Source organism: Brachypodium distachyon, chromosome 4 (genome assembly GCF_000005505.3).
Source record: "Brachypodium distachyon strain Bd21 chromosome 4, Brachypodium_distachyon_v3.0, whole genome shotgun sequence".
Classification (NCBI taxonomy): Eukaryota; Viridiplantae; Streptophyta; class Magnoliopsida; order Poales; family Poaceae; genus Brachypodium; species Brachypodium distachyon.
This window is the reverse complement of record NC_016134.3, coordinates 29,156,113-29,226,764: the sequence shown is the minus strand read 5'-3', so window position 1 is coordinate 29,226,764 and position 70,652 is coordinate 29,156,113. Positions and strand designations below refer to the sequence as shown.

Below are 70,652 nucleotides of genomic sequence, written 5' to 3'. Positions count from 1 at the left end.
TGGCAAGCAAGAATGAAGCCATTCCATTAATTTCAGCCAAAAGGAGGAGAAATGAAGCCATTAATTCCATTAACTATGGCCAAAAGGAGGAGAAATGAAGGGGAGCCTTGGCGCAGCGGTACAGCTGTTGCTTTGTGACCATGAGGTCACGGGTTCGAGTCCTGAAAACAGCCTCTTGCAGAAATGCAGGGAAAGGCTGCGTACAAAAGACCCAAAGTGGTCGGACCCTTTCCCGGACCCTGCGCAAGCGGGAGTTACGTGCACCGGGCTGCCCTTTATGGCAAAAGGAGGAGAAATGAAGCCATTCCATGCATGCATGGCAGCCGGATCGGATCCCCTGCCGTTTAATGCTAAGCATATATCAACCCAGAATAAATCCCCATTAACACGAATAATAATACTCCAATAGCAAACGGACTTACTAATTCTCTGTAGTCCGCACGGAGGCTGCGGCACCTCTGAAGAGAAGTTGCAGTTCAGTAGTTCGCCGTCTGCCAGAAGAACCCAAGCAATGGCTGCCGACGGCGGCGGCCGGACCAAGGCCGGCAAGCCCCAGTTCCTGAAGGTGCTCTTCGCCGACTTCATGGAGACGATGCCGATCCCAGCCAGGTTCGTGCGCCGGCACCTGGCGGCGGAGCCTGGCCTCCGGCGCGCCACGCTGGTGAGCCCGCTGAAGAAGTTCTGGCACGTCGACGTGGCCCGGGACGACGTCGACGGCAACGGCCACGGCCACGATGACGACGGCGACGTTTACTTCGCCGGTGGCTGGGCCGAGTTCGTGAGAGTCAACGGGCTGGAGGAGGAGAACTTCCTCGTCTTCAGGTACGAAGGGAACATGGTGTTCACCGTCAAGGTGTTCGACACGTCCGGCTGCATCAAGGAGTATCGTGGTGACCAAGCCGGCGCCGGAGCCGCCGCCTCAGTGGAGAAGGCAGCGAGGAACCAATACGACGTCGCTGCCGGTGCCACTGCCTCAGTGGAGAAGACGGCGGCACCGAGGAACCGGTACGATGTCGGTGTCGTCGCCACTGCCTCGGTGGAGAAGACGGCGCCACCAAGTAACCGGCACGACGTTGCTGCCTCTACCTCGGTGGAGAAGCCGGTGCCGAGGAACTGGTGCGACGGCGCCACCGGCTGTGGATCGCAGCCTGCCTCCAGGAGCCATGGTATGCAGTATGCTGCAAAGTCTAGATCACATTTCATGAAATTAAAAAAGGAACAGATGAAACATATTGCAAGAAACAGAGTAATTTTTTTAGAAAAATCTCACGACCGATGGAATTTTCGCTTCAATGTCATGTATTTTTCCATCTTAAAAGTATATGTCTGGGGTGTGTTATGTTTAGGTACGCTACAATAGTTTAAAGTTAAATGTTTAAGATCATCTGCACAGTATCAATAAATATAAAAATGAATCCACTGATTTCAACTCTTTGTAGAGAATAGAATAAAAATATATCATGCAAATGCCAATAAAACTGAGATCTTACAGAATTTGCGATGTCAGGTATTTTTACATCTTACAAGTATATGTTTGGGGTGTTAGTTTAACTAAGCTACAATATTTTAAAGTGTTAATGTTTAAGATCATCTGCACAGTATCAATAAATAGAAAAATGAATCCACTGATTTCAACTCTTTTGTAGAGAATAGTATAATTTTATTTACACCACTCCCAAACTTATGGTGAACGTATCCATTTGCGAATTCATGAAACTAAAGTTGGTTCACCATTTCGAATAGTACGTATATGTACATAACAAAACATTTTACTGACATATATCTCGAAAACGTGCCTCCTGAATACTGATAAAATACTACCATCCTCTTTCCCCCGATTAGATGCAAACAAATCTATCTATGCATTAAAATGTGCCTTGCTAAATTTATTGAACTTAAGTTGATGACTTCAAACTTAAACAATGAGGTGTGTATATCGTGCATGCTTTGCAGGTGGTACGCATGCTCATAAAAACAGGAAGATCAAAGAAGGAAAGCGCAGTGGTGACGACGATAACCAGGCCAAGAAACAGTGCAAATCTCCTAGAATTTGGATGGAGGAGAACAACGGCGAGCAACATGCCATGGCAGACAAATGCGCTCAAGAAGACAAGCATCCAGAAATTGCAGCAGTGGCCAAGGAGTCTGAAGGCACTCTTCCAGTGTATATGAAGGTGGTGACACCTTGCAACCTTCGCTATGGCTATATGGCAAGTTCTAACCCGTACCGCTCTGATTTTAGTCGCCATTAGATACATTAAAATGTTTGAGACCACTTAACAATCTGCATTTTCTTTAACTCCCAGTTCGGAACATTGATAAATGGTGTGAAAATACATAGATCACGCAGAAACAAATGCCATGACCATTCTGTTTTAAGCTCTCTGACCATGATAAGTACATCAATATGTTTAACTAGTTTAAATTCAGAATCATAAAGCTCCACCGAATTATTCAAATACCCAGTTTCTTTTTTTTTTGTCTATGGACACAGAAAATTAAACTTTGCCTTTCCTTCAATATCTTGACATTCGTATTATATAGAACATCGGGAAGAAGTTCTGCATGGCGAATGGCATCGTGACAAACCGCCTAATGATAATCAAGGACTCCGTGGGAAGGTCATGGCCCGTGAAGCTGACTCTGACGAGCGACCAGGCACGTATGAAGGCGGGGTGGGGCCACATTGCCAGCCATCACAGGATCAAGGTCGGTGACATCTGCATCTTCCACCTCGTTGACCCGCAAACCTTCAACATCAGCATAAGGCAGACACAGGCAGAGGCTTGAAGCTCTGTTTGCTTAGTGGATCAAACTGCTCTCTGATTTTTTTTATTTCTTGTCTCAGATTTTCTTCTCTAGCTAGCTTGGTAATAATAGTTCTGAGTTGTGTGACACTGTGACTGTTGAGTCTTGCTGCTGCTGTTACTGGAACGTAATGTAGGGTGTGGCTACTTTCTAGTTATTTTGTGGAGCTAAGATCCAGAAAAAAGAACACCTACGGAGATTTTCGTTTTCAAAAGTTAAGTCTAGTGCCCCTTTGCAATTTAGAACTATCCCAGCAGTTCTCAGGGCCTACATGCCTATTATACATAGAAGAGAGTCAAAGGCTAAGGCAAGAAAATCAGCTCAAAGTCTTGATGTCAATCTGCCAATCCTAACCAGCTTACCACCACCAAGGATGCAAGTAGTTAAAAGTAAATAACGACTGAAAGCATGATTACTTTTATCATGCCGAACTAGATAGAGTAATTCTGCACGGTGGATTATACAAAACAAAAGAAACAGGAAAGCCGTACGTAAAGCGCACTTCGCCAGACCTGCCTGCCTGCACAGCACAGCCCGTTGATTGATCACCGTGCTGCAAGTCACAATGCCCACCGGTAGGAGTCGGATCAGACCGGAACAGGCCAGGTACGTACATCAGCGCGTCGCGGCTACAGTTGGATCAACGGCCGGAGCATTTCGTCGAACAGTTGGAGGGCGCGCATCGTGAGGGAGTGAGCGAGGCCAAAGCTCTTCCGCGCGGTGCCAGCGATGAGGGAGCTGTGGGTGACGGCGGCGTCCGGCCTGCCGGCCGGCCTCCCGCTTCCGTCGCAGGATAGCGAACGCCGCGTCAGTTCGCTACGACCTACGAGCAACGCTGCCGCCATGGGCAGAAGTCGGTGAGTGGGAGATACAGACGCAAGCGTGGCCCACATGTCATTGACGAGGGATACATAGGCAAGATCAAGGCTGGTGGCCTGACCCACCTGTCAGTGACCAGCATGCCCCCCATCCCATTTACGGTAATTTACATCAAAAAAATCATGAAAGCTGGGTAAGGAATTTCACCCTAAAAAACATGAGCTCACAGCATAACTTTGAACTATGTTACAAAAAACCAGAAAAAAGAACACGTCCGTGGTACAACAGTATATGTATGTAATGTATACTCCGTATATATCTGTGAATGCAATGAACAAATCGGAGGGTAACAACAATACACCAGCAAAATCAGCAGGATCCACACAACGCGCATACTCATCAAGAACCGAAATGGGGTTGGAAAAAGGAAAGGCGCAGATACAGAATTGTAGAAAATCATCAACAAATTAAGTCTTTGCGGCGTGACACAACCGTAGAAGAATCATGAGTTATGGTAGTTCTGCATACATGATTTGAGTCCACATGTACAGTGTTATGAAAAGCCATTTAAGAGATTGGGAGTATCAAATGCTTACCTGGAGTTAACCCAGTATATCAAAAAGTTATATTGTCAGATATGATGAAAATTTTGGATCCTGAAGAGACTACAAATTCATACACATTCATATGCAAAACGAGATGATTATTTTCGGCTAGCCAATCAAATATAGTATATGTAAGTGACCATCCATATATATATAAAATATATATAGTACTAGCACTGCACTAATTATATCAAAAGAATTTGATGCTTGAACCGGAGCCTAGCTAGAGAATCCTCATATAAAATCCAGAACTGATATCCTACCTGAAATTCGAACACCCTATATATGTGTATATATGTCTACTCTCTGGAGGGGTCGAGGACGTGGCCGGCGAAGACGACGGCGCCGGTCTCCTCCTCGACGATGAAGTACGCGGACGGGTGGTCGGCGACGAAGTCCACCCTCGGGGGCGGTGGCGGAGGCGGGGCCCCACCCGCAACCAATCCCCACGATACACGTGGTGACCGCGGGCGCCTCGGTGCCTTCCTCGTTCCCCTCCACCACCGCCTTGTGGATGATGCGGTGGAGCACCATGGGGAGCCCCATGTAGACATCTGGCGGCAAGGCCATGTCCGACAGGTCGGCCGACTCGCTGAACGGCAGCACGAGGCCCAGCCGGTGGAGGGCAGCGTTGAGGCTCTCGTCGAAGGAGAGCTTGAACCTCGGCACCCGGAACTCGTCGACGTCGACTGTCCGGCGCGGCAGGTGCTCGTGCAGGAAGTCGCGGAGGCCATGTCGTCGGCGTCCGGGAGGAAGATGCACATCGAGAACTGCGTCAGGTCGTAGCTGCCGCCGTGCTTGTTCTTCTTGTTGTTGGAGGAGTAGGGCGCCACCGCTGGCCGTGGAGAGTTGGCGCGGCCACGTTTGTTGGAGTTGAAGGAGGGCGCCGCCGTTGATGGAGATAATTTCACGCGGTGGTCGCTGTGTTTGTCGCAGTCCTCCGGCGGGCAATCGGAGTGGAATCCATCATCATCAAGACTCAAGGGAGCGGCGCCGGCGATGGTGAAGTCAAACGGCGGGAAGAAGGACGATCGATCCGCCATCTTGTAGGGGAGCTTGAGCACCTTGAACCCGCGGTGCACGGCGATGTATTGCTGCTCCCGGCTCTGCATGAAGGGCACCTCGACGACGACGACCTTGCCGGTGCCGGCGAGCCGGAACGGCCAGTCGGCAGTAAGCTTCTTGTCGAAGGGCTGGGCCCACTTGCCCTTGAAGTAGACGGCGTTGCCGACGACGACGCGGGTGTCCGGGCGCACAACCTCTGGCGTGACGACGTTGTCGATCAGGCCGCGGGTCACGCGCACCGCCCATGCGTTGATCCGCCGACAGGCACCGTCGACGTCACCGCGGAAGCCCTCGGCCGCCTTCGTGCTCCGGCATCGCCGGACGCGCAGACGACGGCCTCGACGAAGCCCGGCTTGAGCCGGCACGACGACCGGCCGCTCCACACGCCGCAGGCCCACGCCACACGGGGCCCGCCGCCACCGGATCGGTCGCGCATCAGCGCCGCCGCGCGGGGCAGGAACTCCTCGAGCTCGCCGCGGGAGAGTGCGCCCAGCACGCGGAGGAACTCGTCCAGGGTGGCGCCGCGGGCGCCGGCGGCCACGAGAGCGAGGCCCGCGTAGATGGAGAGCGGCGAGAAGACCAGGTTGCGGCCCGTGTGCTCGTCGACGAGGACCCGCGCGAGAACCGCCGATAGCGCCGCCATGCCGTCGCTCGAGCTGCCGCCGGCAGCAGCCAGCAGGCTGCCGCGGGTTCATCTTCGTCACCGCCGGCCGGTTGCTAGATTAGATTGTTGAATAATATCTTTAGGTTTTGTTTATTGTGGAGTAAATTTCACGGAAGCAACCAAGCTTCACAACGAGCTCCACTTTTGCTAATTTATCCGCAAAACCACACGTTTTGTGTCCAATTGTCTCACATCACCTAAAACAACGGTTTAAACGCATTTGACGGTATTTCTTACACGTGGGTCTCGCATGTCAGGCGTCAGGTCTTTTTCATTAGACCCCTCGTCTTTTTTTTCCTCATTCCATCGTCGTCTTCTACCTTGAGCATCTTCTTGCATTGGGCCATGGGAATTGAGCCGATGCAACCTCCCGCCTCCCGGACCCTTTCCCCGCCGGCGAGCAGCTCCACGTCGCCTCCGTCAAGCTGCCTTCCCACTCCAACCCGCACGTCCTCACCTCCCTCCTCGCCCTCTACGCCTGATCGATGCGGCCTCCTGTGGCATGCCCGAGCCGTGTTCGACGAAATGCGGTGCCCTCGTCGTTCGTTCGCACAGGTGGTGGTTGCGCCTGCGTGCGTTCGGCGGCTGGATATGGTGGCGGCGCGAGGTGGATATGGTCAGCGAACCGGGATCAGGGACGTGATGCCCAAGACCTGGTGCGTGGGGGGGGGGGGGTCAGCAGATCCAGTCCCAAGATCCCAGATCCGGGGGCAGGGATCCGGCAACACCCGCTGGGACGAGGCTGCTCGCCATTCGGCGGGGGGCAAATCCTCCGGGACGAACCAGTGGGCGGGCCCTGAAGGAGCGATCGCGTCGGCAATCGAGACAGTGCCGGTGGGCCGCATCGAGGTGGTGGTGGCTGGAGACTAGCTGTCTCCAGCTCGGGAGAATCCTTCCCCTTGCAAGCACCCTCGTGAAGATCCTGCTCCTGCTCGGGCTGATCAGGTGATGGCTAAACCTAAAGGTGCTTGTTCCAAATGTGGGATCCTGGGTCATGCTGTGCGGGAGTGTTCTGTGAAGTTTTTTGAGAATTTTTCTGCTCCTATGTGTGGGTTTCAAGCTCAGGGTCAGGGGTTTTTCTATATTCCTCCTATCCCATCCGAGAAAACTGGCCGGGATAAGAATTCTTCTGTGGTGATTACTGTGGTTGAGGGGGTTGCCACTGCTCGGCAGACTGAGGATGCGTTCAATCCTATCTTTGCGGGTACTTGGCGTTATTCTGCTCATGCTATAGGTCCTGGCAGATTTGTGATGCGCTTTCCTAATGCTAAAAAGGTAGAAAAATATTCCTGTTTCAAAGGGTTTGTGCTTAGGAATACGAAGGCTAAGATTGATATTGATCCTTGGTCTCCTCCGGTTGGTGCTAACGGAGAAATGCACAAAGCCTGGGTGAAAGTTAGTAACATTCCTGGGGATATGAGATCAAAAGTGGTTGTTGCTTATGTGGGATCCCTAGTTCGTGTGACATTGGATATTGACCCTGCTACCTGAAGGGGAACGTAGGCAGAAATTTAAAATTTTCCTACGAACGAACCAACCAAGATCACTATGCGGATGCGATAGATTGATCCCGTACCAACAACCGTAGCGGAAGTAGATTGTCGTTGAAGCCTGTAGCAGATTCCCGCAGATAGGTTATACTTCACGGCCGCAAGAATATTCCTCGCACGATCTGCTGCGCCTGAAAGCTTGAAGTAGACGAACAGCGATCCGCCCGCAAGATCGAAGTGGACGATCTCTCCACACGTATCCGCACGTCCCGAAGGAATAGTTCAGCAGCACTTCGACGTCCAGTACGAAGAACCGCCAGAAGAAACTAGATCGGAAAGTAGACGATCTACTAATTAGACGTCTAAACTTTGACTTTTGACCTTTTGCCATTTGACCTTCCGGAATTTCGATCGGATCCTTCTAGAGGCTTCTAAAACCTTCTGGAAGCACTCGTGATTACTCCAAACATTTCTGTAACTCCTAAATCACATTATTGAACTCTCGACCAAATTCTGAACAACTTCGGTATTGAACTCTCGACCAAATTCCAAACTCTAGACCTTCAAATAACCATTCGTCGTTCAGCGTGTGACCGCGTAGGTTCGGAAATGTGTAGCTATGACCCAGTCAATAATTATTTAAAGAGCCTGGACACTCTCAATAATTACTACACATCCACGAAGACTTTCGAGCGAACCATTTGCTACTAAAAACCATTTTCCTTTGCTTCGCGATACGTTTACAAAACCCGGGGTGAGACTTCCGGTACGCCTGTGAACCAACCCTTGTTCCACTTGTACCTAGTTATCCCCGTTACCGGTTTTGTACTTTTAACTCTATTACAGGAAACAATAGGTAACACCAAAGTATCCTTCCGATATAAATATCATACGATATTCTCATGGTCTAAGGATAATGATAATTACAACAATAACAATAATACGGATAACAACTAATCGATGTGATCTCTCGATATATTATTAGTTGTGTCAATCCAACACCATTGTTCAACCAACAATGTGCTCTCATATATAACCAGCATCATATGCTCATGATTAGGAAAACAGAATCATCAATTATATATAAGCTAGTCAAAGAGGCGTGACTAGGAACCTTTAAATTAGGGTTTATGTTTTCACACATGCAAATGAGTTTTCCTCCGAATCTCACATTCAAGAACCATTGCAATTATAGCATAGAAATATAAACATCAATTACAAACTTGGGAATATAATAATACAATATTATTGCCTCTAGGGCATATTCCCTTCAGACTCCCACTTGCACTAGACTCAATAATCTAGTTTTACATAAGTTCTCTTACACCAATGGCATCCCGGTGTTGCTCATGTTTTGCTCGTGGTAGAGGCTTCGTCATCGGATCTGACACATTCAGGTCTGTGTGAATTTTGCATAACTTAATATGTCCGCGATCAACTAAATCCCGGATTATGTGATAACGGCGTTCAATATGCTTGGACTTTTGGTGAGACCTTGGTTCTTTTGCTTGGGCCACGGCGCCACTGTTGTCACAGTGCAACTCCATAGGATCCAATGCTGTGGGAACCACACCCAGTTCAGTGACGAACTTCTTAATCCAATAACCTTCCTTTGCCGCTTCAAAAACAGCCATATATTCAGCCTCCGTTGTAGAATCCGCCACAGTATTCTGCTTAGAACTCTTCCAGCTTACTGCACCACCATTGAGTGTGAAAACAAAGCCCGATTGAGACCTGAGGTCGTCTGGATCCGTCATGAAACCAGCATCGTTGTAACCCCTTACAACGAGCTCGTCATGACCTCCATACACCATGAACATTTCCTTGGTCCTATTAAGGTACTTCAGAATACTTTTAACAACGCTCCAGTGCTCCTTGCCTGGATTGCTTTGATACCTGCTCGTAACAGTTAGAGAAAACGATACGTCTGGTCTTGTGCATATCATGGCATACATTATAGAACCAGAGGCATATGGAACTTTCGTCATACATTCTCGCTCATCAATGTCGACAGGACACTGAGTCTTGCTTAATGTCACGCCATGCGCAGCCGGTAAGAACCCTTTCTTGGCTCTTTCCATACTAAACTGTTTTAGTACTTTATTTATGTACGTGCTCTGGCTAAGCCCTATGAGGCGTCTCGATCTATCCCTATAGATCTTGATACCTAATATGTAAGCTGCTTCGCCTAAGTCTTTCATTGAAAAACTATTTTTCAATGACTCCTCAATTGTGTTAAGAAAGTGAATATCATTTCCAATCAACAATATGTCATCCACATATAATATTAGAAATGCAATTGAGCTCCCACTTACTTTCTTGTAAACACAAGCCTCTTCGTAATTCTTGATGAAACCAAACCCTTTGACCACTTCATCAAAACGAAGATTCCAACTCCTCGATGCTTGCTTCAATCCATAAATAGATCTCTGAAGCTTCCATACTTTACCAACATCCTTAGGATTAACAAAACCCTCGGGCCGCATCATATACACATCCTCGGTTAATTTTCTGTTAAGGAAAGCAGTTTTGACATCCATCTGCCATATTTCATAATCGTAATATGCAGAAATTGCTAGTAATATCCAAACAGACTTTAGCATTGCTACAGGTGAGAAAGCCTCATCGTAGTCAACTCCTTGAATTTGTCGAAAACCTTTTTCGACAAGTCGAGCTTTATAGACGGAAACATTTCCATCAGCGTCTGTTTTCTTTTTATAGATCCATTTGCATTCAATAGGTCTCACACTCTCTGGAGGGTCCATCAAGTTCCAAACTTGATTTTCATGCATTTAATCTATTTCGGATTTCATGGCCTTAAGCCATTTCTCGGAGTCAGGGCCCGCCATAGCTTCTTCATAATTTGCAGGTTCATCTGTTTCCACTAGGAAGACTTCATTCTCAAACCACTAGGGCTCATGACGAATTCTTCCTGTCCTGCGTGGTTCAGGTACTTGCTCGACCGAAGTTTCTACATCACATGTAGTTGCTTCCGGTTCAGCCACAGGAACTTTCTCCGGAACAACTTCCGAAAGTTCTTCCCTATGATCTGACGCCGAAGATCCAATTATCTCATTGAGTGTAATTGTTCTCCCACTCACCTCTTTCGCAAGAAATTCCTTCTCGAGAAATACCCTGTTTTTGGTGACAAACACTTTGCCTTCGGTGCGGTGGTAGAAGTAATACCCAACTGTTTCCCTGGGATAACCAATGAAGTAGCATATGTATGATTTGTGCTCGAGCTTATTTGGCTGTAAACGTTTTACATAAGCATCGCAACCCCGAATTTTAAGAAATGACAAGTTGGGTTTCTTGCCAGTCCATAACTCATATGGTGTCGTTTCAACAGACTTAGACGGTGCTCTATTTAGTGTAAAAGCTGCGGTTTCTAACGCGTAAACCCAAAAAGATAATGGCAATTCGGTTAATGACATCATAGATCGTACCATGTCTAACAAGGTTCGATTACGTCTCTCAGACACACCGTTCCTCTATGGTGTTTTGGGTGGCGTAAGTTTTGAAACAATTCCACGATCACTAAGATGTTTCAAAACTCATAACTCAAATATTCACCTCCACGATCAGATCGTAGAAACTTTATTTTCTTCTTACGATGATTCTCTACTTCATTCTGAAACTCTTTGAACTTTTTGAAGGTTTCAGACTTATACTTCATTAAGTAAATATATCCATATCTACTCAAATCATCAGTAAAGGTTACAAAATAAAGATATCCACTGCGCGCAGGCGTGCTCATTGGACCGCACACATCAGTATGTATAATTTTCAACAAAGTCACTTGCTCGTTCAACATGGCCGGTGAATGGCGTCCTCGTCAATTTACCCATAAGGCAAGCCTTGCAATTGTCAAATGATTCAAAATCAAAAGACTCCAAAACTTCGTCCGAAATGGAGCTTTTTCATGCGTTTCTTACCTATGTGACCTAGACGGCAGTGCCACAAGTAAGTTTTACTTGTTTTATCAGTCATTTTCAGACGTTTAGCATCAGTGTTGAAGATGTGATTATTACTATCAAGATCCATAATGAACAACTCATCAACCATGGGAGCACAGCCATAAAACATATCCTTAAAATATAGTGAACAACCATTGTTCTCAGACTGAAAAGAATATCCACTACGCAATAGACAAGACCCAGAAATAATGTTCTTGCGTAAGGCTGGTACAAAGTAACAATTACTAAGTTCTAAAATAAATCCTGATGGTAGATGTAGAGGTAGCACGCCGACGGCTTGTACAGCAACTGGTACTCCGTTCTCGACGCGCATCTGGACCTCATTCTTTGCTAGTCTCCTTGGCCTCTGCAGCTCCTGTATCGAATTGCAAATATGAGCAACCAAACCGGTATCAAATACCCAAGAGTTACTATGGGGACCAGCTAAGAAAACATCAATAACATGTATGTCCAACATACCTGAGCTGGACTCTCCAGTCTTCTTCTTTTGTGCCAAATACTTCTTGCAGTTTCTCTTCCAGTGGCCCTTTTGTTTACAGAAGAAGCACTCAGAATCAGGAGAGGCGCCACCCTTGGGTTTTGCACAGGTCTTACAACGCTCTTGCCCCGTTTCTTGGTCTTACCCTTCTTCTTGAAACTGGTTGTTTTATTCACCATCATCACATGATTGGCGTCCTTCTGTATGCCTACCTCCGCAGTCTTGAGCATTGTGAACAATTCATTCACGCTCTTGTCCACCCCATTCATATTGGAGTTCATGATGAACTGACTATAACTTGGTGGGAGGGATGCCAATATGAGATCAGTGCCAAGCGTATCAAGGATTGAAAATCCCAACGAAGTCAACTTTTGATTGTACCCAACCATTTTTAGCATGTGTTGGCTAACTGAACTCCCCTCAGCCATCCTGCAGTCAAACAGGGTTTTCGTTATCTCATAACGTTCTGCCCTTGCCTGTTGCTTGAACAGGGCATTAAGTTCGACCATGATATCATATGCAGTCGTGCTGTCAAAACGTTTTTGCAGCTCCGGCTCCATACAAGATAGCATCAGGCACTGCACGGCAATGGAGTCATCACTCTGAGATTGATAAACATTTTTATCATCGTCTGAGGCATCATCCGCTGGTGGTTCTGGAAGAGCTGTGCTGAGAACATATTCTTTCTTAGCAGCCCTGAGAACTATTCTCAGGTTACGGAACCAGTCCGTGTAATTACTGCCAGACGCAGTTAATTTCTCTTTCTCAAACATCGGTGCAAAGTTAAATGTGGGAACGCGAGCCATTTAATCTACAAAATAAATGCAATTCACTTAGACATTGTTTATAATTAATTGCGACTATTATTAACAATTAATAAATCGCTCCCACTAAAATCAATATCCCTCATAATTGATTAATAGTAATTCAGGATCCGATACTACATTATTCTTACATTGATGTGGCATCACTGATGGCAGATAATTAGAGCGGTAGGCCAACTTGCCAATCACATCTCATGTGACTCCTGTTCATCTTTCGATGGGCGTGTTCCGAACCTAAGACGTTCTTGCTAAGTTCGTCAAAACAACCGAGTACTCTTGCTACGTGAACGATTCACGCCCGCCTCATATTGGTCAAATCTATTGTACCCATGTGACATGGCGCACTTTGAAATGACTTTTATTAAGCCGGTGCTCCACTGGAAGAACACTAACAATTTGATATTTGTCGTGAGGGATCACCCTATTAAACACTTCTACCACGCATAAAACAAGGTGCAAATAGGGATTAACATCACAAAACAATAAAGGATTAACATCGCATTCAATTATTACTGTGACGTGATATAGCCCTTAAATCTTGAGAGTGCTTTCTCCTTTTACGTCGCCGCGTCGAGGTCCATCGTCGCTCGTCGTCAATATTATGCCTCCACAAATAATTAAATATAGCTATCTCTATAGCTAAATAAATAAATGCATAACATAATTTGACGCGCAGGTCATAGAATAAATTTGACACGCAGGTCAATTAAATATATGACAATCATATGGCTCCAGCCATCATGCCGTACACACGACACGCAGGTCATGAAAAATAATTATTGCATACACATTGCATCTCATACAAACATCCGCATGAATTAATTGACCATATCACATCACATGCAACTTCCAGCAAAAACAAGTTAGACGCCTCTAATTTGGTTTGCAGGTATTACGTGGTTTCTATGGTTGCGAAACAAACCGTTTGCTACCTACGAAACATAAGGCGCGATGTGTCATAGCATCGTTTCAGTATGCATGGTATCACCTGTATGCACCATCCACTGTGGACGAAGAGTTCGCCCACAACCCTCTCTATCTTGCACCCAAGATTTCACTAGCTACCGTGGAACCCAAAGTATCTGAAATTGCAACTTCGGGCATGACCACCAGAAATAGTGGAAGGCCCTCGGAAGAACTAGCCTTTGTAGCAAAATTCCACGTTCTGCCAGATTATACGAGTAATGCAAGGAGCAAGAGATAATATGATATTCAGATAATTATAGATCCAATCTACAATACCTGCGCAACACTTGTGCAACACCCACATATCATATATGCTCTAGATCAAATCACATCTACGCATAGATCGCTCTGATACCACTGAAGGGCAAGGTAGGCAGAAATTTAAAATTTTCCTACGAACGAACCAACCAAGATCACTATGCGGATGCGACAGATTGATCACGTACCAACAACCGTAGCGGAAGTAGATTGTCTTTGAAGCCTGTAGCAGATTCCCGCAGCTAGGTTATACCTCCTAGCCGTGAGATTATTCCTCGCACGATCTGCTGCGCCTGAAAGCTTGAAGTAGACGAACAGCGATCCGCCCGCAAGATCGAAGTGGACGATCTCTCCACACATATCCACACGTCCCAAAGGAATAGTTCAGCACACTTCGACGTCCAATACGAAGAACCGCCAGAAGAAACTAGATCGGAAAGTAGATGATCTACTAATTAGACGTCTAAAGTTTAGAGGAGAGAGCTCGGACTTGACGGGCAAAGGACAACTAGCGAGGTTGCTCCGATAGCCGGCCACCCCTCCCCACCTTATATAGGAGTGTGGCCGGCCAAAGGGGGAAAGGAGTCCTCCTCCAAAAGGAGTAGGACTCCTACCTCTAATAGGAATAGATATGGACTCCTAATAGGAGTCTCATATCCCCTTCTCCAAACCAAGATGGCCGGCCCACATGGTCAAACTTTGACCACGTGGTCAACCTTTGACCAGGGTTTGATCCACCTTTGACTTTTGACCTTTTGCCATTTGACCTTCCGGAATTTCGATCAGATCCTTCTAGAGGTTTCTAAAACCTTCCGGAAGCACTCGTGATTACTCCAAACATTTCTGTAACTCCTAAATCACATTTAGGACCTCCAGAAAATATGTCTCGTCATTCTGAACAACTTCGGTATTGAACTCTCGACCAAATTCCAAACTCTAGACCTTCAAATAACCATTCGTCGTTAAGCATGTGACCGCGTAGGTTCAGAAATGTGTAGCTATGACCCAGTCAATAATTATTTAAAGAGCCTGGACACTCTCAATAATTACTACACATCCACGAAGACTTTCGAGCGAACCATTTGTTACTAAAAACCATTTCCCTTTGCTTCGCGATACGTTTACAAAACCCGGGGTGAGACTTCCGGTACGCCTGTGAACCAACCCTTGTTCCACTTGTACCTAGTTATCCCCGTTACCGGTTTTGTACTTTTAACTCGTTCCGTACTCTGATATATCAATGACCATATCATTCTTGTGTCTATCCAGACGGTGATAGATATCGTCGTACCGAGTGGGCCATAAGTGTATCTCTCCACCGATAGAGGAGCAAATCCCAATCTTGAACTATCGAGTCAATTCATACTTTCCGGAGTACCCGGAAATCACCGTCATGATAACCCTATTATGGGAAACAATAGGTAACACCAAAGTATCCTTCCGATATAAATATCATACGATATTCACATGGTCTAAGGATAATGATAATTACAATAATAACAATAATACCGATAACAAGTAATCGATGTGATCTCTGGGTATATTATTAGTTGTGTCAATCCAACACCATTGTTCAACCAACAATGTGCTCTCATATATAACCAGCATCATATGCTCATGATTAGGAAAACAGAATCATCAATTATATATAAGCTAGTCAAAGAGGCGTGACTAGGGACCTTTAAATTAGGGTTTATGTTTCCACACATGCAAATGAGTTTTCCTCCGAATCTCACATTCAAGAACCATTGCAATTATAGCATAGAAATATAAACATCAATTACAAACTTGGGAATATAATAATACAATATTATTGCATCTGCTAATGCTCACGGTATTCCTGCCTCTGCTGAAGGGTATTTGGGCACTCTCCTGTATGACTTCTTTTATGAATGTGAATCTATTGTGGTTGGGCCTTCTAAAGATAAGAAAACTGTTAATGTTCGAAATACTGCTCCTGATGATGAAGCTAATCACACTCCTAAGAGGCATCGTGGCAATGACCATCCTCATTCTACATCTCCATCTGCCAGGAAAGATGGTGGAAGTTCTTATGGTGCTGGTAAACAAGCTGCTATCCTTCCTGATGAGGATGATGAAAGTGGCAACACTTATTGTGATTTACTGATTGATGAGTCAGCGCAATCTACTCCTTTGCAAGTTCTTCCCCTCATGACCACCTTATCTGAAGGGAGTCACATGAATGTGTTGGTAGATGTTGGGCTCTCTTCCTGCCTTAAAGCTGCTCAAAATTTACTTCCTTCTCAATTGTTCCAAGCTCCTTCTGATGCCAAAGGTGTTATTCAGGCCCTTTGCCCTGGGATTGATTGGTCTTGTTACTTGCCATATCAAGTGAAAAGGTTGGGATATGATGGTGGTCTGAGTACCCATGTTATTGAAGAACCTATCTGTTTCTCTGATGATGGTGGGCTATTGTCTCAAGATTCACAGCCTGATCTTGTTGAAGTTGCTCCTCCTGTCTTACCTCAAATCAAGAAACCAATGGCACCAGTTCGGTTCAGTGACAGGTTGTCCAAGAAACCTCCTGCTCCTGCTCTCCAGAAGGCCACTACTCTGCTGCAGAAGAAGAATCTTGAAGGTATGTGTCAATCTACCAATTCCTTCTCTATTCTTGGTGATGATGCTATTATTACTAGAGCTCAGGCTATGGGGGCCCTTATTTTGAATGATAAGTTTGTTTGTGTTAATTTGCTCAAGGAATTAGAATCTGCTAGGGAATCTCTTGCAACTCATATATTTGTGCCTGATGTTGCTGTTGGATTAAAACCTTCGGTTTGTCCTCCTCCTTCCCATCATGAGTTCTCTGCTGCTCCTAGGTGTGAGGATATATCCTCTTTTGATGATGCTTTGCCTCCTGAGATCCCTGGAGAGGATTTTGTGTTAGTTCAATCTAGAAAAACATGATTCAGGCTGAATCCAGCTGGTGTCATTGGGCCTCCCAGTGGGGGGCCTGCCAAACCAAGTGGTTCCTCCCAGCATGTGCTTGGGAGAACCACAAGGAGGGGGTGCGGGACAAAAAATTCATGATCAGTGGTATTTTCTAGAAGTGTAGGGGGGGGGGCAAGAAAGGCATGGGTGTGTGTGTTAGGGAGTTGATTTGGGAGCATCCTCTGGATTTTATTTGTCTCCAGGAAACTAAAAAACCTACTGTTGACTCTGCTTATCTGAGAAAGTTTGACCCCTTTGAGATGTTCTTCTGGACTAGGCTTCCTTCTGAAGGAAAATCTGGTGGTATTTTGGTTGGTACTAAAAAAGATACCTTTGAAGTTCACATGTCTAAGATAGGCAAGTACATTGTTCAGGTTTGCCTGTGGGATAAACAGTTGAGGTCCAAGTGGAATTTGTTGGCTGTGTATGGCTCTGCTCATGATGAGTTTCTTACTAAGATGATTGACTTTCTGGCTGGGCAAGATGTTCCCTACATCATTGGGGGTGACTTCAATATTATTAGGCACCCTAGTGAGAAGAATCAACATTTCTTACATTCTCATTTTATTGACTCCTTCAATTCTGTCATTCATCATTATAACCTGAGAGAAATTGTGATGAGTGGGGGAAAGTATACTTGGACTAATGGGCAAGATCCCGCTACTCTTGTTTAACTTGATAGAATTCTTATGTCTTCTGGTTGGGAAGACTTGTTCCCTCTGGTCAGTGTTAGGAAACTTCCTAGATCCCTGTCTGACCATAATGCTCTGCTCCTATCTTCTGGGGCTGTCAGCCTAAGAAGAATAATGGGTTTAAATTTGAGCTGGCCTGGTCGAGGCGGGATGATTTTTTTAGTTAAACTTCAGGAGATTTGGTGTCAACCTGTGACTGCTAGGAATATTTTGGACATCATTCATATAAAGATTAAAAGATGTAAAAAATATTTTAAGGGTTGGGGTGCAAACATTTCTGGGCACTTGAGAAAGAGGAGGAAAATACTGAAAGAGGAACTTGATAACCTGGAAGCTTTGGAAGAAGAGGGTGCCTTGTTGATTGAACAATATTATAGGAAAGTTGAGATCATGACACTGCTACACCAACTTTATGCCGAGGAAGAGATTTACTGGTTTCAAAGATCACATAAAAAATGGCTTCTTGAAGTACTTTATGGGAGGAAAAGAAAAAAAATACTACTTTCTCCTTAGATAGTGAGACTGGCACCATTACTGATCCTGTTCTTTTGCTACAACATGCAACTGAATTCTATAAAACTCTTTTTGGCCCTGCTATAAATAATGTAATACATGTTGATCCTTCCCTGTGGGCTGATGTGGAAAATGTCACTCCTTGTGATAATGACTTGCTTACTCAACCTTTTTCTAAAGAAGAGATCCACAATGCTTTGTTTGCTATGGATAAAAAAATAAGGCTCTTGGCCCTGATGGCCTTCCTATTGAATTTTTTCAAGTTGGTTGGGATTTTATATGAAACATGATATTTTGCTTATGTTTGCTGACTTTCATCAGGGGGAACTGGATGTGCAGAGATTGAATTATGGGGTTATTACCCTGTTACCAAAACTTGCTGGTGCTTGCAGGATCCAACAATTTTGCCCCATCTGTTTACTGAATTGCCTTTATAAACTGATTACAAAAGTGCTTACTATTAGGCTTGAGGTTGTTATGTCTAAGTTGATTAGCCTCCACCAGAATGCTTTTATTGGAGGGAGATATATTGTTGAAGGTATCCTCTCCCTTCATGAGATCATGCATGAAGTTAGAAAACTGCCTTCTCCTGCTGTCTTCCTCAAACTTGCACTATAACATTTCTAGAGGTCCATGACATTCACCAATCGTCATAGGAAGTGGTAAAACTGTCATAGAGTGCGGTCCATGACGTTATCTATGACAGAAATATAACGTCATGGACCTCACGTCATAGACCTCTCCATGACGTTTTCCCCGTGTAATGTCATGAAGTTCTATGACAAACTGTCTCAATTCGTCATGACTTATGAGCGCAAACATGATGAGAAACTGCCACAAATTCGTCATAGAGCATGAGCTGAACGCTTACGTGGCAGCCACACGGGCATGCTTGCATGGATGACACGTGGACGGTTGACGTGGCGGACACATGTATATTTTGCTGACGTGGCTTCCACGTGGAACTAATTGATGGTGTGGATTTTTTTTGCTGACGTGGCAAAAACATGGGCCTCGTCCAAAGGCCCGGTTAATTTTTTGGCCCATTTATTTCTTCAGTTTGAGTCTTTTTTTTCCTTGAGGCCTGTTTTCTTTTTCATCCCCAGGCTCTTTTGGCCGTTTGAATTTTTCCTGCTGCTGGAGCCCTTTTAAAAAAAATATACAACTCAGCCCATGTGCTCTTGGGCCAAATGTTATAAAAGAGAAATTACAATGCACAAAAGTATTAGCACACAAATGGGCCAAATGTTATAAAAGAGAAATTACAATGCATAAAAGTATTAGCACAAGACCATATCACGAAACATTCAGCCCACAGGACCATAAGCATCAAAGTGACCATATCACGATAACTTTCAGCCCACAGGGCCATAAGCACGAAAGTAACCACAATATGCAAATTACCCTTCTAAGCACAGCATCTAATAATTTGTAACCTTCTCATCACATGACCAGAACAGAACTGAATGGAACTCTCAACAAATACACACACACACAAGAGGTTTTTACCGGGTTTGTAACCTTCTCAACACTTGCCGAAGTAGGGCTTCATCTGTTTCGAGTTTCTTCTTCATTGCTTGCATCTCTTCCTCATTCTTTACTCTTGCTGCATCTGCTTCTTCCTTTGCTTTCCTAGATTCTTCTTGTGCCACCTTAGCTTCTTCATGTGATTTTTTCAACTCTTCAATGGTACTACACAGCTCAGCATTCCCGTCTCTTTCAGCTTCTAGCTTCTCCGGAAGGCTACTATTGGATGTTCTACTCGAAGGGATGGCGGCAAAACCAATATGCTCCAAGAATCTGCTACTCTTGGTCTCTCATTCAGCACTTCAAAAACAACCTCGGCACCAGATTTTGGTTCACTCGTTATGATATTTTCCATAGATTCCTTGAAATTATCACCAAAGCAGATTTATCATAACCAAAGTAAAAAAATGAGGCAACAAGATGCAGCAGGAAATAAGATTATTCATTCAAGAACACTAACAAGATTAATCATTCACATGGCATAATTTGCAAATAAAGAAGAGGGGGGTTTAAGGCTATAGTAACTAACTCCTTCGTAGAAACAACATGAAATAAATGTGGTGACAACCTACAATAGGAAGTTACTTGCTGTAGCCTACAAGTTTCATATTAGTTACACAAATAGCATCTACAAGTTTGGTGCTTCACGAGAGAAGTGAAGCAATAGTTACAAGTTAACATTTCTGGTTAGGAGCACCTTCTAAAGTTGCAATTTCTGGATTAGGGAAAACCAGTGCTTAACATGACTGACCATATTTCTAGAAACTGAACTATACTCCCTGCCTTTGACATAAGACCTCATTTGTATAAAAATGGGAGGTGTCCAGTGCTTCAGTTTGATATAGTTCCATGCTACTCAGCCTTTGAGCCTAAAACATAGCAAATTCAAATGCTGCAAAACCTATTAACTATAGCACCATTCAGCATTTGAAGTCAAGCATATAGATGGAACCAAATAGTTCATCAATAGTACAGGGGCATGTATGGACAGAAAAATGTATGAGCATAAGCAAATTGACTGAATTGATCTCGTTTCCATTCATCACAAATTTATATACCAACAATGAATATAGGTAGCAGAATAGCATAGATTGAAATAGCTACAGGGGCATGTATGGACAGAAGCATGTATGAGCATAAGCAGATTGACTGAATTAATCTCATTTCCATTCATCACAAATGGATGTACCAACAGTGAATATAGGTAGCAGAATAGCATAGATTGACACAGCAAGCAAACAAACTAGTTGGAGAAAAAATAAATCAACCATTACAATTGTATCAGTACTGTTCAAGAAATAGCAGGTAACAAGTGCCAAAAGAAGCAGCCATCATTCATGAGTTCACGTAAGCAGCAACAATTCCCATATGCAGATATCAACTCGTAAGTACACATGATGGGAAAACTAATTTATAGAACACCAAGTACTGCACATGAACATTTTCTGTAATTAAACAAATAATCCTACTAGGTAACATTTACAGCAATAGGAAATAGGAGTCGTGTGCAATCAATCACAGATTCATGTAGCATTTTGCAAGAATAGGAAACAGTTTTGCGACCAATATCCCAATTTGAATCAATTAGCAGTAGGATTTGGTCAGTAATCCAATAGCACCTTTGAGTTGCCGCATCGGTCTAGCAGTGTGGTGGACGACGAGGTAGACGACTAGGATGGTGGCGAGGTAGACGACCAGGACGGCAGCGAGGTAGACGTTTAGGCCTCTGGGTCGACGAGATCCACGGCCTCCATCTCTGAGACAGCGAGATCCAAGCCCTCCTGCTCTGGGACGGGAGATCCACCGCCTCCTGCTCCGGGACGGCAGCGAGGTAGACATCTAGGGCTTCGGGTCAGCGAGATCCACGGCCTCCTACTCCAGGACGGCGAGATCCACTGCTTCCTACTCCGGGACAGCGATTTATGCGGCCTCCTATTATGGGGCTGCGAGATCCATGGCGACTGAGAGGAGGTGGGTGAGGTAGGGTGAGAGGCAGCGGTGAGGTTGGGACGAGGGGTTTCAGGATTGGCCTGGGACTTCTTCTGACGATGATATTTATTGGGCCGAAAATGAAGGCAGGATTAATCGGCGTCGAAACTATGTTTCCAATTCCAAATCTATTACTCCCTCCATCCAAAAAAAACGTCGTATTAGCTTTACTGCAAATAGGAAAACGTGTACGAGAAAAGAAAAATAATTTCAGCCATATCGGCCCAACACGGCCAATTTACTGCAAATAGGAAAACAAAAATAAAAATGTGAACGAGGAAACAAAAGTAATTTCAGCAAGGTTTTTTTTGTCTAACTAGCATGTCACAAACAATGTCATAGAGAGGCAAAAATATAGTTTTAGTCCATGACGTTTTTGCTCATGACGATATTTCATTTTCGTCACAGGGTCGCATGGCAATTCAGCTTTGGACAAACTCATGACGTTTTCACAAAAATCGTCATAAAACTATGACAAAATACTTGTGCGTCATAAAGAAAACATCATGGACCACCAGATTTCTTGTAGTGTTGACTTTGAAAAAGCATATGACAAGGTTGATTGGGATTTCCTTATTTCCTGCATTCAGGCTAGAGGTTTTTGTCCCATTTGGGTTTCTTGGATTAAGCCGGTGCTTTGCAATGGAACTGTTTGTGTCAAATTAAATGATATGGTTGGACCTTATTTCCAAAGTTATAAGGGAGTGAGGCAGGATGACCCCCTGTCTCCTTTCCTGTTTAATTTTGCTGCTGACTGTCTTACTAGGATGGTTCTTAAGGCTCAGGCTAATGATATGATTACTGGGTTAATTTCTCATCTGGAGCCCCCTGGTATAGCCATCTTGCAGTATGCAAATGATACAATTCTTTGTTTTGAGCATGACTTTGACAAAGTTGTTAACTTGAAACTCTTGCTTTATACCTTTGAACTTATGTTTGGTCTGAAAATCAATTTCCTTAAGAGTGAGTTGTACATCATTGGTGGGGACAACATCATTGCTCGGGCTTATTCTGACATGTTTGGCTGCTCTATTGGGGAGATTTCTTGTGTGCTAAAGTGTCCAAAAAACTTGATGCTTGGAGGGGGGGGGGGGGTTCCCTGTCTTCTAGGGGAAGGGCCATTCTCATTAAAGCTTGCTTGGATAGTGTCCCAACTTATCATATGTCCATGTATAGGCTCCCTAAAACTATCATTGAGAAGATTGATAAAACTAGAAGAACCTTTTTCTGGCAGGGGAATAGCAATAAAAAGAAGTATCATCTGGTGAGGTGGACCAGAGTCTGTAGACCTAAAGAGAAAGGGGGGCTTGGTTTTAGGAGGATTGAAACCTTTAACACTGCTTTGTTGTGTAAGTGGTGGTGGCGTCTGGATACTAAATCAGACATGTGGCAGGACATTGTGTCTCCTAAGTACTTGCAGGGGTTGTCTATTGCTTCTGTCACTGTTAGAATTGGAGATTCCTCCTGTTGGAAAGATCTTATGAATGTTAAGCAACTTTACCTTAGTGGGAGGTATTGTGAGGTTGGTTTTGGGGATATGGTGCGTTTGTGGGAAGATATTTGGTATGGGGATGAACCCCTGTTTGCCAGATTCCCTGAACTTTATCTTTTTTGTGATCACAAAGATGTGTCTGTTTCTTATCTTAAAAACAACTTGCAGGCCCTTCTCTAGATGGCTGCATGGTTCCTTAGCTGTCTAGTGGTGTCTATTTTGGACAACACTAGGTTATCTCTGGCACCTGATACCTTTCTATGGAAATGGGATTCCAAGAAGAAGTACAATGTTAAATCCACCTATAATCACTTGTGTAAGAACATTGTGGGACCTAACTATACCTTTATTTGGAAAGCTAAACTGCCACTGAAAATTAAGATTTTCATGTGGCAATTATTTTTAAACTCTTTCCTCACTAAAGATAATATGGTCAAAAAAGCTTGACCTGGGAATGCTAAGTGTCTTTTCTGTCATAAAGATGAAACCTTGGTGCACCTATTCTTTGATTGCACTGTTGCGAAGTGTGTTTTGGGATGTATTGCTTATACACTTGGGACTGATTTAGTTCCTCAATCCTTGTGGCAGTACTTTGTCTGGGTGAAGAGATTCCTTCCTGGGTTGAAAACTATCTTTGTGGAGGGCCTGGGAGCTGTATGCTGGGCTATATGGAAAACTAGGAATGCTGTTTGCTTCGAAAAGAAAGTGGTTCATCATCCTACTTCTGTGGTTTTTGTACTGTGTTCTTTCCTGCGTTACTGGGCGGAGCTGCAGAAGAACCTGACGCTGAGGCAGGGGATGATGGATGGCGCAACTAGTCTATTGCAAGCTACGGTTCAGCAAGGCGGCGTCACCAGGCTATAAGACAGGCGACTGAAGTTTTACATCATCCGGTGGCAGCGTAAAAACTTTGTGGGTTCTGACTTTGGTTCAGTCTTGGCCTTGCTAGGTCGGTTGCTCCGTTGTGGGCTTGTAATTTGGCGATGAAACTTTTGTGCTACTGAACTGTGTTGATACTCTGGGTTAGGCTAGTTTTTCTAAATTGGTGGCAGCAGGTTTTTGCCCCATAGTAACCTGACCGAGACGGTCTCGTTACAGTGGGTTTCCTGCTGGTGCCCGAATCCGCTTCTCCTCTCTATCCCCTCTCTTTTCTTTGTTTGTAAAATTGTAAGACTTTGTTGTTTCCGTTTCGTTTTGGAATGGAAAATGGGGGAGAGGCCCGATTCGGAAAAAAAAATGCGGTGCCCCGGCATGGTCTCCTGAAGCATGCTCATCGCCGCGTACATGGACGCGGGGCGCGTCAGGGAAGCTGTCGCCGTTGCGAGGGACGCGTTCGCCGGCGGCTTGCGTCCGGAAAACTTCATGGCCGTGCGGATCCTGACCGCATGCGCGCGGGTCGCGGATGTTGGCAGTTTGGCACCGGGGAGGCGGTGTGTGGAGGGTGGCGGAGGTTGGGGCGCTACTGTTGGGGGATACGCTTCCAACGGGCATCGCCGGGAGGCTCTGGAGCTCTTCCTTGCGATGCAGGCTCAGGAAGTGAGGCCGGATTGCTACACCTACACGGTAGCTGGGGCGCTCTCGGTGTGCACAACGTTGGGTGCACTTGATCTGGGACGGCAGGCAGTCGGCGTCTCCTGGCGGAATCCGCCATCCCGTGTTGCTCTGCCGCCACTGAGCAGTGAGCACGTACCAGCTTCCCCGGAGATGCAGAACATGGTGTACATGCTGCCGTATCGTGGGATGCTTGGATTTTCTCGTCAAGGACCACCGGTCGATCTGTACGTGTGCAATTGCAAGGGAGGGCCATGGCCATGCACCTCTAGCTAGGATGGTCTCATAGACTCTCTACATGGCAACGCACGCCACTGAGTAGCCGGATGAATCGATCGAGAGAGAGAAGGGGGTTCGTGCGTGTTTGTGCGTCTGTTGCTTGCGGTGGCTGCGCTGCATCGGGTAAATTCCCATGGCCAGTTAAAAAAGATGCTCAAGGCAGAAGAAGACGAGGGGACGAGGAAAAAAAGAAAAAGACAAGGGGTCTAATGAAAAAGACGTGATGCCTTACATGCGGGACCCACATGTAAGAAATACTGTCAAATGCGTTTAAACCGTTGTTTTGGGTGATGTGAGACAATTGGACACAAAACGTGTGATTTTATGAACAAATTAGCAAAAATGGGGGCTCATTGAAAAGTCTGCCTCAAAACCTGTGGTACTCTTTATTGTACTATAAAAGCTATATTAAAAAAGGAAAATAGGGAGAAAAAAAGGAAACTAGGAGTACGTATCTGCTCCCGCTTCGGCTTCTGTTGGATTTTCCTTCTTTTTTTCCTCTTCTATTTTAGTGCTTTCCTATTTTTTTTTTCTCTTCCTTTCCTCTTGTATACATTGCATTATGCCTAGCCAATGCTGTACGGCAGGCGCAATTCCCCCAATTCCAAATTACCAAATAACCTATATATTGTAAGTAACTAAGCAATATTTTTGGCTCTTTCTTATATTCTTGAATAGTCGCACATGAAACGTTTTACACATCGGATTTAATATATACTACTTTTTCCGACCGGTATTAGTTGTCTCAAATTTGCTCAAATACGGATGTGTCTGTTGGGTTTGCCCAAAGATCAGTCACATAAAGACGCACACGATCGAGAATTTATTTGGCTAGAGGCACGATATTTTTATTTCTTCTCAATATCTCAAATCCCACGTTACAAAAGCTGACCCTAGTGCATCTATATATACACCCAAAATCACCTAATCCTAATAGGACTAGGACTTAATGTGCAAAGCTAATTAGACTCGTACTAGTGGTACTACTCGAACTCAGGACAGACCAGTTCTAAACGGACTCATACAACAAGATTATTCTAACAATCTCCCCCTAATCTTGACTTGCCGTCTCCTCGTGCTCCCCCTGAACTTGACTCTCCGCAGCTTCACGACTTGTTGACTACACTCAACGTATGATCCAGACTCCCAGTCACGCTAGCTCCCGCATGGACTACACCGTCCACACCTAGCGCAATACGTGCTAGCTAAACCCATAGCTCCACGTAGAGACATGTCCTCATTGAAGAGACTCACCTTCACGGGTACACCGCCCCACTATACGCTTGAGCTTCCGTCTTCTCGTCGAGACACACAGATGACACCCGCCACCTTGTCTGCACGCACGTCTTCACCCTCAGTGATACACCTCACTGGACAGCCCTTCGACCGTGACGTACTTCCGCTGCAACAGAGTCCCACACAGACGAGCACTTGGACACAACCACGACTCACAGACGCTGACCTGGACGTACATACGTAGTTTGACCCGATGTTGAGTACTTTCCGACGATCAGGATGATCTCCCGTTACTAGGAGATCGGTCCACTGTGACGATAGTCCTATCTGATCTGCTGAACGTCGCTCCACTGCACAGCCACCGATTGCCCGATCCAATCCGCTGAACACCTCTTCGCGCACTGGCACCGTTTGCCCGCTCGCGGACACCGCTCCGCCGCTGATTGCTCGCCCCGAGGCGCTAGCACATCGCCTCCCGGGGGCAAGCGCGTCTTCAAATCTTTAACCTCGCTCTGATACCAAATGTTGGGTTTGCCCAAAGATCAGTCACATAAAGACGCACACGATTGGGAATTTATTTGGCCAGAGGCACCTGTCGTGCCTCTCTTTTTATTTCTTCTCAATATCTCAAATCCCACGGTACAAAAGCTGACCCTGGTGCATCTATATATACACCCAAAATCACATAATCCTAATAGGACTAGGACTTAGTGTGCAAAGCTAATTAGACTCGTACTAGTGGTACTACTCGAACTCAGGACAGACCAGTCCTAAACGGACTCATACAACAAGATTATTCTAACAGTATCTATGTGTAAAAACTCTAGATACATGTAATAATTCGACAAGTAATTCCGGCCAGAGGGAGTAAATTAATTCTGTTTTGTGTTTCGTCTACAGATGATGAGCCTTTTGTATCTGTTGAAATAAGCAACCCAAGACTTTATATTATTTTGTGTTAAGAAATTCTCTGCTGAGAGAATTTTGTGTGCTGCAAAATTCTGGGTTGATGCGTCTTTGTGCGGATTGATAAAAACTTTGTCCAATTATTCGGTTGACAGATTGCGAGTGGTTTCTTCGAAATTTCTATAATCATTTAATGTGCACATGTATATACGTATTGTGACATCCAAACAGAAATATTAACATTCGATCTCAATATCAATATTCTATGATATTGGAATTGGAGCCAATGCAATGCCAAGCATCACAATGTCTACATCCAAATAAAGCCAAATAGATTTCGGTTCTCCCCATAGGTTAGTTCATATAACTCGAGCCATGGAATTGCATGAGAGTTTCTTTAGTGAGTTTGCCGGAGTTTGCTTTGCCTGAAGGACTGAATGGTGGTTCAATGTTTTTCTTGGTTTATTTTTGTAGACATTTTTTATTTCATTATAAACAAAAATTGTTGCTACAAATTTCCGCAGCAACACGCACGCGCGGAATCACTTAGTTTTTCTGGCCATTCACATGATTTCCCATACCAAGATGCATGGCACAATTTGTGCATGTGATCTGCTTGATAAGTCTTTTCAGCTATCTGGTGGTTTTTGTAAGGCGCCGTGATAAGATATTCCGTGCCGAGGTCCTTCCTTCCCCTTCTCTTTTGAGTGGAGGTAGCCATGGTTAGGCTACAGAACCATGACGTCGTCTCTTTTTGAGTGGAGGTAGGAGATCAGTGAACCCTCACTGGCCGTGATGTGCTCTGGACCCGGGAGTATGGAAACTGGGAAAGCGACGGGCCGGCCAATGGGCTCGGGGAGTGAACGATCGATAAAATACTCGGCCTTAGGCTTTGAAGGTTATTTCCTTTATTGACCATTTTGGTGATGGAATAACGAAAGTGATTATGGTTTGCTTTTAAGCAAGAAATAATTCCATAATTCTTGTCTCAAATTTGTCCAAAAGTGGATATATCTATTTTTTAAAATGTCTACATACATGTAATATTTCGACGAGAATTATGAAACGGGGGAAGTAGTATTTTAACAAGTCTATTCGGTACAGACGCATGTTTCCGAAATGGAACGGTAGACATAAACCACAAACACAATACAAGCAAGTGTGGGAATAACCAAGCACCAAGTATTCCATCACTTATTTCTCTTACCTGCCGTCACACGACGCCGAGAACATTGAATTGGATCGAGCTAGCACATTTAAGTTCCGACTTAATTGAAGTGACGGACGTGGCATGGCACGGTATTTCTTTGCATCGAAATATACATGAATTTATTTTAGAGTTGATTGCTAGCTCCTGCCCCCAACAACCTTCCCTTCGTTACAAGAGACTTTCCCTTATAAAAGAGGCACTTCAACCGTTTGACACCTTTGTAGTCTTCTAACTTATTTTTACATGACTATATGGCCTCTCACAACTCACCTTGCCAGGAGAGAGTTCAAAAAACGAATAGAACAATACTACAGTGCGTGACATCCATGCTTGGAATGGGAAGGATCGGGAAATACTTATGTACTGTAATTTATGCTGTGGCGAGGAAACTCTCAATTCTAAGGTGGCTGCTCCTTTGATTGGTGGCTACGACAGCAAAGCTACCTTGCCCCCGTCGGACAGGGCTTGCCTGTTCCGCATGATCCGCTTCTATCGCTGCTTCCGGCGTCATCTGGCCGTCTGTTTCCAGTTTCTTTCGAGATCTTCACGTGAAGGACAAATAAAATAAAGAGAGCGCGGCGTCGGCAGCGGCACTCCTCCTCGTAGCTCAATATCCTGACTAGGTCACTGAGAGGCCTGAACCATCTGCCAGGGAGCAATAGGTCCCTGCCCACGTTCCCGGTAGTTTAACATCAAGAAAATAATTTGTACTTCAAAGAAATCATGGAAACTGGGCAAGGGAATAAAAATCATGAGTTCACAGCAAAAACTTCGAGCTATGTTACGAAAAAAGAGAAGAGAGTTCGTTCGTGATACAACAGTATATATATATCGATGAATATAATGAACAAATCGGAGGGTAACAATAATACACCAGCAAAATCAGCAGGATTCACGCACACACTGACACACTCGAGAAGAATCGAAATGGGGTTGGAAAAAAAAAAGGCAGATACAGAATTGTACAGGCGGGAGTGGAAACCTGGCAGCGGCCTCATTGCGCTTTCAGTGCTTTCTCCTTGCACAGCTGGTGCCACTCCTGGAGCACGGCCGCCTGGAGAGCGCGGTGCTCGGCTTCCTCAGCCGTGAGCTTGGAGAGCGTTGAGGGGCCCTTGGGGTTCCCGAACCCGTCCAGCTCCAGCTCCTCGCTCATCTTCTTTTTCTCCTCCTCCTCTTCTTGCTCGGTTTTCGCAGGCGGTACCTTTGGTTTGGCTGCCTTGAGCAGGGCTATCCTCTCCATGGATATCTTCAGCCGCTCAGCAGCTGCGCTCTTTACCTCGTCTTCAGGCATGTATTCCACGGCACCGTCAGTGATGTCATCCAGCCAGCCCTGTAGGTCCGCCTCGATCTCTCTTGTGATTGAGTCATCAGATGCGCGCATGACGAATTTGCATATCATTGTGGTTGTCTCATCACCCAGATCAACGTTCCGGCTGACCTCGCTTGCACCGAAGATCATCATGCCCACAAACCCACCAAACCAAGTCTTTGCAGCGTAACACAACTGTAGAAGAATCATGAGTTATAACCTAAAGTAATTGGTAGTTGTGCACGTGATCGAGTCAACACAGTTGTGTAAAGCCATTTAAGAGATTAAGATTATCAAATGCTTTACCTGGAACCCAGCAACTGTGCGGATGAAATGAGAGCAGACTTGATGGAAGGGCTTAGAATAAATTGACTTCAACCCACTGAGGAAAGGAGAGCTATCATACTGCTGAGCGGCAGTGGCCTTGAAACCACTGCCTTCATATGTGTATGTTCCAGTACACTCGACCATGGCAGGCAAGCTTGGCCATAGACGGAAATACTCAACCGGAGAGCATTCATATGGCAAGAGAAGTTCAGCGAGAGGGATTTTGTAAGGTTGGCACCGCAAAACAACTGGCTCCCCAAGCTCTGGCCGGAGTGAGCGCTTCTGCCTTGTCATCTGCGAGTCCTCTTCTGCATAATCTCCTTCATAGTCTGCGGATCCTCCACTTCCGTAGAATGGGTAATACAAGACTTGAACCCAGAGAGAGCATCTCTCAAAATGTGAAACTCCAACAGTGACACTGCTTTGGACTGGATCCTGCAGAATTATGAGGCATTTACCACATAGTTTAGATTCAAATATGGATTAGCTGATATGTGATGGAGTGCTGATTCAACTATACAACATTTATTATCTCTATTTTATTTTCTGGGATATCTCACTGTTTTTGCAAGACTTGTCAGGAAAAAAAGATACCGTCACTAGTTGTTAAGTACTTCGAAGCCACCGCAATGCTAAACAGAGCCTTAGTTAACATAGCAATAGAGACAGACGGAAGACCAACATCATGATAGTAGAATTGATTAGTCCCAATAACCACATTCTATCCAGTGTGCACCATAATAGTGATATTCAACTTGCTAGTCAGGTATACTACGTTGGGAGATCTTGGTTAAGTTCTAGAAGGAAATAGACTGAGAAGTTTACTGGCTGAAGAAGAAAAAGTTTCCTGTAAACTATATTCAAACAATATATTTCTAAGCGAACTGTGATCCTAGATTTGTGTGCCAATTCTAGCTAACAACAAACTATTAACATTAGTTTGATTTTCTAAAATAGTATAAACTTTTTTTACGAGTATAAACTATTGTTATAGTAATTGAAATTAAACAAAAGCATATAGTAAATAAGCAAATCTAGATTCATAGAGGCACCTGGGAAACAAGATTACGCAGGTGCCGAACGGTGCGGGAAAATCCATCCATATAGTACAATGCTCCAGAGAGCCCAACTCGGATATCCACTCTGTTGAGTTCCAGCTCAGTCAAATTTAAAATCTGCAAAAGTGTATATTAGTAAAAAATAATAAGCATATAGCTCAAAGTCAAAGAAAACTACAGCTTACAGCAAAGCAATATATAAGAGCCACAAATAGTTGTATTCACTTCTAATCCTTCTACTGGGTGACGGAATGCAAATACTATGCTGGAGCGATAAAGACATATATGGGCATGTTTGGTTGATGACTACCCTTGCCACATGTCCATAATTGTCCCTAACCTAATCAGTGTTTAACAACCATGATATAGTACAGATCAGTAGAAATACTGTTAAATGTACAAGGAACAGATCATCAATCAGGTCATACCTTTAGATGTAGGGTGATTCTGCCATCAGTTGGATCCGCCAAATGATATGCTTCGATGTAGCATGGATCGCTGCTGCCAGTCAAAGTGCCTGCTTTTGGAAGATCTTTGTGCAAAGCACCGATCCCCTTTGTCTGTAGGAGAGTTAACTGGCTGGGATTTGGCCTCCAAAGTTCCTGAATGGCCTTATGAACTAATCCCTCCAATTTCCTATCTTGTGCAGCAGCAGCTTCTGAATACTGAACCGTAAGCTTGTGGTGGCTAAATGGGTAATCTCCTGTAGCATCACCCACACCAACCCACCTGGATAAAATATTGATAGTTAGACATGATAATTATTTTTCGAAATGCATGTTCTAGTAGAGTTTTTCTTCTTCTTCTTTTCAGCTACAGCATTTTTGCAGATACTGCAACCCAATGACAAAATGATTAGTTTCCAGAAACAACTCTCACCTGTTATCTGGATTTTTCGTCACATACTTTATTATTTGCAGGACATAACGCGACTGGTGCTTAGTGACAGAATCAGCTGAGGTACTTGACCTAAATTCTTCTAACTCTTTAGTGAGGAGCTGGCCTGCTCTTGCATTTCTGGCTCCCAAACGTTGAGCACATATGAGGACAGCCTGCACATCTTGTATCCTATTTGATGTAGTGGCAGAGGAATCGGTGTTGAATAAAGTTTTGTGCATGTTAGATATGATAATATTCAGAGGATCCTCAGGGTCATCAGCTAAAAGAGGATCCAGACCTTCAAGGTCAAAGTGTTCAGAAATTGCCCATATCAACCGTGATGATATTCTTGAGGTATGTACCTGCAAAGAAAGAATTGTTCAGATTTAATAAATTTCTAGGCCAATCTGGATTGGAAAAAAAGGTGCACATAGGAACTCGGGTATTATGACCCCATTGGTCTATCGATAATCTCTAACTAGAAAAGCATCTATACAAAATGGCACAGTTTAAGTTATAAGTATTTGCAATGGAAGATGAATGGAAGTGTACAACGAAAACGCAGTCAAGATCTAAACACAGGTAAGACTTGAGAAAGCAGGTGCCATTGAGTTGGTAATGAATAAAACTAGTGTGTTACATTGAGTTAGTAATGAAAAAAAACATCAACTGGTATTCAAATTCAGAACAAAATATGTTAAACGTTCCATCAAAACAAAATAATGAGATGGATCATAACCTCACGAAGATCCCTGATAAGCTGTAGCTGCAAATTTCGAAGTCTAGTCTCATTAAGAATCTGATCTTGAGATGCACCAGTTTTAATTGTCTTTACACCACCTCTAGTATCATATATATGACAAAGCCTTACAAGCAACTTCAGATAGCAATCAATTGCATAGGTACGACCATCACAGTCCCAAAGAACACAAGGTCTGCAAACTTCCACCACGTCCAAAGCAGGTTCCGTCCAATTTAATGCACCATAACCAGTTCCATAGGCTAATGCTCCTATAACTCTGCTCTCTGTCCCAGAATTCTTCTGCTCGGGTAGTGGAAGAGAGAGCTGGAAACAACTTTCTACCAGTGAGGCAACTAACTCTTCTCTGAACAAGCTTTTGCTCGTTATGCTGTTTAGATCATCCTTCACCCTCGCATCCTCAAAAAGTGATATCACATCTGTTCCAGGAACGGGCTTCTGACCTCTTCGTACACTTTCCTTTGCAAAAAGATCAACACAAAGAGCGGTCCGACAAATGCATGCCAAGGCATGCATACGATCTGATTCTGCTCTCAAATTTTTCACCATCTGAAGCAGCCTTTTGAACAGAGACACCTGCATCGCAGAACATGCTTTTATAAATAAAACTTGAACATAAATTTGCACAACTCTCTTGTTCAATAAATCAAAATGTCCCTTTCAGTATCCTATCTTCTTTACAAGTTATGCACATAAAGGTAAGAACTGGTAATTATCTGCAAACATCTTTAGATTTGGACAGCTCAAATCTTCAAGCATAGATTGGACATTGTTAAATTTGCAAGAGAATAAGGAAAATTTCAACTGTGCAGCCAATATTCCTGGCAAATTTTATCCACAAATACTAAAACAGTCATGACTAGTTCAAGGCCTGTATGATGTTGTGACTTTTATGCAAAAAAAATATGATGTATACATGATCCAAACAAGCTCTACCACTAATACGATTTTCTTCCAGGGCCCAGGTTTTCCCTACTTGATCTTGTTCTTTCATCAGTTCAGGAAGAGAACAGAAAAGCTGAATAGGCTATCAGTTGGTACTAAGTTTTTGAGGGGAGCTTGGAAAAGAACGAAAGGATGTTCCACCGCATCTGCAGAGTAGCATGTTCAGGATATGCTTGCAGATTCTTGTGTTTCAGGAAAAACTTTGCATAAACATGTAGCCATTGTACATAAACAGTCAGCTACCCCGTAAGTAACTAGCAGGACGAATTACTTTGCAATCTCTTGTTGAAAAGATCAACATGCGTTATTTATTTTGTATTTTTTGTCTTTATCCTCACTCTTATATTTGGTACTTGAGTCTGCTACAACTATATTGGCATAACTAGAGGTCAATCTTCACACAAGGATTAAGATAGTCGGAACTGAACTTCCATGGTTTTTATGGCAAAAACTGTCTGCAGTATGGCTCTAAACCACACCACCACCACCACCCAACCCCTGCATCCCAGGTCCTATTGAAGTTGACATTATAATATTACATCATTTTAGCACGTGCAGATGCGTGCAATATACCAGCATTAATTGATACAGAAGATGCCAATATTATGATACACTTGATATCAATGAATTGAATGATGATTATATGTGAAATGCAGTGAAATTTCTGAAGGCACAAATACTTATGTGTCGGATTTGAATCAATGGCCAGCGAACAACATTCTATCACCTATGAACCTAAGTTGCTCACTGAATAATCTATCATCTATCATGACATTACAAATCACTGTGTAGCCGATAAGACAGGACAGAAGTATAACGTTACTCATTTAGTTGTGGCTGGCTGGCTGCTATAATGATGGAACACATTAAAAGCGAGCACGGTAAATATAATTTGCGATATACATATGACTATGTAAATTATAAGGTGGTGCTGGGGAATATACAGACAAACTAGTTATGCTACACTAGCAGATTTGTACTCTCCATCTTTCAGAGATGACATCAAATGATGCAAATGAATAAATGTATATGCTACACTAGCAGAATTGAATGATGGTTATATGTGAAATGGACAAAATCAGCACATAGAAGTTCAACCTACTAAAGTGGCATTTAATTCACTGGGGCAACAACAATGAAATAGAATTTTTGAATTCTTTGCCCTAAGACTGAAATAGGAGATGGTATGGGATAACCCTGAATTTTGCTTAGTTCAAACAAGAATGTCAGCATTGGGAGCAGAAGTTAGGAATGCAATAATAACCCATGATGACATTGATGATTGAGAATATAAATTTAGCTCAGTCAAAATACGTGTATTTTCATGCATGTGCACTAAAAACAACAGCAAATGGTGGAGTTGTATGAATGGTTGTAATAATTTTACAGACACCAATTCAAACAAGATCTTATGTAACCGAAAGGCCAGCTATACTTCAACTACACTTTAGATTGTCTATAACTAATGACAGTAAATCACTATATTGGCACACAAATAGAAACCACTTATATTACTTGATACAAATTTGGCTACTACTACTAACAAACACACACTTCATGGATCCATAGTCCAGAAGCTTCCTAACTGGCAGTGGGCAAATAATGCAATCAATAGCATTACCACAGGAAATTAGCAAACAACTATAAAGGTGATCAGACTAAGGTATGTTGCTATCATAAATGGACTGATTTAGTACCTGCATTCCAAGATCCAGCAAATGGAGATTTGCGACAACAGCCCTGACAATCGTCTCCCTCATCGATGAGAATTCTTGGCGGTCCCATAGTGTCAAAATTGCAATAATAGCACCTGAAGCCCACTCCGGCTTGCCTCCGGGCGCATCTGCGAGCGACAGCATATTGATCCCCACCTCAAACACCAGTGGTGGGTCCAGCGAGCTAAGGAAAGGCAGCAAGTGCGAGACGATGTCCGAAACCCCGACCAACTTCTCCGCACTCGCCTCCACGGTGTCAGCTATCGTAGCGTCTCCTGGTTTGGCAATCTGCCTCAGCGTGTTCACCGCGCCGGAAGCAACCATTTTTGCCGCGTGCACAAGAGGGAACACGGTGACACGGAAGCTCTCGACGGGCATCACCATGGAACGGGCAATGAGCATGTTCCGCCGGGACCAGATAAAGTTGATGGCATCAGCCGCCCACTGAGCACGCACGGCGAGCGCGCCCTCTCCGTCGACGAGCTTGTCCCCAGCAAGCCGGCTCATGCGCCGCGCATCCAGCTCCTGGAACAGCCGGGCAAGCGCCTCAAACGCCGCTGCCGCCACAGCGTCCGCAGAGTCCAGGGCCAGCTCGGCGAGGCGGCCCCACCAGGTGGTGGCGTGGCCCATGAGGGAAGGGTTGGTGGAGCACATGAGCGCGAGGTCGTCCCGCGGGAGGAGGGAGGAGAGGGACGTGACGGCGGCGAGGCGGAGCGACTCGGCGGGGGAGGAGAGGGCCGCCGCGATGTCGGCGTGCGCGGAGGAGAGGAGCGTGGGGAGGAGGTGCGACGGAAGGGAAGGGAAGGATGCGATGGAGGAGGCGGCGACGTCGGGGTCCGGGAAGGAGAGGTCGGAGCGGAGGGAGGAGAGCAGGAGCGGGTCGAGGAGGTCGGGGGGCAGCGGCAGCGCGCGGAGGAGGTCGAGCGCGAGCCGCTTGCAGACGGCCGAGGCGGGCGCGGCGAGGATCTCGGTGGCGGCGGTGCGGGCGAGCGCCGACACGTCGCGGCCCGCGGCGCACTGCTGCAGGGCCTGCAGCAGCGCGGACGACTGCCGGAGCGCGTCCGAGGAGCGCAGGTCGGTGGTGATCTGCGCGATGAGGAGGTCCATCGCGCCGCCCGCCTGCCTCCGCGGTGGTGGGGGGCTCCGGCGATCGCCGGGGCTTGGGGCAGTGGGCCGTGCAGATCTGAGAGGGAAAGAGGGGAGAGCAGGAGAGAGCACGAGCAAGATCGGGGAGCCTTTGCAGAGTTGCTGCAGGCGGCGCTGGAGCACTGACGAGTGGGACCGGAGCCTGTAATGGTCAGGGGTCGATCTGGACCGTCTATGTGGAGTGGTTAGCTGAAGGAAGGAGATCTGACGGCAGTTCCCTGAAAGAAAAAACAAAAGGAGATCTGACGGCAGAGAACGGCCGTGTTGTGAAAGATAAATCTAGGTGCGCAGCAAATCTCCATTTCCCAGCAAAAATAAGCTAACAGCATCTCCACTCGCCCACCCCATTTCGCGTCCGGCGCTAGGCCATATGGGGCGCCGACGCACCCTCTTCGTTTGAGACCCAGCCGCACCCCCCAAACATCAGCCCCAAAAAATACAATTCAAACAACGTTTTGCCGCCATTTTCACAGGCCGGCCCAAATCACCAAATCGTCCAAGTTCATCACAAGTTTCGGCGATCAAAATAACATCAAACTTAAATAAAAGTGAAATCACTCGGCACCTTCGTCATCCGCCGGCGCTGATGGCACTTCCGAGCCCGCCGGTGGTGTAGAAGTGTCCGGAGTTGCTGTTTCGGGCGGTGATGGCGTCGATGCAGTAGAGGTGGCCGTTGCTGCAGTGGCGGGCGGCGACGTCGGCGCTCTCGCTTCAGCCAAAATGAGCCTGCGTTGGCTGTTGTACCACGCCTTCACCTCGGCGTCCATGCCGGTGGTGTCGCATGTCAAGATCAACAAGTCCTCCCGTCTCTTCTTTGCCGCGACATTCGCCTTGAGGATCTCGAGCTTTTCATCTTGCTTCTTGATCACCGTCGCCCCCCGTGACGCCACGACCGCCTCCCTCTTGGCGGCGAGCTCGTCCCTCTTTGCTGCTTGTGTGGCGGCGTTGGACATGCACTTCTCGATGCATGTGTACAGGCGCTCCGTAGTCGGCGCGGCATCCTTCATTGCCTTTGCCTTCTTGTGGCCGATGGGCCGGCCTTCCACTGCCGCCGGAGGAGCGGCTTTCAGGTCGTAGGTGCCGGACTTGGCAAGGCCATTCCGCGTCTCTGTCCACTTGTCGCACATCTCAATTCTTGCGAAGACGTGGATGAACTTGAAATCGGCGCCGTCGTTATCCTCGGAAGGCCGTGAATATGGCGACCATCTACAAGACTGGGCGGCAAATGTAAAATCAGTGACACAAAAGCTGAAAAAAGGCGCCGGCTTACCTGATCTTGGGCGCTACTGCCGCCTGCGGGTCGCCGGCGCACCTCTTCTTGAATGCCATGCCATTGACAAGCCAGACTCGTTGCGATCGTGGGTCACCGACGCGAACTCCCGATCAATGACCCGGCGATCATCATATGCCGTCTGTCGGGCGCGGCGCAGTAATGCCAGCCTTGTTCGTGGCCATCTACGTCGAGGCCGCGACCCTCTGCGCCTCCATCTGCCGGGCCAGGTCGGCGTTTCTCTCCTTGGCCTTCCTCTCCCGTTCACGGCGTGAGGCGTTCTCGACGCTGCAGCGGATACAATCCGCCTGTATCCGCCGCCCAGTCGGCGTTGCTCATCCCAGGCGGCCGCTCCTTCTCCTTTGGTTTCTTTGCCACTGCGTCGCCTGTAGCGTGGAACGAGGCGCTGCATACCTCTTCGACGGCATGGTTTTTTGGGTGGTGGTGGTTTCGGCAAGGTGCTTTGAGGTGGTGTCGGTGGCGAGAATGGGGAAATGGCGGGATTGGCCGCCCAAGCAGGGGGGGGGGGGAGTGGAGGGAAAAGGGGAAGCCGTCGAAAATTTGGAGGGAAATTTGTATTATCTCGCCGGCAGGTGTGGCCCGCATTGCCTTTTGGCTTCAACTGGCGCCCCCGATCGCACCCTCCTAGAGTAGGGTGCGGCCTGGGGACGCCTGCTAAAATCTTGGGCCGCGCTGGCTAAATTTTAGAATTGGGGGGCTGGGCTGGGTGGGTTTTCGGGCGCCGGCGCCCCCATTTGGCATTTGGGGGGGCTTTAGGGGGGCCGGCTGGAGTTGCTCTAAGGATGGCTTAACATCACACGCCATGAAAAACAACGCATGCAACATGTACGCATGACACGCACAACATCGAGAAATACATTTGCGACATACAAGTAACCCTTTCACAACTGACTTAGGAATGATCACAACAACTCGTCTATGCATCTGTAATATGTGGGTTTACAATATATCGAAACAATCTTCAAGTATCGAAGATCTCAAGTTAATAACCTTTTGATATCAACAATGATGGCACATGACTTCACCAGTTCGAATTGATGGTTACGAATCTAGCCCTGCCGGAGAACCGTTCGAGCCAGACTTGGCAACCACAAACACATTCTCCATGGTTCAAACATCTCCTCGAGCTGGACACCGTGAGAATCACTATTCAAGTAATTCTGAGTGATGTCATCCATGGCGCTACAGGGAATAAGAGGTGATGTGGGGGGGGGGGGGGAGGAGAGAGAGGGAGGGAGGGAAAGTACCGAAAAGGCATTGATGCAAGCCGCAAGACAATCCGGTTGATTGACGTGTATCGTCTAAAAAGGGGTCGTGGGATTATTATTCAACTAAAATGACTATCTTGAGAAATATATCTCTATCGATAATGTTTGCATTTTTTTTGACCAATTCGGTCGCAACTCCTAGATCTCTTCATGGATTGACACAGACGTACATGTGACCTCATTTTTATTGGTTTTTATTTTTGTTCAATATCATCTTTTATGAGTAAAATATGTCACAAAACCGCATATATCGAGGCTACATGTTTCATGTAACCAAAAGCGGAACATTTTTTCATTAAACACACATTTTAGGTAAGTTTTTTTTTCATCAAATCCAAGTCTAACACCTAGCATGTATGTCATTTTTCCGATGCCATGAGCCTATTGATGTGGATCCTCTGACGCAATACACCCTTACATGGGGTCACTGACATGGGCGAACCCACGTGTCAACGTCCCTCCACAATACATGGATCACGTCACAAACTCACAATATCCTTTTCCGGACGGTTCACTTCCCGCGTCATTCCTATGACTCGAACCAACCAGTTAGACGACACCCAATAGATCCAGATCTAACATGTCTTATTAGGACGTCTTTGCTTATGGGTGGCTGTGCTTATGTTGCCTACAAGCATGCCTCGTCGTAATTAGCAAAACAAATACGTACTAGTTTTGAAATTTTTAACATAGAACGAATGCCACATCTACTTTTATCAAATCTCTCTTCAAAGATTTCCCCTCGCAAAGAAAAATAAAATAGAGAGAGAACTCACTTCCGTTTCTCCTCCTGCCCACCGCACCAGCTGACCAGCACCAGGTCTCTCTCTCTCTCTCCGTCTCTCGTCCCAAATCAAACCGCCTCCCCGTCGCGTCCATCGATCCCCATCTGACCACCGCCCCCAAAACCCTAACCCTCGGTACCACGGCGGCGGCGACGGCAGCTGCGGCGGCATGAGATGACCGCGCGGCCGTGAGCATTGCTTCGGACGCGATCGCGGCGGCGGCGGGGGGACTGACCGACCGACTGACTGACCGCCTGCCTGCGGCGACCCGCGAGCGCACGCGTGGGGCGGGGTATGGCGACGTCGTCGTCCTCGGGCGGCGGCGGGGGCGGCGGCGCGCCCGGGCTGAAGACCTACTTCAAGACCCCCGAGGGCCGGCACAAGCTGCAGTACGAGAAGACCCACTCCCCCTCCGTGCTGCACTACAACCACGGCGCCGGCGGCAAGACCGTCTCCGAGGTATGTATGGGCCGCCCCGCCGGGTGATCGCGTCGCGGGGTTTGCGGCCTGACTGCCCCGCGGGTTGGTACCACGGCCGGCTGGGATCTCGATGGGATTGGATGGGGCTGGGGAATCGGGCGGGGGCGTTGGGTGTTGACCTGATCAGCGGCAGGATTCGAGCGTGTACGTGGGGCTGGGATTTTGATTGGTTTTAGTCAGGGTTTCCGGATAAGTATTTGTAGTACGATTTACCATCTATGTACTACGATTGACCATCTATGGAACAATACTGATGAATTTAGTGGGGTTTGTTCTTGTGGAGTTTGATGGTATAGCCAAGGATTTTAGTCATTTGCTTATTTGGTCACGGTCGACTTCATTGTGATGATTATTCTTCTATTATGTCAAGTTAAGTTTATATCAGTAAGTTTTGATGATGGCAGATGACCGTGGCGTATTTGAAGGAGAAACCGGCGGGGCAGGGCTCCACACCTTCAACACCAAGTTCCAGCAGCGGTATGCGGTCTGCAGCTGCGAGGCTGCTTGGCACTGGGAATGGGAGCCGGACGCTTAGCTTTGCAGGGAGCAATGGTGTCAGCAGGGCTGTCTCAGGGAGCAGCCGTGTGGGTGGAGGGGTTGGTATGTCGACGAGTGTTAGTGGTTCGCAAGCTGTGGCGAATTATGACGGCAAGGGCACGTACATCATCTTCAATACTGCGGATACATTGTTCATGAGTGATCTCAACTCGCACGACAAAGTACTAGTTCCCTTGTTGAATGCAGGCTGAAGTTACAAGTATGTTTGCCTTTTGGTTCTCTGATCAAGTTATTGATTGCACCAGGATCCAGTAAAGTCCATCCACTTCAGCAACTCAAACCCTCTTTGTCATGCATTTGACCCTGAGGCCAAAGATGGGCATGACCTGATCGTTGGAGTATGGTCAGGAGATGGTCAGTGCTTTCTTATTTGGAATGCTTTACTCTCACAATTGAACTATGTCTTGATATACGTTATCCGTGTACATTGTGCAGTCTACTCGATGTCATTGAGACAGCAATTGCAAGATCCTGGAAAGAAGCCTGTCGCATCTCAACATTTTATCAATAAAGACAAAGATGGAACTGCCAACAGGCATGTTTGTATTTGTATATTTATTTCTTATGAAAATGGAAGTGATAAATTTTGTCATAATGTGATTGGCAAATGTGTATCGGAGTTACCTTGCAAGTACTCCTAGTATTGGCATACATCCGTCTCATGCCACCCCCTCAACACTATTGTTTTACAATACCTAATAAAGTCTGTCTGAGCCAAAGTTTTCTTTTTGGCGTTATTAGAAGTGGTGACTTTAATAGGCTGCTGCTTTTATGTGTGGATAAGGACTATGGCCCAAAAGTTTGCTTGTGTACCTCATTTGGACGAAGCTGAGTCTGTAGTACTCACTCCGATCCAAATTCATTGCCGCAGCTTTGTCTAGATACTCATGTACCTACACACTGAAACGTGTCTAGGTATATGCATATCTAGACAAAGCTGCCCTACCTTGGTGGGCCCAATAGTTGTCCAATTACTGTCTTCTTTCTGGGCTTCGTGAGGAGCATTTAGTCCAAGCATGGTTTTTCGTTTTAAGGAGAGCTGAAGCTGAATAATGATATACCTTCCTTGCCTAGTCAGCATCGAAAGTGAAGCATTCCTGTTTTAATGCATGTTTAAGGTTTGCTAAATGTGCAGTCTCTGTTATGCTATTGCTGCAGTGATACCTAATCTACTTGTGAAATTTGTAAATATCTTTTTGGAGGGTTGGGGAAAGAAAATCAATAATTTGTGTTGTGTCTGTGGATGCATGTCTTAGTAAAGTTATGGGATTATCTACTCTTAGATTTGATTTTTGGATGCCTTTGTTTTACAGCCGGTGTACTTGTGTTGCATGGGTGCCAGAGCGTGAAGGCATTTTTGTTGTCAGTAATGCTGATGGAAATCTGTATGTGTATGACAAAGTGAGCCCCTACTGTTGTCGAACTTTGTTACAAAGTAGTCATATTTCGTTATGTCATATTTGAACTGATTATTTTTTATGTTCAGTCCAAGGATGGGAATGCTGATTGGACATTTCCAACTGTAAAGGATCAAAGTCAGCTGACAATTTCACATGCAAAGTCCACTAAGGTATCTTACGGCATTTGATCTTCAGTTGAAAATTACATTTGTATGTGTGGCATCCGATATCTTTTACTAAAAATTGCACCAACATGGTTATTAATGTTGGTGATGGTTTGACATTTTGTAATGGGGAAATACTTGTTTTGGATACTTGTTCGAAGACAGAATCTGCATGTACGTCCAGAAAACTCATTTCGTTAGACACTCCTCTACTGTTGGGTTCCACAGCCAAGGCCTTACATGCATTAGCTGGATAGTCCGGAAATTCCTGAACATCTTTGGATACTTCCTGAACATGATAAATTTTAAAAGTATAGCTGCTATGGTTGATTATGGGATGTAAATAATATGCAGAGCAATCCTATTGCAAGATGGCACATTTGTCAAGGTGCAATCAATGCCATTTCATTTTCACCGGATGGAGCTTACATGGCAACTGTTGGGCGAGATGGTAATTTCTATAGCCAAGAATGAGAATCCACAGTTTTATATATTAAAGTTTTCCTGTTGCCAATATATTGTACTAAATTTGTTGAATCATACACAGGCTATTTAAGGGTATTTGATTTTGCGAAAGAACAACTAATATTCGGTGGGAAAAGTTACTATGGTGCTCTTTTGTGCTGCTCATGGAGGTAAACTGCTGATTCGATGTACTGTTGTGCTGATATATGGCACCCACTTTGTCTCATGTCAGCACTTCCCCAGAAGCTGAATGCTTTGCCATGTTTAAATCGACATTTTGTGAAAAGAAAAGAAACTCAAAGGTCCATATCTATTCCAGTTATTGTCCAATTACTTACAGGATTCTCTGTGGGTTTACCTATTGTAGTCTTGTTGATAGTCTCTGAGTTACACAAAACCATCTCATTCTTTTGGTAAAATTACCCTTGTCCGACAAATTTTACATATGACAATGTGGAGGATCAGTGGCGAAGTGTTTTTTATGATGGATATTGTCTAGCAATCTAGCAGCTGTACTTGTCTATTATATTTTATCAAGTTAAGCGATCTTAAAGTTTAATCATACATTTTATAGAACACAATGTGACTATTTCAAATAATGATGTTTGTTAATTGCTTGATTAGAACTCACAATTGCAGGCTACTAATTAAGATTTTATTAGATCTTGGAGGGAAGAGGTCAAAAGGTTGGATTGATTAACTGAACTGATTATAAGAACAAATTGATTCTGAATTGATTGTAAGAAAAGATGAAGGAATATCGGCGGATAATGGCACATTTTGTAGAGGCCTAACAACAAATTCTCACATGGTTGAAACTTGAAAGATCTTATACTGTAGCGCTCCGATTGGTTGCATGTTGTGGCAGGCTGCTATAGCCCCTAAACTGTTATAGCGGCTGATATGTCTAACTATAGAAGCCATGGCTCTTCAGTATGGTGTTTTTGGTGTCTCTAGTATTGACTGGTGTGTCTAGTATTGCTATAGCCCCTAAACTGTTAATCTACTAGATCACTACAGCAGCATTCTCTAGAATGGTGTTTTTGGTGACTCAGTAAATACTTTGCCTTATTTGACTGCTAGGCGCTAGCTAATTGCTGTTAGTGTGTTTACTGTGTAATATAGCGCCTGCAACCCCCAGCTCTTGAAATGTCATGTAATCAACATTAAAGAAATTGTTGTCAAGTACACATTGGATCAAATTCTCATCTTATTCACTAAGCTCTCGTGGCACTCTGCCCTGATATTATTGGCTTATTTTCTATTTATAGATTTGAAGAAAGTTTGACCATACTGTGTAACATCCTTTTTGTAGTGTTGTGTACTTGCATCTCTTATCCCTTTGCATATTGGCACAACATAAGTGTGGTTTATTTGTGCCATTTCACAACAGTTGTGAAGTAGCTATATATAATAATGTACAACAACAGCATGCCCATATAGAAACACTCTCCTACGTATTCAAACCTCCTGTGTCATTTGCTAAGCTTTATGCTGTACAGGGTGGTATATTCATGTAGCCATTGCATATTCATTTTTTTTCATTCTTCCTTGAAACAGTGCCTGGAAGATGTGGATGTAAAAATAAAGAACCTGGATGATGTTAATAATTCGTTTGTGCTCTCCTGTTACAGTGCGGATGGAAAATATTTATTATCAGGCGGGGAAGATGATCTTGTGCAAGTATGGAGCATGGATGACAGAAAGATGGTTGCATGGGGCGAGGGGCATACATCATGGGTGAGTGATTTCATCATTGCAACTATCTTTGTTCAGCAGCATATCGATGTGTCATCGAATCTTGCAATTTTGATGCAAATTTCTTTTCTGGTTCGCAGGTTAGTGCAGTTGCCTTTGATTCATACTGGTCTCCACCTAACTCTGATGAAGCAGAAGATAATGTCATGTATCGCTTTGGTTCTGTTGGTCAGGTACCAAGAAGTTTCTGTAAAATAACAAATTTGTTAACCTGGAATCGTAATTTGAGATTTTTATGGTTTTTCCTGGAATCGTAATAGTAATCGTTAGAAATAATATGTGTTTTTATAATTGTGATTACCGATAAGGATTGAAATGCTAGTAGTGTCTGAATTTGTATTGTTGCTTGTTAGGTTGATCAATTGACTTTACATTTGTGAACAGTGAGCATGCATCATTGACTATACAGTTCAGTAGCATTTTTATTGAGTCGATCAGTCATGATGCATGTGTATCACTAGTTTTTTGCTAAAAAGTTGCGCTACGCTGTGGCACATGATCATGCTGGTGTTTTTTCCCTTCACCTGGGAGTCCAAATCCTGGCAGGCATCCGGCATAAGCCTAGCAGAAGTGAACTGTGCTTGGCAGGAATTGTTCTAGGATCCCTGCGGGGGATGGAGCTCCCAAATAAGTTTATTGTCTGTCCTATTTTATGCTGCAACTAAGTTTTTTGTCTTTCCTGTTTTATGTGTCGTTATATTTTTTATTGACCAAGTGTTACAACTTGACATCCTGTGATTATATCTCGAACGGAGGATGTGCTACTATGATGTGGTCCATGCTTCAGCTACCATTTACAATTGCTTTTCCTACTGGGTGTACTGGAAATAATGCCTTTTCTCCTTTGCATGCACTTAGGATACCCAACTGCTTCTTTGGGATCTGGCTATGGATGAAATTGCTGTGCCACTACGACATCCTTCCAGTGGCTCCCCGACATTTAGCAGTGGGAGCCCTTCTGCACACTGGGACAGTGCATGCCCTCCACCGACTGGTGTTCTTCAGCCTTCTCCACGGATGCGAGATGTACCAAAGCTCTCGCCCCTTGTCGCACACAGAGTACATGCAGATCCCCTCTCTGGCCTAGAATTCACCAGTGAATCAATCGTCACCATATGCCGTGAGGGGCTGATCAAAATTTGGGCCAGACCACACCACAACGTTGAAAACATCCAGCAGACGAATTCTTCTGAGCTAGTCGGTGGCAACACCATCTCAAAGGATAAGACGGATAAGACGATAACATCATCGATCAAAGCAGGCGCTTCCAACTCTAGCTTCAAGCAACCGTCATCTGTTATTTTCTCGTGACCAAAGGTCTCATTTTTATTGTGCTTGCCTGGCAATGTCTTCTCATATTCTGTCACTAACGTGGCGATGGAGGTCAGTGCCGTGGGGCTTTGCTGGGAAGTCTGCCAGCGACAGAAACCTGCTTGATAGATGTCTATGCAGCAAAAGAAAAATAACGGAACTTGCTCATGTACAGATACACATATTGTCTCCCCGGATGAATACTACAAGTTTACCGGTTGTGTTCCATATCATTTTGGCTGATGTTTCGCAACTGCTGGATAGATTAGATTATGTACCCATTCTTTTGCACAGTCATGGTAAGTTAACTGCCGATTTTGTGGCTGCAGATCTGGTTCTATTCTGCCCCCAAAACGTTGCTTTCGTGCATGTTATATCCATGGAACTGTAAATTATTACTGTTTATACAATATATTTCTGAATCTTGCCTTGATTAACATCTAAACGGGCTTAAACAGCTTGCCGTTTACATCCTTAGCTGGTATGCATGTTCTCTATTTCTCTCTTTTTTGGCCAAAAATAATCTTTTTATTAGAATAAAATTGTACAGGTTCATGTTGATAACGTAGGGGGGATACATGACAAACGAGTTTAAATTATACTCGACAGGTTTTGGTTGCCATTCGTGTTCTGTATTTTTGTAATTTGCTTTCGACCTGTATTGGCAATGTTTAGTGTGCCCCTCGTCCATACATGTTTGCTGTCGGCTAGACGGCCATTGGAAAGAGGGCATGCCTTTCACACGCAGAGATTCTAGAAGTGGCGAAGTGTAAAAACAAAGAGAAGGACCTTGAATTTTGTAAATTGAGTTCGTATGGTATGAAGATATATAATTGGTGTAAAGAGAAGTTTGTCTGGAAGTTGGAACTGAAGCTTAAAACGAGCCTCGTTGATTGTCAGACTACAACCACCTAACCCATTTGAAAGCATTTAAGTAAAGACAGATGGAAAAACAGACAGTAACTTACTCTTTTTATTAAGTATTTGAAATGGTAGGTAAATCTTCAAGCATTAAGGCCTCTCCCAATTACTGTTTTGAGATAAATATGCTCCAACAACCAGTCTCTTAACCTTAACCTTTACATAGGAAAAATATATATCCAATGTTACATCAAGATTAATAAAAAATGGATAATGAGACAATATTGTCATACCTTACGATGATTAGAACTCTTGTCTCAAGACCCTAAATAAAATATAAGATGAAAGTGACACAAATTAAATGTAGAATAATATTGTGTTTAGAGGATTTTCATAGAAAATCAAAGGGTTGGGAATTCCATAGAAAAATTCACTGTAGATGCATTCCTTCCGTGGGAAATAAGCAAAGTGATTCTTTAGGAATCTCATTGATTTCATATGATTTTGGAGGGAAATGAACGTTAGGTTCAACCTTTTTTTTTCATAAGAATGAGGTTGGACAGTTCCTAAGGATGACAAGTGTTACCCTATCGCAATCCTATGTTTTGTTGTCCTCCAAATTGAATAAGCAACATATTAAATGAGAGATTCCGTGATACAACACTTAGGCGATATGACAACTTCTTAAAATTTGATCATGAGAAATCTTTGATCTAAATCAAACTTCTTAAAATTTGATCAATTTTATATATAATATAATATATATATTTTAATCATGACGTAATGGATTAAATAAAACTAATTTAAAGTTGTAAATATTGGTGTTTTTCTCTCTATAAATTTGATAAGATTCTAATTTTTTTGACTTAGGCGACATGACAACTTATATTTAGGAACGAGCGGAATATAGTACATCAAGAGATGCAACATCTTTAAGATGATGTATACCCGGGGACAGAAAAAAACCTTCCCATAGTCTCTCATATATCATGCCAAAGCAGTGCCCAAACTCCATTGCCACCTGCCAAAGTGCCAGTGCACCAAGTATGTATTCTATTTTCCCAAAAGAAGAATGCCTCCATTTTAGTTTCTTCATAAAAAACAAGCGAAACCTCTCAAAACGAAACGAACAAGTCTCCCTCTCCCTTTGCTCCTTATTTATAAAGGAGTAAAATGCATCCAAGGTCCCTATTCTTACGCGAAGGTGTCGAATATGTCCCTAATCTTTGAAAATGCACGTTTAGGTTCTCATTGTTTGTTAAGTGATTCATCCCAGGTCCCTCACCTGTATGCGCAGCTCCGTCCCGCACGACGTGGCTGCCACCTAGGCTTTGGGCCCACACGTCAGGCGACAACGTGGCGCTGCAATCTTATAGAAAAACCCCCGCGTGTAAGTCTATTGCATTTCGTGGTCCACCCATCCGTTCTCCAGTTCTCTCCCGCATCCTCTCCTCTGCCTGTGCCAACCGCCGCCAACCCTAACTGCCTGCGCCAGGACTTCATCGACGATGAAGAGAGGAAGGAGGGCAGGAGCTATGGCACCGCCACCAGCAACAGCTGCCGCATTGGAGATTCCAGATGGTCGCAAAATGAGAGGAGAATATGTGGGGAGGTTTTCTGTAAGATTGCAATGCCATGTCGTCGCTTGACATGTGGGCCCAAAGCCTAGGTGGCAGCCACGTCATGCGGCCGGAGCTGCGCATACAGGCGAGGGACCTGTGATGAACCACTTAAAACAATGAAAATCTAAACGTGAATTTTCAAAGATTAGGTACTGCCTTCGCGATAGAGCAGAGATTTCGGGTGCATTTTACTCTTTATAAAGCGATGGAGCGCCGCGCAAACACATCCAGAGCACCAGACCAGAGCACCAGACCAGGCTTGCCTGAAATCGCCCCGCATTAGCAAAGCAGCAGGCAGCCGCGCGCCGATGCCGCCCCTTGCCGCCGCCGGCGACCTCTGCTGAGCATGGCCGCCGCCCCCGCCGGCCCCCAGAACCGCTGCGTCTTCGGTACGCGCCCACTCCCTCCGTTCTCTCTCCCTCTCCCACACGAACCCGCCCCCCCCTCCTCACCCCCCAGCTCGCCGTTCGATCCGGAGGCTCGGAACTCGGAAGCTCTCGCCGCGAAATTCGGGAGATGTATTGGTCTTGCGCGGGATGCGCGAGCAAACCCGGCTCCTCTCCGTCGATTTTGGGGGCCCCCAATCGCTGCTGATGTTGCTTGTCCGGTTGTTGCCCCCTCTATTCGTCCCGGGTTTAGCTCCGGGTTGGCGCGGGCAGTGAGATTTTCGACGGACGGAAGGAAGCGCGTTTTAGCTGGCTCCGCCGCTGGATTTGGGGCTGAATTTTATTTTCTAGTTTTGGCATTACTGTTCTAGGGTTTGCCTCTTTTTTTCATGCTTCGCATTCGTCGCGCCTTCCGGTTCCCCAGAGAAAGGTGTCTGCTTTCCGTGGGTTACTTTGAAGTTCCGAATCGTGCGACTCGGGTGTTGCCTGCTTGAATTTGTGTTGGCTTAGTAGGTTCGTTGAGTTTGATTGACGCGGGTGTTGCCTGCTTGAATTTGGTTGCAGTTGGGAACATACCTTACGATGCGACGGAGGAGCAGCTCGTGCAGATATGCGAGGAAGTCGGCCCCGTGGTCTCCTTCAGGTTTAGTTGAAATCGTGCAAACCCTACAAGTTTTGTGTGTGGCGCTATAGCTTGTTAAGCTATCAAAGATTGTGCTAATACATGATTTTGGATTTAGATAGAAATGTTTCTTGGACTGTTACCGACATTTGGAATAAAACTAGTTATGAGTTATTTTCCACGGAAAACCCAAAGATACATGTATGTGCGCTGTTGGGCTATGACTTTGCTGAATACTGACTTCTCAAAATTGGTTGCAGGCTGGTTGTTGACAAAGAAACTGGGAAGCCGAAGGGTTATGGGTTTTGCGAGTACAAGGATGAGGAGACTGCTCTAAGTGCACGTCGGAACCTTCAGGGTTATGAAGTTAATGGCCGTCAGTTACGTGTTGATTTTGCTGAAAATGGGAGGAACACTGACAGAAATAGAGAAAAGGTGGAAGATCCTCAGTTCATTACTGTAGAAGAACCTTATTTCTCACCTTGCAAGTCCTATGTTAAGATGAAAGCTTGTATGGTTTTGGTTCCCATGAATTATAATAGTAGTATTTTCTCCAACCATCCCGTGTATCCTGTTTCACTTTCTTGCACGGCATGTGTTTGTATGTACAGCTAGGAAGCTGTACATATGCACACATGCTCTTTATGCCAAATTACCTTGTGAAATTATCTTTCTGGTATGGCTTATCATTTTTGGTATCGCGGTTCCAAAAGTATCTCTGCTGTCTCAGTTTTACTTGTTTTACAATAGTGAAGTTCCAAAGCTGATGTCTTAACAAAAGCATATATCATGGATTGAGAGATATTCACCAGAATTGTACTGAACATGTGAGGTTCTCTGCAAATAGCCGAGAAGGATTGTCTTGTAGAAGAATTATGCTTGGCCAATGCATTTGTAGTTATGTCTTTTGTGATGAGTTTGTGATGAGCGCCAGCAAACGGGCTGGAATTATTAGTGAATTGATTTCTGAAATGATCCAATTGCACTATTATGTGTCTGTGTGTGTGTGTAAGTGCTTACAGTTCTGTTTTGGGTTACCATCAGATTCCCTCTTCTCTTAAAATAATTGCTACACCATTTTCTGCTACCTGCAGCAGTCACTGATGCTGATATGTACGTGCCAGTTTTTGTTGCCAAGGTGTCGAGTGCATCCACAAGAAAAGAATACATGTATCAAAGTTTTGCAACTGGATGCAGTTGATTGGTTCATACAGTTATTTACACAGGGATTCTAATTTTTATCTAAATTCTCCAGAGATCATAGTGAAATACTCTTGCATTATGTAACTACATGAAGGACACTAGATGTTCTAACTTTACTTATTAGAATTAAGTAGCTTCAGCATGGAAATGGAGTTAGTGCGATCATTCTTATTTGATGCTTGCACATTACGGAATCTCAACCAATCAAATTTCTCAATAAAAGCCTTTTGACTTATTCTTCATATGTTTATGCATTGCAGGGTCGTGGAGGACCAGGAATGGCATCTTGTGTTGGTTGGTTGCAATTTCTTGATCATGTAGTTTATGTGTATACATTAAACTTCAAATGTGATTTTATGCCATTGCATGCTAACATTGATGTCTTGATGGACTCCTCCTGTAGATGCTCCGAAACAGCCAACTGCGACTCCCGTTGTAGGAGACACCAGCCTTCATCAGCCTGTTGGTCTTCCACCAGCAATACATGCTGCATCTGTGATGGCTGGTGTTCTTGGTGCAGCTCAAACTGCAAATGTGCAAAATGGTTTACCTGTCCAATATGGACTTGGAAACGACCCTCTTACCCACTACCTGGCCAGGATGTCAAGACATCAGTTGTATGAATTCATGTCTGAGTTGAAGGTTAACTTGAAGTCTCAATATCAATGCCCTGAAGATAATAAATTACCCATGGCTAATTTTAGTTTGTTGATGCCTCCTTTGTGACAGACCCTAACTACTCAAAATAAGGACCGTGCCAAAGCACTCCTGCAAGGAATTCCACAGCTTCCAAAGGCCCTATTTCAGGTTAGCTTTTGCTGATAGTGATCATGCAATCAATCAATTACTTATTCTTTGTTCTTGTTATTTGTGTACTTGGTTCTATACTAGAGTATTCTGTAGGTTGTCGAATTCATATGAGTTCTTTTAAACAAAGTTGCCTATATTTTAGGGACAAGGTCCACTTTTCAACCCTAGACTGTAAAAACGTTTGAATTGCAACCTCAAACTATTGAAATAGTTCACTTTTGACCCTCTGGGGTTTCATAAGTGGTTTTGGGTGTCGTGGATGCGATGTGTCCTCCATGTCACTGGCATTTCAATGCCATGACAGAGAAACACAACACAACACACTATCTAAAACATCCTCATTATCTGAATAAAAACATGCGCAAAAGATTACTAGAGAATGGAAGAGAATTTGTAGAAACAGGTTAAAAAAATGATGGCATGGAGTGACATGACAGTAGGCATCCATGTCAGACAAAATTACTCATGAAACCGCTCGAGGGGAAAAGTGGGCGGCTTCAATAGTTCAAAGTTTCATTTCAATGGCTTTAGAGTTCAGGGTTGACAAATGTTTATTTTTTATTGTGCTGTTTGTTGTTAGACATTTCATTCACCCTTTTCAATATAAGTTTAACCAACTACCATTTCATTTTTGCTAATCTACAACGATGCGATGAAAGAGCTTGTTTTGAAATTCTCTTGTTCATTGCTCAATTGTGATTCTAGCATAGAATGGAAGATTAAAACCTCATAACTTTTTCCTTGTTGCAATGCAGGCACAAATAATGCTCGGGATGGTGACACCTCAGATGGTATATTCTTGTTTCTTTTGAGCTTGATGCACCTGATGTCTTCTTGGATTCTGCAATATACTAATCTAGGTATTCTGAAATAGCAGATGCAGATGGCGAAGAACCAACAACTCTCTAGCTCATTGACACAATCTTCTGCTCACCTCAATGAATCATTTCCGCAACCAGATGCTGTGATACCAGTTGTTCCAAAACAGGAACCAACTGCACCACTGCATAATTTTCCTCAGTATCAGCATTCGTCTCAGCCTCCAATCAAAATATTTCCGCATGGACACCAGTATCAGCTTTCGTCTCAACCCTTTAGCACCTCTTCCAGTGTTCCTACTCAACCCCTTGCAACCTCAGGAGGCTTGATATCGCAAGTCCAGCCTCCATTTTTGCCACAGCACCCTAGACCACAAGTTATGCCAACTAATGTACAGCAACTACCTTTGACCAATCCTCATCTCTCCCAGGTATTTCTTCGTATATAAGGAGCTTATTTTCATTCATAAGTAGCAAGCCAAAGTTTGTGATGACTGATGAATCGTCTTAATCAGGTCTTCTATTTTTTGGCACTATCTTAATCAGGCCTTCTAATATATGGAACTCCCGTAGACTATGTACTTGAACCACCAAACTGTACAGTTATTAACCATGCATCTATATTTTCTTATGCCCATAGATTAACTGAAGTGTATAGACAAGATGCGCTTTTAACTTTACTGTTCATGCAGAACAACTTTTTTTTTACACTTCCACACTGGCTAACTTAGTGTCACGTTGCAGGTTGCTGCTGCGCCTGAGATACCCATGAAGGAAATTAGATTGCCTGATCGAACTAGTTATCAGGCAGAGTTAGCTCATCCTTCAAAATTACGGAAATTGGAGGATGGAACATCAGCTTCTGGAAATGTAAACAATAATGCTGCTGTTTATCCCGCTCCATCACAGGTAGTGGTCCCTTGTGGGCCATCAGGGAGCTGCAGTTCTGGTGCTGTTAACTTTCAGCAACCAGAGAACGAAGCGCCTCAGGTAATCCCCTTGATGTTTAATTCAGTTTACAGGTTTTCTGTTTCTTGGATGCTGGGTAAGCATCCAAATTTTTTGACTATCTAAACACTTAGCGTCATCTGGTGGAATTGAATGTACTGGCACACAAGGTTTCTGGACCTAAAATTTCCGTGTGATCACAATTCTAATTCTCACTCTGCTACAGCTCACGCCCGACGACGAATCAGTTCTTCTGCAGCAAGTCTTGCAACTGACACCTGAGCAGCTGAGTTCGCTGCCAATTGAGCAGCAGCAGCAGGTGATCCAGCTTCAGAAGATGCTATCAGCTGGTAAATAGAACCAGCTGACTAGGCACACCAAAATTCTTAGTTAACCGTACATGGACAGCATCGCAAGAAGCCAAGAAGTGGCGAAACTGGACACAATCCTCGATTCATCTAGCTACACATGTAACTTCTCAACTTTGTTGGCATCCATGGGTCATCAGTTTTGCTCCTGATTATTTATATGGCATTCTTTGTAAAGTTGAAGATAAGAATGTACTACTCCCTCCGTCCAACAAAGGATGTCTCAACTTTCATCAAATTTGAATGCATCTATACACTAAGTCACAAACTTGAGACATCTTTTGTTGGACGGAGGGAGTAGTAAAGATGCTGTGAAGAAAAGCGATGATTGTCCATCAGCTCTGTAACATTTTAGAAAAGAATAATCTGTATCAAAGAGAAGGGAAGCGTGTTTCTGTTCCCGTGTGATTTGTAGCATCAGATGTTCTTATTTGAATTTATTTCAGGCTCCGAACACTATTGCAGAATGTATATGATGTTTTGCAAGATGAATTACAAATTTGTTACACCACTGGTGGTTTTAGTATATTCTGTTGACTGCTTTAAAGTTCTCTACTCATAGCACAAAACTTGCAAACGGGTGAAAATTGGGTGATAAAATCCATGGCCAGGCAAGGGGGTAGATGTTTAGCTCTTTATTCTGAAAGTTTGCAAAAGGTGCACTGTAAATGAAAAAAAGGAACCAGAAACTGTGCACACATGCGAAGACGCACTATGAATCTGCAAATTTCCATAGAAAAAAAAATTATGTACCTCTTTGTTTTTTGTTTCTAAAAGTGCACCTCAAATTGAAGAATTAAATAAATCAATGTGGAAATACACTGAATCCACGAAAATTCAGATTGTGTTTCGTTTTCCATTATTTTTGGGAAATTTCACATATTGTATTTCTTTTGTAAAAATTAAAATAAAGAGCGTACTAGAGCTAAATGCAATTGGTGATATAGCAATATAGATTGTATTCCCTCCGTTCCATCGTTCTTGTCTAAAAGTTGTCGAAAAATGGATGTATCTATTCCTAAAAAATATCTAGATACATGTAATATTTCAACAAAAATTATGAAACGGAGGGAGTAACATATAAGCTGCTGTGATAACACAAAAAATTGCTCTTACATTGAAGATTTGCGTATTTTTCCATTGCAAGAAAAGACTTTAGATACAACCTAGTAGGAACTAGGAAGTAACCATGTAAGATCACACACAACGCCTCCGTGTAAGATTACACACAACCGTTCCTCGTAACAAGATAAACCGTCTAGAATCAGGTATCTTTGTATTGAAAGCAAAATAAATTTAGCTGCTTGCTATATCATGCCTAACTAGATCCCGTCAAAAGATGCCGTGGCAAAGTAAAGAGAACTGCCTGATAACATCATAACAGCACATCCAACTATCCAAGCCCTCCGAATCACATCATCTTATATGAACCTGAATGATCTCTAAAATGAGGCAGGCGTAATAGAACTTTCGTGCCATTTTGGGCCGATTACAAAAATGCTAGCACCACCTGATGTATACATGTATTGGACATAGATAAGCTGGTGCATAGCACAGATGGCTTCCAGTCTTCTGGTGGAACAGTTGATGCCTAGGGGGTTAACAGGGTACAAGGCTACACCCTACATTCTGATAGATAAGGGTTACATTTCGATGCCATGCCATAAGGCAAAAAATGAGAACTACGTTTGGTTTGCTAACATATATGGTAGTACAACTGCTGGAGGAGCTCCATTCGTCAGAGATACAACGAGTTGGCAAACATGATACCCCGGCGTAAGCTCTCGCTCGCCGATCCAAACTTGTTCTCAAGGTTGACCTCCCCAACAGCTTCAGCGGCAGCTTTTAGCTGGCAACAGATCCACAGAATTAGCTTGGTCAGAAAAGGAAGCCAGATGGATTTAATTTTATGGACTATGTATGCACTTGGGAGACAGGAAAAATAAGCGGTTGGCATGCGGGAACAGGCATAGAACAAAGGGGATGCCAATCACAATGTGCTTTCTAGAGATTAAATGAACTAGAGATTATTGAACAAGTTACACTTATTTACACTGCCAAGCAAGTTACGAAATCAGGCAGTAAAACAAGTGAAGTTGGGCCATGAATTGTTGTTGACACTAGAACTAGACTTCATCTAGTTCGCCATATTTAGTTATGTCACACTGAGAGATAATGTTCCTTGACACTTTAACGGACATTTATCTAGAAGCATTGTCCCTTTTTGATTCGCAACATTGAGCAAAGGGGATAATCAAAGGCAGACATCACATTCTGGTTGCCCTAGTGATTAGGTACTAGTGGTGGGAAAAACCAGCTGGAATAGGTTTAAAAATAAATACAGATAGTCTACCTGATTCAGAAATTCATCCAGTCTCCTCACAAGCCTTATGATGCTTCCTTCAAAAATGTCAGTCATTTCTATCACTTCTCCAAAGGTGGCGCCCTGTGAGAAAATAAATAAATTCGGAATTGACATACTAAACAGCAGCAGTACCAATATATATTTATAAGTGCATCTGATGGGCGTTTATAGATTATAAGAACCCATAATTCAAAATAAGATGTATCGATGCTGGGAAAATGTCCGAAAGGGACAGAAAAAAAGATCTTGAATATCAGGATTCAGGAATTGCTACTGCTGACCAACCTTTGACCAGCAGTATATGACGTCCATCAGGTAGGGTTTACAAGTTGATTCAACGTACTCCTCCACATTTACGTCCAATTTGCATTCTCGTTGTACCTAACTCAAGAATGAGAAATCAGAGATCCCAATCAAATACAGAGAAACGGCAAAATAGTGATGATAAAACAAGTATGCACCTCAGCTATTTTTCTTGCAGCCTCCTGCAGTTGCATCATTGGCTTAGACAGCTCATTTCTCAGGCGTATTTGCTCATTTGACTTCTCACATGGTACAAAGCAGCTAACAACTGAAGCAACTTGATGATGATCAAGATCATTAAATGTACCTAGTCACATAAATGCATTAATGCAATTGAATATAAAGTAAACAAAAAAAAAGTGAGCACGGAAAATCATATCAACAGGTACCATTAAACATAAGTTCAGTGATAAGCAGCTCATCCCCTGTGTCTATTAAACAGGCAGCACGTCCCTTTAACTGAAGAACACCATCCCCGTCAATGTGACCAAGCATCTTGAGAACGCGAGACCGGTTCTTAAGTTCATCCCTAAATTTTTGTAGCTGAACAGAGGAGAGTGTAAGAGCACATTTGACAGACTAAAAGGGACCTACCATGCAAAAATTCAGCTAACCTGTGAATCACGCATCTTTGACTTCAGTTGTTGAATTTCATGATTTAGCTCAGCTTTTCTTTGGTACCATGATAGTTGCTGCTCATTTTGATCAGACTGTGACACCAAAATAGCACAAAATAAATCGGTTAAATAGAACAGGGATTGGACATTTGTCTAAAGGGGAAAACAAAGCATACCTTATGAAGTGGATGAGAACATAGTTTCTGCTCGAGATCCTCAAGTTTATGAACCAAGTCAACTAATTCAGGTTCTTCAATACCCATGTCCTAGTAATTATAATCAGATTATATCAGAATCAAAATGACTGCAGGATTTCAAAAGATTGCTTTAGGATTCTTGCTGATATATTTCTGGAAAAGATTACTCTGAGAAACTGGACCGACTAAATATTACAGGCAGAAATGCAAAAAGGAGGAGCAGCATCAATCATAAAGGGATCTGTACATGTAGAACTAGTTCCTGAATTATTTTTTTTATTTTTTTTTGAAATTTCAGCCTCTCTAAAACAAAAACTAGAGAGTGGCATTATGTAAGAAGATTTTTCACCGTAATTGGATGTAGCTTCGGAAGCCCTTGGGGATAACGCTTTCCCAGTTCTTGAACTGCAAAAAGTATATTTTGTCTTGCTTCAGGTGGTCGTAGATCAGGAGGAATGTTGATTCTAACGCTGCTTAGACCAGATACTAACGGTAATGGTACAGGCACCTGCAAAGTCCTCTCAACATTAGTCAAAAGAAGATTTCTGGTCATCCTTAAATGACCATCATCAAATGGTAGTCTAGAAAACTAAAGATATGCCGCGAGAATAAAACCCCTTTGTTCATCAACTTTAACTCACCACATGCATTTCTCCCTTCTCCCCTGGGCGAGGTGGGCATGGCTTTGAACGTGATCCATTCTCGCTTGAACTAGAAGAACAGTGAAGCAAGGTGTCCACTATATAGCTATTACTACGAGATGCACTTAATGCTGGGGGGAGAGTACTAGATGCTGGAGGTTTCTTCACCACATTTACAACCACACCCCATCCCCAGTCTGTTGAACCATCCCTCACTTTTACCTGCCATGATGCAAATTGCTCAGTGCAGTAAGAGAAAATGACGAACACTGAACAGAAATAAATACAGCATTCCTGCTACATAGCTGTTCTTAGAGCATCTCCAGCCGCCCCCCCTAAAGGCCCCCCAAACGCTAAATGGGGGCGCCGGCGCTGAAAAACCCACCCAGTCCACTCCCCTAAATCCAAAAAGTAGCCGGCGTGGCACAAGAATTTAGCTGGCGCCCCCAATCCACTCCCTACTCACAGGGGGGCTAGCAGGGGCGCCGGCTGAAGCTGAAAAGCAGCACGGGCCACCACTATCAGCGAGACAAACTAAATTTGGGGGAGCGATGTTTGGGGGTGCGGCTGGGTGCCGGTTCCACCCCAAACAAATTGTTGCGCCGGCGCCTCCCCATAAGGCCATGCGCCGGATGAAATATAGGGAGGACAAGTGGAGATGCTCTTATCACACAAATAGTCAAATACGGTGATGACTGATGAACGTAATCATCCTCAAGCAAGAACAGAACCTATGAAAAACAGTTACATACCAGCCTTCCAGGAACCAAATATAACAAAGCTCTCTCTGGTCTGATCATCTCAGACATGATTTTCTTTTCAAGTTCAGATATATCAAGCCCTAATTTGTGATATTCACCCAGATCATTCTGTACAGGAAAATGTGTTAAATTTGTTAGTAAAAAAGAAGCACACTAAAGGATACTACAATAAAAAAACATACCTCTCCAGAAGAGTCCAGCAAAGTAGCTTCATTTTCCAACCTTGTAATCTTCTGAACCACTTCTGGTAATGCCTGAAAAACAAGGGACGCTAATCTTTAACAGTGTCAAAGATATGTCAGAAACATTTATAAGACATTCTGAAAGAAACCTTTTCGTATTGGAACTGATGGAATGAATTCCGGATCACATGCTCGGCAGTAAATTGGCCCTCCGCGCGACTCAGTAAATTTAGAATAGTGTAATAGCTCAGTCGGAAAGTACTGATAAGAGGTGCTGGTTTACCTAACACCATATCTTTAATAACACTCATTTCCATCTGCAAAATTTCATTGTGTTGAGACCAATGACCAAAAGTCAAACTAAAGGAATCACATGAGCATACAACAAAATCTCAGTGTACCTAAGTTGCATAAAAACCATTGTGTATTAAGTAAATCTTAACATGCCAAGCAAATTCAAGCAGGAGTAGGGAACAAATCAAAATCATGGAGGGCAGCTTGAATATCACAAAATGAATGTTAACACAATTACTAAGAACTCAAGAACAAATTAAGTTTGCATAAGAACCATTTAAAGCTAAGTTCTTTACGTGAAAAGCAAATTCAAGCATGAATGTGGAACAAAATCTCTTGGGAGGAAAACTTCAACAGAATGAAACAATTCTCAAAATAGCTACTAAGAACAGCTCAAGTATCTTTTGAATTTAAAGGCTCAATAATCTGAAACATATCTTAGCTCATAATGACTTCAGTTAGTCATACATGTCATTGCATACCTATAACCGATGAAACTGTGATAATTTAAATATTAACACTGATAAACATCTAGCGCAATTAGAACCATGACTTCAAGTTAATACCATTTGCATCACACAAAAATAAAGCAATAATCAGTGTCACATTTCATTATCCTAAATCAACCCAAGAAGACAATTGTAGAGTCTGGATTGTACTTTTAAAATGAGTCTATTAGGCTTACTTAGTCAACATAGACAAACTAAACCTCTTTGCACGATCACCATGCTATATAAAAAAACAACAGAAGACTACAGAAGACTACACAGCCTTACCTTCTCATCTATCATTATAACACAAATGCCACGCTCATCCTTGCCACGTCGACCAGCTCTTCCACTCATCTACGATGAATACAAAATTTTAGTACAAAGGGCTTCTACATTCTATTCCACCTACTAACTCTACATACATGCATGACTTGCACTTCATATATAAAGTATTTACCTGAATATATTCTCCGGAAGCAATATAACGGTTACTATCACCATCCCATTTTTTAACAGAAGTGAAGACAACTGTTTTTGCAGGCATGTTCAGCCCCATGGCAAACTGAGGAAAGATAATCATGTATAAATCAAATGCTGATACAAAAGGTGTAAGATGTATTCCAGAAATTATAAAGAAATAATTATCTGGCTTTCCAAGTCAAATTTCAAAAACTACCCTTTGAGAAATGTAACTCCAAATTGTAGTTCAAGGTTAAAATGCGAAAATCAGGTTAAAGGGCACACCGTTTCAGTAGCAAAGAGAGCTTTCACAAGACCTTCTTGGAAGAGCAGTTCTACCAGCTCCTTAATTAATGGAAGCAGTCCTGAATGGTGTACTGCAATACCTCGTTTAAGAAGAGGCAACATCAACTCTATAGCAGGCAAACCTCTATCTTCCTCGCTTAAACAGAAAATAGCACTACGGAAAACCTGCTCGATGTTATCCTTTTCTTCTTCCGTGTTGAAATCAAGTTTTGACATCGACATAGCATGATGTTCACATTCTCTTCTACTAAAGCTGAAAATTATGACTGGTTGAAACTTGCGCTCCATAATCATCTGCAAATTAGTGTTCATCAAAATTAAACAGGAATATTACAGGAAGAAATTGAATGAAGTACAAGGCATCAAAAACACTGAACAGTGAATATCTACTAGTGAGGCGTGAACTGTGGCCTGGTCTTCTAACCCAGTAATGAACAATATTACAAAATAGAACTATATTTCAAGATGATCAAAACATAATAGTAGCAATTAAGGAATCAAATTCTACATGTAATCCAATTCTACACATAATCAGACTCGAAGCAAATTAAGTATAACATCTCTCATTTGATTAGAAACATATTAACAAACTGAACCATCATGGATTTAGTGGACAACATTCCATTTAGTTAAATTATTTTTCTTCAAAATTTCTCATCCTAGAGAAGAAAGGATTTGATATTATGATCTTAGCAGGTGCACAAATCCATTTGTATGCATAGCATCACAAATTATACTCAAATAGTAATTAGCACAAGCACATACATATAGTCACTCTACTCATACTGTATTCAAACTCTACTCAAATTCCATCAACACATGCAGATGTTAACTATTGTAAACAAAATATGCATACATGTTGAAGAAAGCATAAACCGTTTGTTGTTGGTAACTTCAGAAAGCACAATATGGCAAGAATAGATCTTGCACTAAAATATGCCAGTGTTTGCCTACCTTGACAATCCTGTATATGTCAGAAGTTCCAGATGCCTTTCCACCTTTTGCTATTCGACCACTGGCTTTAGGTCCACCACCATTCCTACCATCTTGTTGACTAGGTTGCTTTGCAAATGTGTCTTGCAGCTTTAGAAAATTATCCTCCCTGAACTGACCATTTTCATCTACTACAAGATAGAGACCAGACCCGCCTATCGGGAATACGTAGTGCTGTAACGGTGTCGGCCTGAAGTCTGTGTACACCACGTGACAAGGCTGCTTGTGCAGGTTGCAAATCCACTCCGCAAACTCTGTTGCATTTGACATAGTAGCAGAAAGAAAGACCATCTTGATTGCAGTGGGCAGGAAAACTATACTCTCTTCCCACACAACGCCTCTCTCACGATCCTTCATGTAGTGGATCTCATCAAATATAACCCAACCGACTTCCTTGATCACCTCAGAGCCCCTATAAAGCATCGCCCTCAGGATTTCTGTAGTCATGACCAGGCAAGTAGCATTTGGCTGGAGCGTGACATCACCGGTCATCAAACCGACATCAGAAAACTCCTGACTAAGCTCCCTGTACTTCTGATTGCTCAGGGCCTTCAACGGAGAGGTGTATATAACCCTCTGCTTGTCTCTGAACGACATTGCAATGGCGTACTCAGCGATGGCCGTCTTCCCCGCGGAGGTGTGAGCTGAGACCAAGACAGATTCATTCCGCTCCAAGCACGCGATCGAAACACTCTGGAAAGGGTCGAGCTGAAATGGGTACGTCTTGGCCATCTCCCCATTAAATGCAGGGTTGGAAAGGGTCCCATGTACAGCCTCATCCATGGACAAATCGTAGCCGGTAGGGACAGCGACCTCATGGATGCACGACCGGGCGAGGTTAGGGCGCTTGGCAGCCGAGTCGGGCCGCGGCGGCTGCTCGTCCGGAACAGCAGCAGCGGCAGAATCGTCCTCCAAATCCAGCTCGGACGCTTTACGCTTGCTGGAATTCTCCACCTCTTCCATCTTCTTCAATCCGACCTGCCCACCACATCAGAAACATGAGCCAACTACGGCAGGAAAGCATCACAAACATTACTTGCACCCCCCAAAAAGGAACACAAAACATAAAAATATTCATACAGAATGGATCAGAGAGGTCGCAGTAGACTAAAATTATCGCTCAGGCCCTGTTCGGAACGGATGCAATTCTTGTCGCGTGGCCAGGGTTTAGTTCACCGTTGAACTAAAAAAAATGACACCCATTCCAAACAGGCCAGAATGGTGCAAGTCCCCAACAAACCATGCCAACTTGCAAGATACCAACACCACACGGGAGGACCCAGTAGGGCGGCCGCCCTAGCTTGATTTTTGCCTCTGTTACGAACTGGGGAAGATGAAACGGGGAGCTAAAAGGCAGAATCCGTTCGTGGGGGTGACGGGAGGAGAAACGGTCGGGAGCAAGAGAGTCGAAGGGGAGACCAACCTGCTGCGGTGGCGGCGGTCGCGCGAGGAGGAAGACGAGCTAGGGGGCAGCCGCGGGATGGGGAGCGAGGGAGGGGTGGCGGCGCTGGCGCGAGGAGGAAGACGAGCCCACGGAGCGAGGGGGCTACTGGGGCGGCGCTCGGCAGCGAGAAGGAGGGGTGTATAGCTGCCTAGCTGGGCTGGGCAACGGCCCGCTCCGCTGCCAAACGGGCCGTACCGGTCTACTAAGGCGGGAGGCATGCCAGGGCACGGCCCACCAGTCCAGCCAGGTCGGGCTTGGCCCTGTTTGTTTGGATTCTGTTTCAGCTTTTGCTGCTTCTATCTCTTAAAAAACACTTTTCCCGTTTACACATGAAGCTAAGAAGCACGTCCGGAGATGTTTCTTGCAGCTTCTGGAGGGAAGCAGCAAAACCTGAAGCAAAAACCCAAACAAATAGGGCCTTGGTCCGTTTAGCAAAAACCCTTGCTGTTTTCTCCGTAAATTCTTCATATTTCTTCTGTTGTTTCTCTCGTAACCTCACTGGGTTTTAAAGCTAGCTGGTTTATCTTTAAACCTGGTATCTAGGAGTGTACCTCGTAATATGTATGTTGAGGAGCTCGATTTATGACTCCTGTACAGTTTGCAAACTCTGGATCTGCTCTAACCACCATTGATTTTCAATTGATTCCAGCCGTTCTGCGTGTGAAGTTCTGCTTCCTAAATGGTAACCTTAAAATAATTGAAGATCTTAATGTTATGAACGTGACAAGCAAGAACGAAGAACGAAGAACGAAGAAGAAATCATAGCACTAGAACACACGGATTTAACATGGAAAACCCTCTCAAACAACGAGAGGAAAAAAACACAGGCGCCAGCCAGCGAAACTTCACTATATGGGGAGTGTTTACAACGCCCGGGAGATTTCACGAAAAACAACTCTTCCCGAAATAGCAGCTTACAAGGGGTATATATAGCAGGAGAATTAGGGCAAAACAGATCCGTATATGGGACCCCGGAAGTTTCGGGGTTAGGGCCGGAAGTTCCGGACCCCAGAAAGTTCTGGGATTGTTCTGGACCAACCTCCGCAGTCTTCACGCGAAATTCCAGTAGCATCACGGAGATGAGCCGGATGTTGGGTGGAAGTTATGCCCCACCGGAAGTTCCGGTTCCGGTCCCAGGAAACACCCTCTTGAGAATTTGGATCACAACTTCAACAAACTCCACCTCAAGACAAATTCTCCTTGTAGCATGAACATCAACAACTCCTGAATCAACAAAGAAAACACTTTCGGTGCCAACATCCACTAGGGGCTAAACAGTTATATCAGCTAAGCTTGAGCATAGCTCAACCTTAGCAAGAGGAACAAGCTTTGTCATCATATCAGCAGGATTATAATGAGTGTTGATCTTGCATACCTTCAATTTACCTTGTGCAACAACGTCGCGAACAAAATGGTACTTGACATCAATGTGCTTGATTCTCTCATGGAGCATCTGATCTTTAGTAAGGTAAATAGCACTTTGACTATTACAAAACATGTTAATGCAAGAAACATCTTGACAAAGCTCAGCATATAAACCTTTCAACCAGACAAACTCTTTGCAAACTTTAGCAATAGCCATATATTCTGCTTCGGTTGTAAATTGAGCAACAACTGGTTGCAGTGTTGCCTTCAATGCACATCACATCCATCTATCGTGAACACATAACCTGTGAGGGATCTACTGTTATTCAAGTCGGCAGCAAAATCTGAATCCACATAGGTAGCGAGTCCCTCATCAGTCTTGCCAAACTTCAAGCAAGCATTTGATGTGCCACGGAGGTACCTGAAAATCCACTGAACAGCTTTCCAATGTTCTTTACCGGGATTAGCCATGTAACGACTGACCAAACTCATAGCATGTGATAAATCAGTACGTGAACAAACCATGTCATACATCACGGAACCAACAACACTAGAATAGGGAACTCGTTGAAGGGGCACGTAGAGATAAACAAAAACTTTTCCTACGCGAACTCCCAAGATCTAGCCGAGGTAGAAGGCCACGAGGATTACCACTAGACGCACAGTTGCGGATTATTGATGCAGCGCCTTGATGCAGTGCAGTCCCTCGATCCGATCCAGCCGATCCGATCCCGCGATCGTCGAAGTGCTGAACGTACAGCACCTTTGCCGGTATCCACACGTGCGAGGAGGAGCTCCGGCGGCGGACTGCTAGGTCCGGTGTGACAGTTGAACTGAATCGGGCTAGGGTTCTCAACGCATGAGAGTGGAAAGACCGTGCCCCTTAGGCATCCCCACGCCCCTGCTTATATATCGAGTGGAAGTGGGCTCCAAGCCTTGTGGCCCATCCACCCTGCGAGTCCAACTCGCATTGTCAGCCCAATTCCAGTTCGGGTCCAACCCGACCAAATACTTGCTCCCGCTCTTAAGTGTGTGACCCCGCAGGCTCATGGCGACTTGGACACGATTGGAGTCCGACTCACAATCGATCGATCGGTAGCGGCTCCTAGCAGAACGTGTCGACTCCCAAGTACCATCGAGTCATGACGACGTACCTTCCAATGTGACATACGTCTTAGTCCCTTTTGCCTCACGATATACCTTGTCGAACTATAGGCGATTAATCGTCATCCCTTTAATAGTTCAACTCTCTTCTCGATCTGTGATATACGATTCATCCGACTAACTCTTAGTTGATCGACCCGGTTAACAGTTAACCAAGTCGCGCATGGCCATGCTTCCCGAATCATATCACTCGAGAGGGCCCAGAGAATATCTCTCCAGTCGGAGGGGCAAAATCCCATCTTGGTTATCCACATCACACAGCTTGATTCTCAGTCAACCCGAACTCTGCCTTTATAACTGCCCTGTTACGGAAGAACGTTTGACAGAACCTAAGTTGGTGATCCACAACTCGGATTGTGCGATAACCTCAGGTCTAAGGATTACATTGATTGAGACATGCAAATGACGACCTACTCGTTGCATCTCAATATGGGTCAGTCCGACTCGCTAAGCTCTTTAGCCGAGTCCGTGTAAACTGAAATGACATCACCATGCCCATGACAAGTGGAACCGAGTCATCAGCCAACTTTCACATTAGTCTAGGTTATGTGTCCAGCACAACCTCAATGACTAAGGACAATTTAGTATGAACAACATGAATACATAGTTCCACAATCAAATCACATATTCAATGATACATATCAGATGTTCAAACAAGGACAACTTAATAATATTTATGAATACATTGGGAATTACATCATACATGATTGCCTCTAGGGCATATTCCCAACACTCGTGACATATACTCAGGATCTTCATCAAAAGTAGCACATTGCAACGCTGACAACTTGAAATGAGAAGCAATAGGAGTACTAACACACTTTGCATCATGCATATTAAAACGATGAAGAACTTTCTCAATGTAACTTTGCTGACTAAGAAATAGCAATCTAGATTTTCTGTCCTTCTTAATTTCCATACCTAGGATTTTCTTACCAGCACCAAGATCCTTCATCTCAAATTCACTACTTAGTTGTGCCTTCTAAGTACTGATTACTTTCATGCTCTTGGCAGCAATTAATATATCATCAACATATAACAGCAAGTATATAGATGATCCATCAACAAATTTAATGTAGACACACCGTCATTTTGAGATCTACTAAAACCACGTGAGATCATAAATGAATCGAACCTTTTCTACCACTGTCTAGAAGATTGCTTCAAACCATAAAATGACTTCTTCAACTTAAAAACAAACTCCTCTTTACCAGGAACTATGAACCCTTCAGGTTGGTCCATGTTATTTCCTCCTCAAGCTCTCCATGCAAAAATGCAGTCTTCACATCTAACTACTCAAGCTCAAGATCATGCATACCAACAATACCAAAGAAAGTACGAATTGAACTATGCTTTACCACTGGAGAGAACACATCATTGTAATCAATACGTGGCATTTGACTGAAACCTTTTGCCATAACCTTGCCTTAAACCTCATATGCTCATTAGGAGACAAACCCTCCTTTCTCTTGAAGATCCACTTGCAGCGAACGGCCTTCTTTTGTTTAGGCAAGGGCACAACATCCCATGTGCCATTCTTCTCAAGAGATTGCATCTCCTCTTGCATGGCAGACAACCACTTCACACGTTCGCCGGAAACAACTGCTTCATTATATGTGGCCGGTTCACTATCATGCTCCACTTGTTCTGCACAACTCAAAGCATAATAAACAAAATCACACTCTTCAATTAAACGTGGGCGAGGACCTTTATTTCTCTTCGGACGATCAGCTGCAATAGACCGTGTGAGTTGCTGCAAAACAGGTGGTGAGGGTGGAACAATATCATCATTATTATCATCATTGTTCCCATCATCATTACCATTATCAACCTGAGCATCATCGTTGTCAACAATTTCATCAACGTGCTCCACCTGCACTCTAAGTCTCTCCTCTTCAATGCGAGAGGCATCAGTGGACAAAATATCATGATACATAACTTTTTCATTAAAGACAACATTCCTGCTCAGCAAAATCTTTTTTGCTTCAGGATTCCACAACCTATAAGCTTTAACTCCAGAACCATAGCCAAGAAACATGCACTTAACAACTCTAGGTTTTAGCTTTCCATTATCAACGTGAGCATAACCGGTGCAACCGAAAACTCTCAATTGTGAATAATCAGCAGGTTTACCAGACCATACCTCAATGAGAGTTTTCTTGTCAAGTGGAATAGAAGGTGACCTATTTATGAGGTAGCATGTGGTGGAAGCTGCCTCAGCCCAAAAACGACTGCCCAAACCTGCATTGGACAGCATGCAAGGGGCCCTCAAGATGATGGTTCTATTCATGCGTTCAGCCACGTCATTTTGCTGTGGAGTACGGGCAACCGTGTAGTGCCTAACAACACCATCGTTGCTGCAAAACTCCTCTGTGAGATCGAGATAGGCAATTAGAGGGGGGGGGGGGGGGAATGATTGGGCAGAAGCAAATTAAAAATTTTCCCGAAAATTCAAACCCTAAATCACCTTTCTGTCCGTGATAGTAAAACAGCTGTAACTTTTGATTGGATGAACCAAAAAATACGTATGAGTATGCAAAAGAAAGCTATTGAAATTATCTAACGAACGCAGCAAGAATCAGCTCAATTGGACTTACCAATCAAAAGATATGATCAAATCAGTAACAACTGATAGAAAGTTACGAGAATTAATCTATAATCGATTTTGAGGAATAACAACAAAGATGAAGTAATCGTGATCTTTCCTTGATCTCGTGGTAAACCTGCAGCAAAGTATTATGAACTCGTGATAAATTTGCGGCAAAGTGTTAGAAAGATCTAACACGAAGAATCCACGAAGATCCGAGAAGAACAGAGATGACACCGCCAACGAATCTCTTTATTGCAACGATGTTGATCGATTACAAAAAATGCAACCATGCATCCAAGAACTCTAAAAGAATTGATCTAGATTCAAACCTCTGAATTCCCTCACATCGTTACTAAAACCCTAACTAGGACGTTCTCTATTTACAAGGGAAAATTCGCGACCCTAAACCGAGTCCGAATCCAACACGAACTCTTTGGTTCCGGTGGTTATTCTGCCCGTGGGGCCCACAGACGACGCGCACAACTTTCATGTGAACCACTTTTCCATCGGACGTCATCTTGATGACGCTACTCTTTAATCTTTAAACAGCTCTCATCCAGCCACGGCTGGACCTACATGTCTTCACGTCGATGACACTCCATGCCATCAACTCTTCTTGTGATGTCTTCAAAACTCGACCATCACGTGTCGAATATCTCCAATACCGTACATCTCGGGTATAAACAACGTACGACAAACCGGTGCCCTTCCGGATCATCTTTCACTTCCATTGTTCCTTCGCACGAACCTCCCGTATGACCTTGATCCTTGACCTCAGCTTCTCCCAAGGTTCGTCCCTCGATCCCGTCATCGACCATGTTCCTCTAGCTCCGGCAACACCTGAAAGTGAACACATAAATAACCAGTACGAGCACAAATCCATGACTTGACTCAGGGTAAGTTCCACACAACTCACGCCATGTTTTTCACATAAGAAACTAATGGATCAACACACCACTAGTAAAGCACTAAGTCCAAACAAGATACATGTCATCACATAAGTATCCATATTATCCAAAATATCCACATCAATGTTTCATCCAAAACACTTGCCAATGTTACACATCACCTATGATTTCACATCCTCAAACTCATCAGAAACAAATTCACCACTATTATCAGTATGCAAATTTTTTACCTTCCTTTCAATTTGCTTTTCTACCATAGCTTTCCACTTCTCGAACGCACCGAAAACATCAGATTTATGTTTCAAAAAATAAGGCTAAACTTTTCTTGAGTAATCATCAATAATGGTAAGCATGGAATTATCACCACCAATATAAGTCTTACGGGAAGGTCCCCAAACATCAGCATGCACATAATCTAATATGCCTTTGGTGGTATGAACGGAAGAAATGAACTTAACCCTTTTGTGCTTACCATAAACGCAGTGTTCACAAAATTCAAGCTTACTCAAGTTGCACCCATCGATCAGCTCTCTCTTGACCAACTTTGCCATCCCATGTTCACTCATATGCCCAAGACACATATGCCACATATTCGTTTTAGCACAATCATCAGAATCATTAGGTGTACAGCAGCAGCAAAACCAGGCCAAGTGCTACATACCTCTAAGAACATATAATTTGGCAGAATTCATATCACCTATCATGTGAATGAGAGAACCTCTAGATACCTTCACAAGTCTACACCCTCCGGCGTACTTATACCCATCACAATCCATGGCACTAAGCGAGATCAAATTTCTAGCCATGCTTGGTATGTGCTTCATCTCTTTCAACGTGCGTGTCATGCCATCATGGGTCTTGATCTGAACAGACCAAACGCCAACAATATGACAAGGTTTGTCATTGCCCACACGCACAAAATCTCCAGTCTGCACAGACTCATAAGAACTGAACCAATCCTTGTTACAACAAATATGAAAGGAACATGATGTATCAAGAATCCATTCATCATCACGGGAAGCACAAGGAGCAAGAACAGCGAGGGATTCACCCTCAGAGTTGTCGGTAGAAACGACAGCGGCCTTACCATTACCATTGGATTTGTCTTTAGGTTTGTAGGTACCGTTCCTTTTCTCCTTGTTCTGGAGTTTATAAAAATCCTCAATAACATGATTATTTTTCTTACAATACCTGCAGAACTTATCTTTTCCTCAGGACTTTGAACGAGCATTTCCGTCCCGGCTCTTATCTCGGTTGTCATAGTTGTTATTTCTCTGCTCGTTCCTGCCATGAGCCTGCAGAGCTTCAGCCTTTGACGGCGACCCATCGGCCTGCACCATGGACTTCATCTCTTTTTGTCTAAATCCCTCTAAAACCTCAACAAGGGTTAGAGAGTCATGGCTGTAAAGAATTGAATCGTGGAAATTTGTATAGTAACTAGGCAACAAGACTAAGAGTAAGATGGCTAAATCCTCTTCATCATACTTAACCTCCAAAGCTTGCAAGTCAGAAACTATCTCTTGAAAAACAGTTATATGAGATATTAACGATCCACCTTCTTGCAACTTATGGGTGAACAACTTCATCTTTACATGCATCTTACTGGCTAGATCTTTAGACATGCAGATCGATTCCAGTTTCAGCCACAAGGTTGCTGCGGATTTCTCCTCCAACACTTACTGCAAAATATTATTGGATAGATGAAGTTGAATCAAAGACAAAGCCATGATCTTTGTGTTTCTCTTCGGCAGTCCACTCCTTTGCATCCTTCTTGCTGAAGGAATCAAGCGCTTCATCCAGATTTGAAGTTTGGGCGAGAATCGCCCATATCTTCACTTGCCACAACGAGAATCGTGTGGTGTAGTCCAGCTGCAGCATATCGAACTTCAAGGTAGACATGTCGCAAACCCTAGGCGGAACCTAGGGCTCTGATACCACTTGTTATGAACGTGACAAGCAAGAATGAAGAACGAAGATGAAATCACAGCACTAGGACACACGGATTTACCGTGGAAAA

At 44.1% G+C, this 70,652-nt stretch overlaps 5 protein-coding genes across 6 annotated transcripts; 3 read left to right on the top strand and 2 right to left on the bottom strand.

Moving 5' to 3' along the window:
• Positions 1–511: 511 nt before the first annotated feature.
• Positions 512–2,383, top strand: LOC104585051 (putative B3 domain-containing protein Os04g0346900). The gene is made up of 3 exons (XM_024454605.1): positions 512–922; positions 1,097–1,166; positions 1,954–2,383. The coding sequence occupies exons 1-3, from the start codon at positions 512–514 to the stop codon at positions 2,250–2,252; spliced, it is 780 nt and encodes a 259-aa protein (XP_024310373.1). The 3' UTR covers positions 2,253–2,383.
• Positions 2,384–29,054: 26,671 nt separating this feature from the next.
• Positions 29,055–36,499, bottom strand: LOC100835269 (protein TPLATE). Its single transcript, XM_003577734.4, has 7 exons — positions 35,274–36,499; positions 32,611–33,207; positions 31,872–32,233; positions 31,421–31,721; positions 30,987–31,109; positions 29,914–30,369; positions 29,055–29,802 (listed from the first exon to the last, which is right to left on the bottom strand). Exons 1-7 carry the CDS (start codon positions 36,396–36,398, stop codon positions 29,293–29,295), a joined length of 3,474 nt encoding a protein of 1,157 aa, XP_003577782.1. The 5' UTR covers positions 36,399–36,499; the 3' UTR covers positions 29,055–29,292.
• A 3,276-nt stretch (positions 36,500–39,775) lies between these two features.
• Positions 39,776–46,356, top strand: LOC100838334 (dystrophia myotonica WD repeat-containing protein). The gene is made up of 11 exons (XM_003577744.4): positions 39,776–40,240; positions 40,666–40,980; positions 41,065–41,173; positions 41,255–41,354; positions 42,133–42,220; positions 42,306–42,389; positions 42,738–42,834; positions 42,931–43,018; positions 44,483–44,588; positions 44,687–44,779; positions 45,465–46,356. The coding sequence occupies exons 1-11, from the start codon at positions 40,076–40,078 to the stop codon at positions 45,915–45,917; spliced, it is 1,698 nt and encodes a 565-aa protein (XP_003577792.1). The 5' UTR covers positions 39,776–40,075; the 3' UTR covers positions 45,918–46,356.
• A 2,273-nt stretch (positions 46,357–48,629) lies between these two features.
• LOC100840159 (cleavage stimulating factor 64) lies at positions 48,630–54,067 on the top strand. Of its 2 annotated transcripts, none has more exons than XM_003577750.4 (10): positions 48,630–48,789; positions 49,351–49,429; positions 49,669–49,843; positions 50,872–50,905; positions 51,015–51,253; positions 51,341–51,418; positions 52,177–52,212; positions 52,299–52,670; positions 52,984–53,229; positions 53,414–54,067. In XM_003577750.4, exons 1-10 carry the CDS (start codon positions 48,747–48,749, stop codon positions 53,543–53,545), a joined length of 1,434 nt encoding a protein of 477 aa, XP_003577798.1. In that variant the 5' UTR covers positions 48,630–48,746; the 3' UTR covers positions 53,546–54,067. The 2 variants fall into 2 exon arrangements, with proteins under 2 accessions (XP_003577798.1, XP_010237891.1); XM_010239589.3 differs by having other exon boundaries at positions 52,296–52,670.
• An 841-nt stretch (positions 54,068–54,908) lies between these two features.
• On the bottom strand, positions 54,909–62,740 carry LOC100834961 (DExH-box ATP-dependent RNA helicase DExH10). Its single transcript, XM_003577733.3, has 17 exons — positions 62,588–62,740; positions 61,126–62,142; positions 60,151–60,465; positions 59,864–59,968; positions 59,692–59,760; positions 58,771–58,938; positions 58,622–58,693; positions 58,431–58,547; positions 57,679–57,900; positions 57,387–57,545; positions 57,017–57,106; positions 56,838–56,933; positions 56,613–56,766; positions 56,382–56,530; positions 56,206–56,301; positions 55,909–56,001; positions 54,909–55,404 (listed from the first exon to the last, which is right to left on the bottom strand). The coding sequence occupies exons 2-17, from the start codon at positions 62,125–62,127 to the stop codon at positions 55,294–55,296; spliced, it is 3,018 nt and encodes a 1,005-aa protein (XP_003577781.1). The 5' UTR covers positions 62,128–62,142; positions 62,588–62,740; the 3' UTR covers positions 54,909–55,293.
• Positions 62,741–70,652: the final 7,912 nt, after the last annotated feature.

Excerpts from the sequence above, each read along its gene's own strand:
- LOC104585051 (XM_024454605.1), top strand. The coding sequence starts at position 512 with ATGGCTGCCGACGGCGGCGGCCGGACCAAGGCCGGCAAGCCCCAGTTC. Across the intron at positions 923-1,096 it reads GCGCCGGAGCCGCCGCCTCA|AAGCCGGTGCCGAGGAACTG; the intron begins GTGGAGAAGGCA and ends ACCTCGGTGGAG. Across the intron at positions 1,167-1,953 it reads GCCTGCCTCCAGGAGCCATG|GTGGTACGCATGCTCATAAA; the intron begins GTATGCAGTATG and ends CATGCTTTGCAG.
- LOC100835269 (XM_003577734.4), bottom strand. The coding sequence starts at position 36,398 with ATGGACCTCCTCATCGCGCAGATCACCACCGACCTGCGCTCCTCGGAC. Across the intron at positions 33,208-35,273 it reads TGCTGGATCTTGGAATGCAG|GTGTCTCTGTTCAAAAGGCT; the intron begins GTACTAAATCAG and ends TCTGCGATGCAG. Across the intron at positions 31,722-31,871 it reads ACGAAAAATCCAGATAACAG|GTGGGTTGGTGTGGGTGATG; the intron begins GTGAGAGTTGTT and ends TATTTTATCCAG.
- LOC100838334 (XM_003577744.4), top strand. The coding sequence starts at position 40,076 with ATGGCGACGTCGTCGTCCTCGGGCGGCGGCGGGGGCGGCGGCGCGCCC. Across the intron at positions 41,174-41,254 it reads TGGAGTATGGTCAGGAGATG|TCTACTCGATGTCATTGAGA; the intron begins GTCAGTGCTTTC and ends TACATTGTGCAG. Across the intron at positions 44,780-45,464 it reads GCTTTGGTTCTGTTGGTCAG|GATACCCAACTGCTTCTTTG; the intron begins GTACCAAGAAGT and ends GCATGCACTTAG.
- LOC100840159 (XM_010239589.3), top strand. The coding sequence starts at position 48,747 with ATGGCCGCCGCCCCCGCCGGCCCCCAGAACCGCTGCGTCTTCG. Across the intron at positions 48,790-49,350 it reads CCAGAACCGCTGCGTCTTCG|TTGGGAACATACCTTACGAT; the intron begins GTACGCGCCCAC and ends ATTTGGTTGCAG. Across the intron at positions 52,671-52,983 it reads CCAATCCTCATCTCTCCCAG|GTTGCTGCTGCGCCTGAGAT; the intron begins GTATTTCTTCGT and ends GTCACGTTGCAG.
- LOC100834961 (XM_003577733.3), bottom strand. The coding sequence starts at position 62,127 with ATGGAAGAGGTGGAGAATTCCAGCAAGCGTAAAGCGTCCGAGCTGGAT. Across the intron at positions 58,694-58,770 it reads ATCAGTTCCAATACGAAAAG|GCATTACCAGAAGTGGTTCA; the intron begins GTTTCTTTCAGA and ends CTTGTTTTTCAG. Across the intron at positions 56,302-56,381 it reads CTGCAAGAAAAATAGCTGAG|GTACAACGAGAATGCAAATT; the intron begins GTGCATACTTGT and ends TTCTTGAGTTAG.